General features: G+C 39.3%; 3 protein-coding genes and 1 long non-coding RNA gene across 6 annotated transcripts; 1 reads left to right on the top strand and 3 right to left on the bottom strand.

Moving 5' to 3' along the window:
- Positions 1-15952: 15952 nt before the first annotated feature.
- LOC138889053 (uncharacterized) lies at positions 15953-16622 on the bottom strand. Its single transcript, XR_011406616.1, has 2 exons — positions 16401-16622; positions 15953-16309 (listed from the first exon to the last, which is right to left on the bottom strand). It is a non-coding gene; the product is annotated as an uncharacterized lncRNA (long non-coding RNA).
- Positions 16623-21876: 5254 nt separating this feature from the next.
- On the top strand, positions 21877-36284 carry LOC104224323 (nucleolar complex-associated protein 3). Of its 3 annotated transcripts, none has more exons than XM_009775944.2 (14): positions 21877-21964; positions 22205-22374; positions 23640-23809; positions 23897-24102; positions 25202-25410; positions 25526-25628; positions 26627-26790; positions 28254-28392; positions 28720-28893; positions 28969-29096; positions 34009-34332; positions 34577-34716; positions 34817-34914; positions 35626-36284. In XM_009775944.2, the coding sequence occupies exons 2-14, from the start codon at positions 22217-22219 to the stop codon at positions 36097-36099; spliced, it is 2487 nt and encodes an 828-aa protein (XP_009774246.1). In that variant the 5' UTR covers positions 21877-21964; positions 22205-22216; the 3' UTR covers positions 36100-36284. The 3 variants fall into 3 exon arrangements, with proteins under 3 accessions (XP_009774246.1, XP_009774247.1, XP_070028327.1); XM_009775945.2 differs by lacking the exon at positions 21877-21964 and adding an exon at positions 21998-22118; XM_070172226.1 differs by lacking the exon at positions 21877-21964 and adding an exon at positions 22076-22094.
- A 2302-nt stretch (positions 36285-38586) lies between these two features.
- On the bottom strand, positions 38587-40017 carry LOC104224322 (protein CURLY FLAG LEAF 1-like). The gene is made up of 2 exons (XM_009775943.2): positions 39750-40017; positions 38587-39190 (listed from the first exon to the last, which is right to left on the bottom strand). The coding sequence occupies exons 1-2, from the start codon at positions 39954-39956 to the stop codon at positions 38780-38782; spliced, it is 618 nt and encodes a 205-aa protein (XP_009774245.1). The 5' UTR covers positions 39957-40017; the 3' UTR covers positions 38587-38779.
- Positions 40018-48958: 8941 nt separating this feature from the next.
- On the bottom strand, positions 48959-50026 carry LOC138890164 (spindle pole body component 110-like). The gene is made up of 2 exons (XM_070173528.1): positions 49679-50026; positions 48959-49567 (listed from the first exon to the last, which is right to left on the bottom strand). Exons 1-2 carry the CDS (start codon positions 50024-50026, stop codon positions 48959-48961), a joined length of 957 nt encoding a protein of 318 aa, XP_070029629.1.
- Positions 50027-72089: the final 22063 nt, after the last annotated feature.

Here is a 72089-nt window from a genome sequence, read left to right as displayed (position 1 = left end):
GCTACACTCCACAAATCTCCTAGCGAGCCTATGTTCCAGGCCCAGGACAACCAATACTACCCCTCGGAGCCCACTTTCAAAGCTCCAGAAACCCATTCCTATACTCCTCGCTTTGACCTCCCGATAGAAGCTGATAAACTAGTCAAAAATCCCAAATAGGAGGAGATGTTCAGGAAAGTTAGAAGCTTAGAACAATCATTCAGAGACATGCGGGGATTGGGAGGGCAAGTAAGCGTGGCCTACAAGGACCTATGTATGTTCCCGAATGTGCAATTACCTGCAGGTTTCAAGATGCCCAAGTTCGATCTATACAATGGGCACGGTGATCCAGTAGCCCACTTGAGGGGTTTTTGCAGTAAGATGATGGGAGCAGGAGGAAAAGATGAATTGTTAATGGCTTACTTCAGTCAGAGTTTGAGTGGATCAACATTGGAATGGTATACCCGCCAAGACCATGGAAGATGGTACACATGGGATGATCTGGCGCAAGCATTTGCTTGTCACTTCCAATACAATCTTGATATCATCCCAGATCGACTGTCCTTGACTAAAATGGAGAAGAAACACAGTGAAAGCTTCAGAGAATATGGTTTTCGATGGAGGGAGCAAGGAGAAACTTCAGAGAATATGGTTTTCGATGGAGGGAGCAAGCAGCAAGAGTAGATCCCCCAATGAAGGAAAATGAGATGGTAGCTTACTTCCTACAGGCTTTGGAACCTACTTATTATGGCCATTTGGTCTCAGTTGTGGGAAAGTCATTCAACAAAGTGGTAAAGATGGGGGGCATGGTAGAAGAAGGCCTCAAATCGAATAAAATCATGAGCTATTCGGCTATCAAAGCGACTACTCAGGCCATTCAGGGCGGCATAGGAGGGATTGGGAAAAAGAAGAGAGAGGAAGCAGCAATGATTGATTCAGGAACTTGGTCCGGATCCAGAGGTTCACCTTACCACTACAATCAACCTCGACCCCACCAACAAACTTATCACCACAATCCACCCCAACACTACTATCCCCTACCAGAACCTCATTTTTCCGTCCACCATGCACAAGCATACAACCAACCTCCTGCCCACACTCAATGGCGTGCTCCCGTCCTACAAAATACTTATCTACATCCACGAGCCTACCAAAACACTCCCGGACCAAGTTTCTGGCCTAGTCAAGCATTCAAGGGTGAAAGGTTGCAGAAAAAGAAAACCTTTACTCCGTTGGGAGAATCATACACTAGTCTGTTCCACAGGCTAAAACAGCTAGATATGCTCAGGATGATACAGTCCAAACTACCAAATCCTCCTCCAAAGAATCTTGACTATACTGTCAGCTGTGAGTATTGTTCTGGTACTCCGGGTCATGATACAGAGAAGTGTTGGCACTTGAAAAGTGCGATAAAGGAGCTTATTGATACCAATAGAATTGAAGTTCAAGCTCTCGATGCGCCCAATATTAACAGGAATCCAATGCCAGCCCACCAGGAGGCAAATATGATCGAAATAGTGCATGCGGAGGGAGAGCCCAAGAAGCCATCACAGACCATCATAATGATTCGGTCTAGTGGAGTCAAGATAGATGAACAATCAGCAGGTGAGAAGTTGGTGCTCAAGCCGAGCAAAAAGAGTGTTGAGCCAGCTGTGGCAGTTGAGAAAGGGTCTTTGAGCAAGGTTGCAACAAAACAGGAAGGGATAAAGGTGATTGTACCAGGAGCGGTCAGCCTGCCTGCCATAATCGTAGAAGGTGCCCGCACAGATCGGGTTATTATCAAGCCAGTAACCCAGTTACCAATAATCAACAGCAAGACCGTTCCTTGGAATTATGAACGAGTGGTAGTGATGTACAAAGGGAAGGAAGTCAAAGAAGAAGTCTGTGAAGCACAGGGTTTAACTCGCTCGGGAAGGTGTTTTACTCTCGAGGAGTTAAGAAGAGCAAAAGATAATCCGGCACTGGTAAAGAAAGCTGTAACTGAAGAGGAAACAGAAGAGTTTTTGAGGAAAATGAAAGTGCAGGACTATTCAGTTGTAGAGCAGTTGAGGAAAACGCCTGCTCAGATTTCATTGCTCTCATTGCTAATCCATTCAGATGAGCACCGTCAGTCACTGATGAAAATCTTGAATGAGGCCCATGTTCCCGACAAGATCTCGGTAAACCATCTAGAGAAGATGACAAACAAAATATTTGAGGTAAATAGAGTTATTTTCTCCGATGATGAGTTGCCCGTGGAGGGTACCGAGCATAATAGGGCACTTTATCTGATGGTAAAGTGCGAAGATTCTATGGTTACCAGAGTTCTGGTCGACAATGGGTCTAGTGCGAATATTTGCCCTCTCTCCACGTTGAACAAGCTGAAAGTGGACAATGATAGAATTCACAAGAATAGCATTTGTGTTCGGGGGTTCGACGGCGGGGGCAAAGATTCAGTAGGTGATATAATACTGGAATTGACAATAGGGCTCGTTGAGTTCACTATGGAATTCCAAGTGTTGGACGTGGCAATTTCTTAGAATCTTTTGCTAGGGCGACCTTGGATTCATGCCGCCAAGGCAGTACCGTCTACTTTGCATCAGATGGTTAAATTTGAATGGGACAGACAGGAAATTGTGGTGCACGGTGAGGATAATATGTGCGCCCAAAGTGATGCCATCATACCTTTCATAAAAGTTGAATACGACAAAGGGCCATGGGTATATCAAGTCTTTGACGCAGTATCAGTTGAAAAGATCCCAGAGGGGAAAAGCATTCCAGTTCCTAAAGTAACAGCCGCGTCAGTCATGGTGGTTTCTGAGATGTTGAAGAATGGCTTCATACCTGGCAAGGGTTTGGGTGCTTCGTTGCAGGGCATCGTACAGCCAGTGTCTCTGCCCAAAAACTTAGATACCTTTGGTTTGGGGTTTAAGCCCACAGCTGCGGATGTAAGAAGAGCTAGAAAGTTGAGGCAAAGGGCATGGGTCCTTCCAAAGCCCATCCCGCGGCTATCCAGATCATTTGTTAGGCCTAGTACCAGAAAGTGCCCAACAACAATGGTTCCCATTTTATTGATTGATGTTGATGGAGATTTAGATAAAGGGTTCGAGAGGTTGTTCAGTGATGTTAACATGGTGGAAACTGGAGAAGGATCAAGTCAAGCGGATGTGCAATTCATTGGGCCAAGTGCAAAGATCAGTAATTGGGAAGCTACTCCTCTTCCTACTCGAAAGGCGCTTTGGTAGTGGGATTTGATTTTTCTTTCAGTTTATCTCGATTATTCCAGGGTTGTAATCCAGATTCTATGTTCCGTCTATTTGGATGTGTTAAACCTTGTTATCTTTAAGACTCAATGAAATGCAATTTCCCCTTTCTATGTCATTCCTGATAATTTCCTTTTTATTTTTCTTTTCTTTTCTGTACAGTTCTTTTTACGTTGGCTCTATTGACATGTCATGCATAAGGAATCCTCAGCCCAGTCTTAAAAATCAATCTAATTCAAAAATAATAGTTCAAGAAGTAGATTGTGACTACGAATCAGAATACGATGAGGATGAAGCCTTCGAAGAGATTAGTAAGGAGTTAATTCACTTCGAAGAAAAACCCAAACCCAACCTGAATGAAACATAAGTCATCAATTTAAGGGACACAGATAATATCAGAGAGACTAAAATAAGTGTCCATCTCGAGCCAAAGATCCGGGAAGAATTAATCAAAGCACTCATCAAATACAAAGATGTTTTTGCATGGTCGTATGATGACATGCCGGGTTTGAGAACTGATTTAATGGTCCACAAATTACCCACTGATCCAACGTTTCCTCCCGTCAAGCAAAAGTTGAGGAAATTCAAAACTGATATGAGTGTGAAGATTAAAGAAGAAATCACCAAGCAGTTGGATGCAAAGGTTATTCGGGTCACTCGATATCCTGTTTGGTTGGCTAATGTCGTGCCTGTGCCGAAGAAGGTTGGCAAGATCAGAGTATGCGTCGATTACCACAATCTCAACAAATCAAGTCCGAAGGATAACTTCCCACTACCCAATATCCACATTTTGATCGACAATTGTGCCAAGCGTGAGATTGGATATTTTGTGGATTGTTATGCCGGGTATCATCAAATTCTAATGGATGAAGAAGATGCAGAAAAGACGGCATTCATCACGCCATAGGGAACTTATTGCTATCGGGTAATGCCATTTGGTTTGAAGAACGTCGGGGCAACTTACATGAGGGCGATGACTACTATGTTTCATGATATGATACACAAGGAGATTGAGGTATACGTAGATGATGTGATCATAAAATCAAAGCATCAGGCCGACCACGTCGGGGATTTGAGGAAATTCTTCCAGAGGCTTTATAGGTACAACCTCAAGCTTAACCCTGCCAAATGCACCTTTGGTGTTCCATCTGGAAAGCTATTGGGATTCATAGTCAGCCAGCGAGGCATCGAGTTGGACCCATCAAAGATCAAATCCATCCAAGAATTATCGCCTCCGAGGAACAAGACTGAGGTAATGAGTCTATTAGGGAGGTTGAACTACATCAGCAGGTTTATTGCTCAGCTCACGACAACTTATGAGCCTATTTTTAAGTTGCTGAAGAAGGATGTTGCGGTCAAGTGGACTGATGAGTGTCAAGAAACATTTGATAAGATAAAAGGATACTTGTCAAACCCACTTGTGCTGGTTCCGCCAGAACTAGGGAGACCTTTGATTCTTTACTTGACAGTCCTGGAAAATTCATTTGGTTGTGTATTGGGGTAACATGACATCACCGACAGAAAGGAACATGCCATCTACTATCTTAGCAAGAAGTTCACGGCTTATGAGGTTAAGTAAACTCACCTGGAAAGGACATGTTGCGCCCTAACTTGGGTAGCACAGAAATTGAAACATTATTTGTCATCCTACACTACTTACCTTATTTCACGCTTGGATCCATTGAAGTATATCTTTCAAAAGCCTATGCCGACAGGAAGACTTGCGAAGTGGCAGATTTTGCTCACAGAGTTTGACATCATCTATGTGACTCGGACTGCAATGAAAGCCCAAGCATTGGCCGATCATTTGGCCGATAACCCGGTCGATGATGAGTACAAGCCATTGAAAACTTATTTTCCCGATGAAGAGGTGATGCATATCGACGAACTGGAGAAGATTAAAAAACCAGGTTGGAAACTTTTCTTTGATGGGGCTGCCAATAGGAAAGGAGTTGGAATAGGGGTTGTGCTTATTTCTGAAACAGGGCATCACTATCATGTTACGGCTTAGCTTCGGTTCTATTATACCAGCAATATGGCTGAGTACGAGGCATGCATTTTGGGTTTAAGGCTAGCTGCAGACCCATGTACAGGAAGTCTTGGTCTTGGGAGACTCGGATCTTCTGGTACATCAAATTCAAGGAGAAAGGGAAACACGAGATTTGAAGCTCATACCGTACCGACAATGTTTCATGATCTTTGTCAATGGTTTCGATTAGTGGAGTTCAGGCATATTCCGAGGGTCTATAATGAGGTTGCCGATGCTTTTGGATACCCTGGCATCAATGTTACACCATCCGGACAAAGCTTATGTCGATCCTCCGCATATTCTAGTCCGAGACCAGCATGCTTACTGTAACATGATAGAGGAAGAACTTGATGGTGAACCATGGTTCCACGATATCAAGGAGTACATCAAAATGGGGATTTATCCAGCGCAAGCCACGGGGGATCAAAATAGAAGAATTAGACGATTGGCAAGTGGATTCTTCTAAAGTGGAGGAGTTTTGTATAAAAGAACACCAGACCTTGGATTATTAAGGTGCATAGATGCTCGACAAGCTACGACTGTCATGTCCGAAGTGCATTCGGGAGTCTGCAGACCACATATGAGTGGATATGTGCTGGCAAAGAAAATTCTCCGAGCAGGTTATTATTGGCTCACCATGGAGCGAGATTGTATCAATTTTGTGCGCAAATATCATCAGTGCCAGATACACAGAGATTTGATTCATTCTCCACCATCGGAATTGCACACAATGTCGGCACCATGGCCTTTCGTTGCTTGGGGCATAGATGTCATTGGACCAATTGAGCCAGCAGCATCCAATGGGCATAGGTTCATTCTGGTAGCCATTGATTATTTCACCAAGTGGGTCGAGGCTAAAACTTTCAAGTCTGTAACCAAGAAAGCAACGGTTGATTTTGTTCACTCAAATATCATCTGTCGATTTGGAATCCCAAAGGTGATCATCACGGATAATGGTGCTAATCTTAATAGCAATTTGATGAAAGAGGTATGTCAAAAGTTTAAGATTACACACTGCAATTCCACCCCATATCGTCCCAAGACGAATGGAGCAGTTGAGGCAGCCAACAAAAACATAAAGAAGATACTTCGGAAAATGGTAGAAGGTTCCAGGCAATGGCATGAAAAATTACCATTTGCGTTGCTGGGTTATCGCAATACTGTTCGTACTTCAGTAGGTGCAACTCCTTATTTGTTGGTATATGGAACTGAAGCAGTGATACCTGCGGAAGTTGAAATCCCGTCCCTTCGGATTGTCGCTGAGGATGAAATTGATGATGATGAGTGGATCAAAACCCATTTGGAGCAGTTGAGCTTGATTGATGAAAAAAAATTGGCAGATGTGTGTCATGGCCAGTTGTATCAAAAGAGAATGGCAAGAGCATACAACAAAAAGGTGCGTCCCCGGAAGTTTGAAGTGGGCCAACAAGTGCTGAAACATATCCTTCCACATCATGCTGAAGCAAAAGGCAAGTTCGCCCCGAATTGGCAAGGGCCATTTATTGTGACTAGAGTACTGTCCAATAGTGTTTTATGTTTAACAAATATCGAAGGAAAATGCATACCATGGCTATCAAGTCTGATGCAGTCAAGAGATATTATGTATGATTTCTTTGGTTCAATTGTTGATTATTTCTACTTGGCATTGTTTCGAAGATTGGAATGACGAAGGAAATTTGTTCTGTTATCTACACACTCTACCCATTGTTTCCCCTTTTGAGCCTTATTTATTTTATTTCATACCCCTCTTTTGGAATCAATAACGAAAAAGAGAGAAAAGAAAAAAAAGAGAAAAGAAAAGAAGCGAAAAGAGAAAAGAAAACAAAGAAATTCAGGTGTGAACTACGTTTGACCTGATTCCTGTTAAGGATATGTAGGCATCCTCATGGCTCTGTCATAGTAAATAAAAGTCAAAAGATCCCCAAGCAAGAAACTGGGACAGAAGTTGTGTTTGTAATAAGAAATGTGATTCCAAAAGTTGTAATTCTGAACCATTTGAAGTTGTTTTGAGCCCGTTTTATACCCTTTTCTTTCCAAACATATCCAAAAATCCATATTGTTGTCCAAAGAAAGACCTCCCGATCAGTCTTCGAGAGATTTCAAGTCAAGCAATGTAAATATAATTCATATAAGAGGTAACACTCCAATTTAAGCAAGAGAAATCAAAAAAAATGAGAGAGTCTTATTTGTGAAAACCCTCATGGGCACCATGAGACGACGAAAGCCGAGAGAAAGTAAAAATGAGAGAGTCTTATTGGTGAAAACCTTCACATGCACCATGAGGCGACAATGAATCGAGGAATTAACAAATGAGAGAGGTTTGTCGGTGAAAACCCTTCAGGGCACTGCAAGTCGAACAAGGTCCGTAAGTTGGCGGAAAGTAAATTGAGTTGTGGAAATCTTGGAGTACAAAGTAAAACAATTGAAAAGGAGATTGGTTAAATAGACTAGGCTGATTAATCCAAAATGCATACCATAATCATCGGTGCCAGTGACTCCCCTCAGATAAGTTTCTTTTCCTATCTCCAACAGTCATCCAAATTTGGATTTTTCTTCTTTATTCTTAATTCCCAAAATCATCGCATTTCATTGCTGTTAATTTTACTCCTCTAAATCTCATCCAATGTTAGCCTTGTAAGAAGGAATTTCAGAGTTTACTACCAGTTTCGAAATTGCACAAAGCAAAATACGGCTAAAACATGCCGGAGATAATATGATGAAAAGTGGGACATATGGTGTAAGCAAAAGTTATATCGGTGAAATGGTTCAGTAATGTCATGGGAGATGTACAAGTTCAGGCAGAAAGGTCGGAAGTGGATAACAACATTTGGGGGATCCTGCAGTTAAGGATCATTCAGAAGGTCAAAACAATCTTTCGACCAGTTCGAGGCAGTCGGTCGAAGCAAAGCATGGCAAAGAGAAAACCATCCCCAGCAAGAACGCCATAACTAACCACCACGTTTTAAACTGACAAGATTTTCTTTGATTTGAAACAGGGGCAAAGATGGCATTTGTTAGAAATCATTTGTAAGGAGAACAAGTACCAGGCAAGTTTGATTGCAGAATTCTCAGGACCCTCCTGGAAAATGGGACCTAGTTTAAAAATCAAAACAATCGTAAATAGCAAAATCTAGCATAAATGTACCCCAAAGGAATATAAGTTGGTTTCAAAGTTTGCATGTTTAAGATAGGATTCAATTAGGAGTTCTCAGGACCCTCCTGGATAATGGGACTTAGCTTTAATTCGAAATATTCATGAGTACAATAGCTAGCATAAGCTCTACTTTGTGAAAATATAAGTTGGTTTGAATTTTTCATTTTTTAAGACAAGACTCAATTCGAAACTTCAGGACCCTCCTGGAAAATAGGACCTAGGTTAAAATCCAAAACAATCATTAGTAGTAAATATAGGACAAATGTGCACCAAGAGGAATATAAGTTGGCTTCAAAGTTCGCATAAGAGTTTTCAGGACCCACCTGAATAATGAGACGTAACTTAAAGTATTCCATTAGATAAGTAAGTGTTGTTATAAGAGAGCACAGTTTAGCATTGAAATTGTCATTCGTAGGATAAGCTTTAATTCGAAATATTAGGACCCTCTTGGATAATGGGATGCAACTTTAAGACTGTTTTAGATAACAAGATTCGACGGAAGTCATACCTCTAAAAAATATAATGTAGCTTTAGAAACTTACTAGAGATTTTCAGGACCCTATTGGATGATGGGATATAGCTTGCAGTTTGTTAAAGATATTTGGTAAAAGGATTCAATCAACACTTACAGATGCGCCCGGTTACCAAACTGGGGCAGAAAATTTTCTTTTGTTATCTATTTTGTTGAAGTCAGATGCACGTCCGAAGAATAGGGAAGAACAACACGGATATTAAAGATAAAAAGCAGAGAATGACCAAGTAATCAGGGGCCCACCTGGAGAACAAGGGAAAACAAATCAAGTTTCAGGGAAGATTGGCACAAGTATTGGTAATTAGGCGCCCACCTGGAGAAACGAGGGAGACCAAGTCAAAGAAAGGCAGTTGCAAGAAGAAGATGATTCAAATTTTAGAAATCAGGCATCCACTTGGAGAACAAGGAAAAACAGTTGAATATTCAGTAATCAGGCGTCCACCTGGAGAACAAGGAACAACAGTTCAAGTTTCAGCAATCAGGCGTCCACCTGGAGAGCAAGAGAGAACAGTTCAAGTTTTAGCTTTCAAGTTCTTATTGATATTTGGAGCCCACCTGGAGAACAAGGGAATACATTTCAAGTTTCAGCAGTCAAGAGCACACCTGGAGAACAAGGGAATACATTTCAAGTTTCAGTAGTTAGGAGACCACCTGAAGAACAAGGGAATGCAATTCAAGCTTCAACAATCAGGCGCCCACCTGGAGAGCAAGGGAATACACTTCAAGTTTCGGCAATCAAGCGCCCACCTGGAGAGCAAGGGAATACAATTCAAATTTCAGCAATCAGGAGCCCACCTGGAAAACAAGGGAATACAATTCAAATTTCAAGCAGTCGGGAGCCCGCCTGGAGAACGAAGGGAAGAAGCAATTCAAGTTCGAGTAATCAGGAGCCCGCCTGTAGAACAGAGGATAGGCAACAATGGTCAAAGGAAGACGTTTAAAGGTTCATCGATGAGATGCCCGCCTAGAGGAAAGAGAAAGCATCTCAAAAAATACAATTCAAGTCAACAATAAAGGAACTTCCGTTGGAAAACACGAGTCGATGAGGCAACAAGAATCACAAGATCAAGCTTGAGAAGTATAGAGTAGATCTTTGTAATGCATAGATCATATTTTAGTCTAGCTTCTTTATTTGTCATGGTGTAATAAGGAGGTCAGTAAGCAGTAGTAGCAACAACAACAACAACAACAGTAAAATCACAGCTTCATGGTAGTCCCAGCTACCGAAAACTTCCCTAACTACATTTACCTGATTCCTTTATAGCCAAGGATATGTAAGAAACCTTTAAAGCAGAGGTTCGGTCAAATCTTTCAAAAAATGCTTCCCACGGAGTATTCAAACGGGCAAAAATCGCTCGTATCCGCTCACTTTATCTTTGCACGAAAACTCTTCATGTTTCCGGGCAAAGAGGGGCAGCTGTGAGCACGTAATTTTTGCCTCACACGAATTACTCCAAAAGAATTCCCAAAATTAGGTTTTTTCTTTAATTATGTGTTATTCTAGGAATTACTGTGTGATTTTCCTGATTGTTTGCATATTTTTGTGTGCATATTTAATTTTATTAATGCATTAAAAATACAAAAAATATAGCATCTGTACTTAGGATTTGATTTTACATTTTTTGGTTAGTTTAGTAAAATGTTGTTTTACAAAAATGAAAAATTCACAAAAAATAACGTATTTTTTGCATTTTAGTGTTTAATGTCAAATTTTGCGATTTTCTTTTAATTTGGTATTAATTATGTGTGATAATTATTATTTAGAGATAATTAGTATTTTAAGATAATTTGGTTTTTTTTAGGATTTTTAAGTTTTAATTTTTGAAAGAAAAAGGAAGAAAAGAAAAGAAAAAGAATTAATAAAAGGGAGGAAATTAGATCTGGGCAAAAAATCCCCAGCCCAAGGACAAAACCAGTCCAAAGCCCATCAGAAAACCGTCCAAACCCGTTTGAACTGGCCCAAATAGCCCAGACCCGTCTCTAGCCTCAGCCAAACGACGCCGTTTCAGGCGTTTCAATCTGTACCGTTGAAATTAACTTGATCAAACGGTCCCTAAGCTTTGACCCAACCCGACCCCGACCTGTCTCCCCTACCCGATCCAGCCCCACCCCAACCTAAACGACGCCATTTCAAACCCCTTTTGATCGGAGCCGTTCATTCCATTCAATCCAATGGCTCGATATCAATCATCCATTTAATTACCCAAAACCCTTACCCCTATCCCAAACCAAACGCCCCATCTCTCATCCCTTTAGAGATCAAATGTAACACCGCCTCACACCACCCTTCTCCGCCCACCGAAAATCGCCTCACGGCGGTTCCGGTGGCCCAAATCACCCCATCTTTACACCATAGAATCCCCTCACTCCCCTCTTTCCGAATCCACAAACCTTATCCCTCGAATATCCCTGGAATCCCTCGAATTTCAGATCAAAGATCGAACCCGAACCCTAGTTTCGGTGGCCCAACCAGCCCCAAAATAACACCACAGAACCACCACGACCCCCTCTTTCCAAATCCTAGATTAGTTTCCTTCAAATCTTGCCAGAATCGTTCGAATCTCAAATCTATGATCGAACCCTAAAAGTTCAAAATCGATTTCCCATGAACCCAATAACATGCATCGATCCAGACCTATAATCTTCATCATTAGAAGGATTGATTCACTACAAAATCGATGCTGCTCATTTGTTCTTGACAAAGAACAAATATTTGGCATCGGTTTCGGATGAATCTGAGTATCTAGTGTAATTTCAAGTTTAGCCGGTAAGTTTCCTTCATTATTTCTGTTCGTTTAGTGTTTGTTTCATCTCTATCTCTTCTTCTTTTCTACTTTGTGTATCTTAGTTGTTTGACTTTGGATTGAAATTATAATAGTTTCTTCCTATTAGGTTAATTTGTTTGTTCGTTCATTTCTGTCCATTTTTAGCTTTTATTTTAATTCCTAAAAAAAGGATTGTGCCTTGATTTTGGTCTATCCATTCTGTCTAGTTTTAAGTTTGTATCCAGCTTCTGTTTTAGTTGTTTAAGCTCATGAGTTTTCCATTGAATCAGTAGGTTTCCAGTTTTTAATTTAGGTTTATATATGCATCATATTAGTATCCTCGTGATGTTTTGATTCCTTGTTAAAATGATTATACTAAATATGTCAAAGGTCGAATCTCAAATAGGCTCTTCATTGTTCGTTTCTTGCTAATGTCAGTTCAGATTGTTCATATGAAGGGTTATTGTTGACTCTGTTTCAATGCTAAACCTATTTAGGTTTCAGAAACTAATGCCCTTTGGTTCTGGTTACCTAGCAATTCTGTAAATGTTTAGAACTTTTAGAGATTCTAATTGAATAATTAGGAACTTAAGGGGTAGTCTGGGAATTATTCAATAAAGGAGATTGTTTACCTAACTTAGGAAGCTTCTCAATAGTGGTAGGGTAGAAATTGTATTACTGAATTAATTAAAAGTACTAAGTTAGTGGATAGTTAAGAAATGAAAAATAGAATTGATAATGGGAATGACACTAATTGAATGCCTATTTAAAGGCTGAAAATCAGAGAAAAAAAAGAAGAAGAACATTCTGAGAGGGATAGACACTAAGTTCATACAAAAAGAGGAACATCCTGGTACTCTAAAATACATAGATTCTGAGACTCTAAAATACTGAGAAGAGTTAAGAGAACATTCTGAGAACTCTAAAGAATAACACTGTTTCATTGAGTTATTGGTGATTTCTGAAGTTTCCTTAGGGCTGAAACAAATTCTGGATAGCTGATAGTTGAAATGAGTTGAAATTAAGAAGGTTTAAGGTCTTCTGGTTAATTTGCTTGGATTAAAACTGTTTTTCCTGGGCTGTTATTTCATTTTTCTGGATTTGAAACTGGTTTAAAACTACTGTTGATTGCCTGCTGCTGACTACTATTCTTGCAATTGTTCTGCTGCTAATTCCTCATTTTTCTTGTTTTCCTATTACATTTCAGGTATGCACTGACTCTTGAATGTGACATATGAGGTGCAAAATGTGAAAGCCATGTAATCAGATTGAAGAGAAATAACAAACACTAGCTTTTGTTGTTAAATAACTGCTGAATTCATTATATTTTGTCCATGTGTCCTCCAGTTTAGTTTCACTATGTATATTTCATTCATGTTATCAGTGTTGTATGTCGACTTGAGGTTTGTATTTGGGGATTGTTTGAATACTGTTCAGGTTTGAGAATGTCTTTAGGCTTAAGATGATATGTATAAGTTGAAAATTATGATTCCTCTAATCTGATTTGGTTAAGTCTTGATGAACTTTGGAGATATTCTTTTATAGTCGTATTTAAGTATCCATCATATTGGTTCTTTCATGTATTTCTTTTTAGCAAATCTGATATGCTCTATTTTTCCCATCCACTAGCTTCTTGCATGCTATATTATTTTCCATGGTCTGCAGAATAGCTTAGCCACTTCAGTTCTGGTATCCTGCGTTGCACTACCCATGTATGAATGACTTGAAATTCATAAAAGCTTTCAAAAGAATGTTAGGTTTAATCTCAAACTTGAAGAGTTCTCAGATTAGCTTAACTCTTTACATCGAGTTGTTTTCCTTTCGGGGGGGGGGGGTAATTAAAAGCATATGATTTCATTAAAACGTGTTATCCTAAATGGAATTCAGATTCGCTTATTTAACAATCTCATGAGGTATTGTCGGTTATTGAATGCATTGGAATGAGGTTTAATCAAGTGTAGAATCTTGCACAATTACTGTTGTTGAATCAGTCATGGGATTACTTCGAATAGGATAGTTCGATGCCCAGGTTTCCCTTCTGTGAGCTGCAGCGACTCGATTGGATGTGCTTGTATTTGCAGCCTGTTTGGGCCTGTGATTCGAGCCCACTTTCACTTGATATAGGTGTTTCGCATAAGTAATTGTGTTTGTATTAGATCAGACTATGAATTTTTTCAAACCATTTCTTAATTGAATTTTGATTTTTCTTGGAGTGGTGATGTTCTCTTAGATTGCTAGATGACAGAAATTGTTGAGTTTAATTAGTTAAAGTTCATAAATAATTTCATTAATTTAATTCTTTGTCCTCCTATAGTTTTCAACTGATTGACTTTATTTGGTCGAGCGAATGTCGGGATTCATAGAACTGGGCCTAACGTTGGCCCAATTGAGGAAGCTCATGACAGACTTGGCAGTTTGTCACCTGTTTTTTTATCTTCTCGTCCTTTTAAAAATGGGCTCCTCCCAAGCCAAGTCTCAGAAGGCATTCATAAAAAGACTTGTGTATTTCATGAACTTGAATTTATTTAATTTTGCTAAATCCATCTTTCGTCCCTGCGAGGGCATCTTTGTTGAAACAATTTTTGTTTAATAGCTTAGTCATTTGACGCAGAATCAGCTACCAAGTAGACTCGATTTTCAGTAATTAGTACCCCTTCAATGTCTTTCCTTCAATTAGTTTCCTTAAAATGAATTGGGGCAAGCCACATTAGAAAAATAATAGTTATGGCCCTCCAAATTTTAGTTTGATTAATCTTTTTAATTTAGAATTAAGGTGTGTTATGCCAAACAAAAAATGATAATTGCATGGCCCTCATTTAATTAATCTTGTATTGATCCTTAGAATTCGAGGCGTGCCGTTTAGTTAAAATTCCATGACCCTCGCAAATTGCAAACGCGTAGTCATTTTATGCGCGTTATTTTTAATAATTGACTTCCTTAAACTCGGGTGTGCATTTCATGTGACCCAAATCCAAATCCTAATAACGTTGAATAAAATGTGTTTCGGATTGCGGGTGCATTTCAAGTGACGCGATCCAAAGATTTTAGACGATGTTAAATCTTCTTAAAAAAATGCGGTTAAAAGTTAAAATTTGTACATAGGTTCAAAATGTTCTAAAATTAGATAATTAAGCCAAATATGACAGTTGAGCGACCGTGCTAGAACCACGGAACTCGGGAATGCCTAACACCTTCTCCCGGGTTAACAGAATTCCTTACTCGGATTTCTGGTTCGCGGACTGTTAAACAGAGTTAATCTTTTCCTTGATTCGGGATTCAACCTGTGACTTGGGACACCATAATTATCCCAAATGGCGACTCTGAATCTTCAAATAAATAAATCCCGTTTCGATTGTCACTTTAAGTTGAAAAAAACTCCCTTAATACCCCTTTCCGGAGGTGTAGGAAAAAAGGAGGTGTGACAGTGTACATCTTGTACGCTAAGCACTCCATTTGTGGTGTTGGGCAAGTTATATCTCCCACCAATCCAATATTTAACTAATTACCCGCATAATATTTATCTCAATTCACTTAAATATTGATCACGTTAACATACCGCAGTTCGCATATATTCATTATTCATGGTCTTGTGATATAGCACTAGTTCGTAGCCTCTTTTGGCATACATAAAATATTATCTCCAATTATCATTGTCACACTTTTATGTCTTAAATCATTTCGGGACTTCATTCATTAACACAACGAGGATCCAAGTCTTGGAGGATAAAGTTACCTAGTACCTCTTGCTGGTGAGAGGTGACAGCTATCCCGTGAAACTAATTGAGGTGTATACAAGCTGATTCGGACGCCACGGTTATTAAAAAAATATAATTAGAAATAGGATTTAAAAAAAGGAAATTCTTCCACTTATTTTACTGGTGAATTCCTTTGTAGACCAAAGAGTCCATTTTTTAACTTTACCAATCCTCAAGGAAAAAGAATATAAATAAATTTTTTTAAAAAATAGCTCCACCTATTTTTACTGGTGAATCCCATTCTAGACTAGACTAGAGATCCATTTAGAGTGAGCAATTAATTGGAAGTAAACAGCAAATGAGAAATCCTAGAAACAACAGATTACTTGCACGAGCAAATTGGAAACTGATAAATTAAACAAATGCAATCTACTGCTTTAACAGTTGCAATTATACCATTACAAATAGAGAAGCATTATCCACCACGCGAATCAGAAATATGCTCTACAGCAAAAAGGGAAAATTTCTCATGTTAGATATCCACAAACAAACGCCATAACCATAAAATCATGCAATTCGAATATCTGTAGTATTTCAATTAAAATCTCAGTTCTCGATCCAATGATACTTCTAGAATTTTACACTAACAAGCAAATACACTTCAATGAAAACGTTATTTCAACACATCGAAAATTAAAATACACAGATTACCGAACAGAGCCACAAAATGAATTGATACAACAGGACTAGATCAGTTCAAGGCCAGCAACAGAAGCATGGTCCAAATTGAGAGTAAAACCATTACTTGAATCAGTAACTCCGTAACGCTGCAGAATTTGAGTTTCTTATTCTTCAATTTCTCCTTCAAAATCCTCATCTTCAATTCCTCCATCTCTTTTGAATTCTCCTCATTCTGAAATTATCAAAAATTATAAACTTAAAAAAAATCGCTATCTACGTAATCAAACGCATGGAAACGGAAGAAAGGGAAACAAAATGAAGACCTTGTTTTGGTCAATGATAGCAGAATTTAGAGTAGTGTTCTTCAGCGATGAGACTAGAATTGCAGCTTTGGCACATTGAATCGCGACTTTCGACTTGAGAGCTTCAGCTATTTCTCGTTCATGGGTGATGTCCTCCATTTTCTCTGTGTGTTCCCGCGCTCTACTGCTTTTCCGATGGGTACGATTTCAACTGGAAGAGACGGAAAAAGGGTTCTACACTTCTAGTTCGCGTGAACTTCACTACAGTATTTAAAAGTATTTCTCCCTCGCAACAAAGTATATATTGTGAAAATTGTAATTGCATTTTATTATGTCTCTAAATATGAATTTGAGTTATGTGTCACAGCTTGAATTTTGAGAGTTATTTTCTTTTTGACGGTAAATTCTGATATGAAGTTCTTAAGTTTTTTAAATAAAATTTATATATTTAAAAATGATATAAAAGGTATTATTATAAGTCACAAAAATTAATTATTTTAAAATATTTAAAAGGCATGAACATTGCCTTTAAAAAGTTAACACATATAAAAATTGTTATTAAAGGGGGAAAAATTTTGACACTCAATAAGGGGCGGACCCACATGGTGTCATCTAAACCAGCTTCGTTGAATTTTTTATCGTTTTATATAGGCTAATTATCTGAGAAATGACCATATATGGTGAGTTGAACCCACTTGAACAATGATAGTCTTATGGTATGTGGTCTTGCGGGTTCAAATTTTCCTAAAGATCAGGAGTTCGACATTCATCTCTGCTTTTCCTTGCTTCTTTTTTTTGGTTACGTCATGAATTTGCCAAATATATATGATAGAGATACCGTCAAACGTTAAAACTGAAGTTTAGGAGTGTTCATAAAAATCCGAAAAATCGAACCAAACCGACCAAAAAAATCGATATTTTTTGGTTTAGTTTTGGCTTTGAAATTTAAAAACCGGTCAAATTTGGTTTGGTTTTGGTTTTAATAAAAAAAAACCCGAACCAAACCGAATATTAGCTATTTTAAATTTAGAATTACACCTATATATATGTATACTTTTATACAAAATTTCAAAAAAATTATAGTAAATATTAATCGTTTGCACTTTTAGTGCAGTTCTTTACCTTTACATTCTAGTTTGATTGGTAGTTTTCTTTTGTTAAGTGTAAGAATCTATTTCATGTTAAAAATAATATATTTTTAATTGAGTCCTTAAATTATCCATCACTATTTGATTCAATTATCATCAATATATCTTGGTAAATAATAGATTTCTCAGAGGGCAATTGATTTGATAATGTTACGTTAAAAATATGGTCGCCGAAATATGTATTTGGTATTGTATGTCTTACATTTAAGAAAAAACCCGACAAATAACCGAAAAAATTGAAAAACCGATATAAACCGAATCAAGAAAAAGCGACTTAATTGGTTTGATTTGGTTCTAATATTTGAAAAACCGACTTACTTGGTTTGGTTTCTTTTTAGGGAAAAACCGATCCAAACCGAACCATTAACACCCCTACTGAAGTTCAATTAACAACTTTTCTCCCCTTCTTAGGTTTTTTTTTTGGTTTCCCACCCGATATCCATTATCCGGTTCCCGCATTGAAACCCAACTATATCCGGATTCGCGCCATATATTTCCTAAAAAAAATTTACTTTGTTTTATATCTGACTTCTTTACTCAAATCAATAAAAAAAATTCTAAAGGTTCAGTCTACCTCAAAAGTTCACAATTTTAATTCTGCAAAGTAAATCTTTCATAATCTTTTCTAAGTATGCAAGTGCAATCACTGAAATTATCTATAAGTTACTTTAACCTTCATTTGTTTAATGCTGAAATTGTTTATTTTGTGTTACAATAAAATTATTAATCTTGTTTATGAGCTCCCCCCTCCCTCTCCCTCTCTCTCTCTTACAATTTATAGTACTAGTTTAGATTATTTTAGTTAATAGTAACTCTTTATGTTTGTTGTCCTTTGTTTAGCTATTGCTATATTTCTTAGAGCTTAATAAATTTCTAGTTTTGTTAAATAGATTTCTTCTCTAAAATTTAAATGGTTAAACTAGTTAAACAAAATGGGTTAAATTGATTTTTTTTTTTTAAAACAACAATTTATTTTTATGGCTTTGAAATACTTTTCATGAGTCAAGTGTCTATCGAAAACAATTTTTCTACCTTCAAAAGATTGGAGTAAAATTTGCGTACACACTATTTTTCCCAAACCCCATTTATGAGGTTATACGGGGCAGGTTGTTCTTATTGTAAAATGGATGGATTCTTGTTAATTTTTAAACAAAATCGTACCCAACTTTACAAAAAAAAAAAGTGCAGATCTCAACTTATTTAATTTCTCATCTTATATAGTATTATGAACCCGGGGGAGGGGGGGTACATCTCGGTTGCCGTACCAAATGCTACCCCTATTGGTTATGTTTTTTATTGAACATGCTTATGTAAAAGTATGGGTCCGCCACTGCATTCAATTGGCAAATTATGGTTTGTAATGTTATATTTAGATAAAATAATAAACTTATAACATCCTTAAAACATAGCCAGACAAAACAAGTTCGTGGCAAATAAATTTTTTAACAGTAGCTCTGACGGTATGATTGTAGTCCTTAATTAGCTTTATTTTCTACAATTCAATTCATTAAACCGGTTTCAAATAATCCATGCACTCAAACGTTGATATAAGTACTGCAAAAGGGAGAAAATGGCTAAGTTGTGCTCTTGGTGGTTTCTTTTTAGTAATTAGTTTTTTTTCCCTGCCAATTGACGGCGTGAAGAAGGAAGATGGGAGAAAAACGAGGTAGACTAAAGAAAAGGAGAAACATACAAATAGTCAATTTGGTCTAATATTGATAGTATTTGGCTAATATATATAGTAATTTATGAATTATTTGATATTAGTAGCAACTTTGCTCTAAAAAGCCAAACTAGGTAGTTTCTCTATATTTGTTTAGTAATCATTTGAAGGTGTAATATTGGACTAGCCACTTGTTACCCGTGTTATTAGTGTTTAGTTTGATTTAAAAATCTATCACACTTTAACCATTTCATTTAAATGTACGTATATTTTGAACAAAAGTACTTCTATCGCACTGAACAATTCCAACAATTGTTATTAGATTTTCTACGAAATTTCAGCATAATACACCTGAGTCCGAAAACTCTCTATAGGTGAAATCCAAAATACACATACTGGAATTTAAATATTTATAGGTTCAAACCCCATAAGTAGTACCTTATTAAGAACTCCAAGACACAATTATGGAGTTTTGACTTCTACAAATTGAAACTCCAGAATATTATCTTTGAGTTCAAAAGAGCTACCATTAGTGAAATATTCCTTTTAGGTTTAAACCTCAACAATAATTACACGGTTGTTGGGGTTTGTTCAAACCTTCATAGGTTCAAACCCCAATAACGATTACTGAGGTTTGAATCCTTTCATATTATGCTAGATACCTTGTTTTGAACTACAAGAATCGTTCTTGAATTTTAGACTAGCAAATGCTAAGAATCATTCCTGGTACTTCGAATTCCAGTATTGATTTCTAGTATTGTATTATCTGTTTTAGTTGGAGGAAAAAAATTAATTTAGTCGGGCCGATAACCATCAATTTGAAAATGGGGAGAAATTCAAAAATAACCAAATTTACAAGTGGTCATTCAAAAATAGTCACAGTTTCAAAAGTCATCAAAATTTAACCACTTTTCATGTAAAGATAAATCTGAAGGAAAACACTGTTCAAAATCCGGAAAATATTCCAGCATAATATACTGGAATTCCAGTATAATATATTGGAATTCCAGTATAATATACTAGAACTCTAGTATATTATACCGGAGCCAGCAAAGTATATCGGTCCAGCATAATATGCTGGAAGTTCATACATAGGTATACCGAACTCTAGTATATTATGCTGGATCGGTTTCTGTTGCAGCAAAACAGTGGTTAATTTTCAATGACTTGGCAAACACTAACTATTTTTGAAAGATCAGTCCGAAAACTGGCTAGCCGTGCTATTTTAACTTGAAAATGCAACTAAACTCTAATAGCAGGGCCTAGGGCCTAAAAGTGGCTACACCAACCATTCTTTCCCATTTGGACTCCACTATATGAAGGAGCTTTTGCATCTATACCTAATTTTAGGGTCATAATTGAATATGTACCCACTTTACAAAAAAAAATTGCAAGCCTACCACTTTACGATCAACTTTAAACTTATCGAGTCTGAAGTTAAAAACAATTAGCCTGAAGTGAAAAAATGCACTTCAGATGCACTTAGGGCCAAAAAGGTCTTAAATGCAATAAACATTTTCCTACACTTAAGACGAATAAGTCTGAAGTAAAAAATTGCACTTCAGATGCACTTAAGGCCAAATAGTTCTGAAGTGTAACCAATGGTTTCATGCACTTAAAGCCAATAAGTCTGAAGTGAAAAATTACACTTCAGATGCACTTAAGACCAAAAGCTTTGAAGTGCAACCAACGTTTTCATGCACTTAAGGCCAAATAGGCCTGAAATGCAAATTGCCTAGACACAGAAATTTGTTCTTCGAATTTTAACAATCCAATATATGATTTAATACCTAAATTTACTACAAATGATCTCAAATTTGAAACATAACATCCAAATATCATCAAGAACAAATCCCAATCATCAATTGTCAAAACAACAATAAATCTAACTAATCCATTTTAATTAAGAAAAAAAAGAAGAAGAAACCCGAAGCAATAATAAAATATAAAGCTCCATAATAGCTCACCACTGTAAAATATCATAAACTATCTTAAAATATGCTCACAAACACCATATAAATTCGGGATAAATTAAAAAATAGCCAGATTTACAAGTGATCATTCAAAAATAGCCACGGTTTCAAAAGTAATCAAAATTTAGCCACTTTTCATGTAAAGATAAATCTAAACGAAAATATTGTTTAAAATTCGAAAAAATACTCCAGCATAATATACTAGAGTTCCAGTATAATATACTGGAGTTTGGAGCACCGGTGCTCCAGTCTCCAGTATATTATACTGGAGCCAGCAAAGTATACCGGTCCAACATAATATGCTGGAGTTCATACACAGGTGCATCAAACTCCAGTATATTATGCTGGATCGGTCTTTATTGCAGCAAAATAGTGGCTATTTTTCAATGACTTGGCAAACGCTGGCTATTTTTGAATGATCAATCCGAAAACTGGCTAGATCGTGCTATTTTAACTATAAATTCAGTGTTAACCGAAGAAGAAGAAGAAAAGGAGAAAAAAAGGCTTAAAGTTATTTTAAAAGTGAGTACAAAATTTTATTTATTTAAAATAGGTACGTATTAAATGGGCCGACCAAATAAGAGCCATCGCAATTTTTACCGATTTGAATGGATCAACCTTCAGCGAAAGCCTACATTCCTTTTTAACTGGGCCGAAATAAACACTAGACCCAAACCCAAACCCAAACCCAAACCTGCGTCCAATCCAATTCCCTCAAATTAATTCCCACACTCAGCCGCTTCCCTCCTCCCCTTCTCTTTCTGCACGCACCATACTCTGCTCTTTCTTTCAAATTAAAGCGTATGTTTTTCTTCTTCCTCTCTGCATAATTATCCAAAGTCTGCCTCTAATTCGTGACTGTGTTCTAATTTTCTTTTTTGCAAATATCAATTTTATGAAAATTTAACTGATCAAGTACAAAAGTCACGCTGTGGGTGCTCACAGCTACTAACCTGTATTTTTTTTTCTCAAAATATAAAAATAAATTCATGCTTAGTGAAGCTCATAAGTTTTATATTAATATATTTTTTTCTCTTTCAGAGACCATTAGTAATGGGTAAGAAAAAGCAGAAGATTGTGCTACCGCCGGAGCTGCCACCTGAAACTCCTGACGAGGCAGTTGAAGTATCAGATGAGGACGTGGCTTTCGTTGCGGAAAATCGAGAATATACTGGCTTCTTGTCCAATCTGGATACTAAGTCAATTAATAAGTAAGCAATTATTGACTTGTATATGCGTTTATTTTCACCCTTTTCTGAAATTAATGCACATACAGGATTGTTCATCACTCTTTTTTCCTCTTTTTTCCTGTAAAAAGTAAAAATTGGTATATTGTAAGCTTGGTATGGTTTAATGTGTTAATTTTGACTTATTTCTCTGGAAATTGATGCATAAATGAGTTTTGGCTATGATATGAATGTGGTATAAAGCTGTTGTTTTTGCTTAGATAATGTTCACTGAAAAGTTTACATATCCGAAAGCAAGAAAAGTTGAGCTCTTGCAAAGGGGAAAATACTGTTTTAATTACTTATATGCGGGAGACTAATATTTTAAATTAAATCTGGTATTAGTTCTTTTTGACAAAGTGGTTTTTCCCTTAAGGTCACTTATGATTAAATGTCAACTTTCGTAAGGAAGAAGAAAAGTCATGGAAGGACGAATTTTAAATGCCTAGAAGGGAAAGGAAACTTATGCATTGTACTGTGTATAGCTGTGTTTCATTTGACACTTCCACATGTTAATGTGCTATATGGAGTACACTAGAGCTTCAACTATCTATGCCTCATATGATGTTTGGTTCACAGGAGATTTTTTTGTTCGAATATTGAAAATCAAGTTTGAAGTTGTGGCAAAATTAACTTTAGCTTCCAGAGTTTGGCACTTTGTTCAGAAGTCAGTTAGTTGGAGCAGCTTTCTAAAATCTCCATAGCTGAATTAAGCTATTTTAATGCCTTATCCTAGTTGGGTAACTTGTCAATGGCCCATAGTTGAACAATTTGAGAAGTTCTCCAAAGCTTGGAATTTTCTTAAGCTCTTGTAAATTGTAATCTTCTCAGAGTATCCTGGATAGTTGAGTAGTTCTTCCAGATACTCCTGTAGTTACGGTCACTTTCATTATGTTTCTTAAAAATCGTGATAGTGATGTGTCCTTGTTTTTTTCCTGTTTCTGTCTGCTTAAATGTGGTTATCCTTCAGGTTCAGAATTTCTCTTTTGATGAATCAGATGACAACGACATCAGTCATTTCTTCTTTTTTCTCAAATAATATTCTGACTCTTAAAAACTTTTATGTTTCTTGTTAGATCTCTAAGTACTCCCTTCGCATTTGGATGCCTGATACAACTTTGGGGTACATTTTAGATGGAACCTCTTTTTGTTAGTTTCTTATTTCCTTTTACCCTCTTGTGCAAGTCTATTAACTTTCTAAGTTGATGTCTTCTCCTCTTATAACTGATATTATTATTGTAATTGGAAAGGCATGTTACTCGTGTTGCTGATGTGAAAGAAGATGATCTCGAGTCTCTGTATGAAAAACGAATAAGGAAGAGGTCACTTGATAAAGAAGCAGAGGAACAGGGGCTAGAGGTTGATCCTGTGGATGCTCTTCCTGTGAAAACATTGGATGGAAAACTTTATTACCGGACAGGTACTGAAACCTCTTGTTCATTTGTCATCACCTGGTATTTGTATCTGTGCTAACCGTTAATTGGGTCTTAATTTTCATATTGTACAGTGCCAAAGGCTACACAAAAATCTGAAAGCGAAGATAAAGATGAAGCTAATGCTAACAAAGATAGTGGTACTGATGCAAGTGTGGTGAGGTTGACTAAAGCAGAGAAGCGGGCAAAATTGAAGAAAATGAGGAAAGAGGCAAAGAAACAGGCAAAAGAGGGGGCCGAAGTAGAGGGAATTGAGAAAATACCTCAAGCTAAAGTCTTGGTATGTGCATTATTTGCAGCATTAGATATCCAAAAAGATACGCTGTAGTGCTAGGATCTATATCCTAAATTATATTTGAATTGGAGATGACAGTGCAAAGAGGGGAAAACGGCACTTGAACTTTAGAAAAGAGTATATGTGATAGAGAGTGGGGTATTGACAGAAGTTCATGCTGGTTCCCCTTGTTGCACTGCCACTACACTATTAATGGTGGAGTTACTACCTGCTTCATGTTTTCCTAATTTTTGGTGGAGGAGGAATCTTAAAGCACTTGGATTGGTCTGATCTTTATAAGAAGTGTTGTGTGTTTTCTGCTACGCATTTCCATGTCAGATTATTCTGGAAAAATAATACTTCCCAGACCCAAAGTTCAGAATGACCAATTGTCTTTGGCTGTTCCAAACGTACTTTCAGTATATAGCATCAACAAAGTTCTGTGAGCTCATTCTTATATTAGTCCTCCAATAAATTAACCAGTACTATTAAAAGCCATCGTTAAGCAATGGAGCAATGCAAGGCAAGGTTTTATCACATTAAGTGATGCGAAGCGATGGGTTATTGCCTCATGGAAGAAGCTATATGTTTTAGATGGTAAGCTGCAAAGTGAACCTGCAAGAAGTGGTTGATTCTTTGAATCTAATTTCAAAAGATAAAAAAGAGGAAACATAGGGCTTTTTCCTATTAAGTACTAGGACTTCTCGTCATATACACTTCATTGTTCTCTTTTCTGCTGCTGTCTTCATTGTTCGAGCTTGTAACAACCTCCTCTTCTACTACTTTTGTTTCTCTGCTCCTTGTGAGTCACATCTTTCTTCTTATTTCTCTCTTCAACTCTCTTAGTTCACTTACTACAACAAAAATAGAAAACTGAATGCTAATAATTCTTTTCTATGGTTGGTTAATTGAAAAGTAACTTTGCAATTGAATTTGTCATTCTGTGGCCTTGTTGGAGTATATTTTAGGGATGTTACTTTGGATTCTGGGATTAACAGTGTTATTACTGTATACTGGTTGCTTAAATTTGTAGAACTATAGTCAAACAAAAGAGGACACTTAAATTTGGATACAAGTATATTGATTTATTCATCCGTGGTGTTAGGATGAGGTGAGAAAAGATATGACAGCAGAAGAGGACAATGAAAAAAAGAAGTTTAGACTAGCTGAGCTGGGAACTGCACTGCTTACAGATCCTGAATTAAACATCAAATCACTCAAGGAGATGCTGGAGATTTCTAAAGATGGTGATCGTGATATAGTGGTGCTTGCCCTTAAGTCTTTGTTGGCTGTTTTCAGAGATATCATTCCTGGGTGAGAAGTTTGCAACATTCATTGGCTGTTTGTAGTTTGCTTCTCCTAGTTTTTTAATTCTTTTATTAACTTTGCTATGTAAACAATGAACTTTTATTTTCTATATGGGCTCCAGGTATTGCATCCGGCTGCCAACTGAAAAGGAGCAGGAGATGAAAGTTTCAAAGGCTATTAAGAAAATGCGATTCTATGAATCTACCCTCTTATCTGCATATAAGGTTGATTTGTGGATCAACATCTCTATAATAATTAATTGTACATATGAATTCAATATAGCTGCTAGAGCATACTATCATGACATGGTTTACCACTAAGTTTTGTTCCATTTCGTTGCTTGCAAATTATAGTGCCACCTTTGTTTTGGAGCACTTTGTTAACAGACTTTTTGACCTTTTGTTTTGTGGATAGGAAAATATGAATCAGGTAATAGAAATTGTATTTTGTTTGGAATAAAACAGGAATATGTTCGAGTTGTTCTTGTTTTTGGTGTTACATGATAGCATTCTTGAGGTACTTTATGCAGATAAACGGGCTAGGACTGCAGTTATACTTAATGTGTTCCTCCAGATGTTGGGTTGAATTGTTGAATTCTCATTGCATAACAACTATTTTACGTATTTCAGTTTATTATTACTTAATTGAATAAACACTAGACATATTATTCTTTATCCAGGCATCGTATAAATTTTTTTAGCTGTGGGTTATTAAATACAAAGAATTAAAGTAAATACCTCACTTGAAAATAAGTAAATAGGTTCGATGAGTGTAAGGGCTAGCTAGACCTGCCTGCTATGTTGAGTATTTTCATGTACTGAAGACTTCTATAAAATAAATAGAAGTAAAAAATTAAGAATCTTTGACTTTGAAAAGTAGGTCAATCAAATGGGTATAATCTAAGTCTAAGTTATTATGGATGAATGTATCTTTTCTCAAAAGAATTTCTTGATATATCTCGTAACAGCAAGATAAGTAGCTGATATGAAGAAAATTCAAAATTTGAAGTAACATAGAATGTGGCTTCTTCTTCTTCTTCTTCTTCTTCTTCTTATTATTATTATTATTTTTTTAAAAGGTCTTAGAAACTTGCATCCTTAGAAATGTTACTCATGTTTGTTGGATTGCAGAATCAAATATAATTCTAGTCTTCGCACATTTGTCAATATTCTGTGTCAGATATTTTTGCTGATTACTCCTTTTCCTATTTGTGTATTGACAGGCTTATATACAGAAGCTGATAGCTGTAGAAAAGCAGGCTGTATACAAACGTGTCGCAGTTCGCTGCATCTGTACTTTACTCGAGGCAGTTCCACACTTCAATTTCCGAGAAAGTTTGTTAGCTGCTGTCATAAGAAACATAAGCTCTGAGGATGATGTATCGAGGTAATTATGCTTACTGCTCTTTTGGTTCCTTCAGCTTTTCCACTTTCCTTTATTTGGAGCTGGTTGAAGGATGAAACGTCCATCTTCTTATATCATTTGATGCCCTCCATCAATCCTTTGTTAAGTTGTCCTATAATCATGTTCTAGTGGCGGGAAATCTGCAGTTCTCACAACAAGCCTAATGTGAACTTTCTTCATCAAGTTGCTTTGGAATTATAGATGATGCAAGACAAGCATCTACATATTTGGTTTCTGTTCTGATGTCATTGCAGCAAAATTAAGCTTTAAAATAATCTACAACTACAAGAACTGGTTTCATGGAAGGCCTGGTATTGAAGTGCTTAAGAGTGAGGCTGAACATAATGCGTAGATTTAACGTGCAATGAGGTTTTGGAGGATCGAGAGACCCCATAAAATTGAGACCCCCCCCCCCTAAAAATCAGGTCTCAATTTGGTTAGTTGGAGGATTGAGAGACCCCATAAAACTGAAATGCAATTTTTTTGATAACCGAGAAATTTCCGAGGGCCAGTAACCCACGGTTCAAAATGCAGTGGGTAATGGGACCTCCCCTCTACCCTTCTCCACTTAAATACCAGGGCTTTTGTCTAGGGCAGTGTTCGAACCCGTAACATGCGCCTAACCCTCACGTCATGTACTGTGCTCTTACCACTAAATCAATGCCTTGGGGGCAAACATAGCAATGCACCTTTTTGTAAGACCTTAGCTATATTTAAACTGTTTGTCGAATAATTTAAGGATTTGATATACATTTGTATTTTGTAAACCATGTATGAGAATATTAGGTGTTGGAAAGGAGTGAAAAATTAGCATACGAGTAGTTATGATGTGTGCCTATGTTGCGCGTCAAAATGCTGCCGCACCCTTGTCGCACCCTTAAAAAATGCACTACTTTTGGAGGATCCGACACACACCTGGCGACATTTTCGGACAGTGCGAGCAACATAAGATGTGAGCTGTTTCAGATGAGGATCTAAGGCACTGCACTTTATGGGCAGGATTCGTTGACTTCGGCTTTTGCTGTATAACTTCTTTGACGAGGAAGTTCAGCTCGTATTGCTATTTATATCATCTGTAATGTGGTATGGATATTTGTCTTATATTGCTTCTTGCCTTATCCAAAACTTGAATGTTAGTATGTGGTTTAAAGATCTACTAAATTGCTTCTATTGGCAAAAACTTGGATATTTACTATACAGTTCAGTGCTTCAAAAATTCAAAAGCCTCCTTCCTCGAGGAAAAGCAAACACCAAAACCATGCACTTCAAAGTTTTGAGACGTGTTGCGTTGTTATGTAGACTAGTCCTCTCTCTCCACACATGCGTGCTAATTGTGAACAGAATATTCAAATAATAGAATTGGGCCTCCAGGTTATGATGTCTTTTTTTTTTTTTGATTAGCAATTACGCTCTCTCAAGTTTGTCAATCTACTGCTTGTTGACAGGAAACTTTGCTGTTCTACTGTTAAGTCACTTTTCACCAATGAGGGGAAGCATGGTGGTGAGGCAACTGTGGAGGCTGTTCAAATGATTGCAGACCTTGTTAAAGATCATGATTGTCAACTACATCCTGATTCCATTGAGGTCTGCATCTTTAATTCCAATACATTGGCTCTAGGCTTTTTCGGTAGATTGTTTATGATGTCATCTTGAATTTGAAGCACATATCCTGGTATTGGGCCAAAAAGGACGAATATGTCAATGTCGATGTGATGACTGTGTCAAACATTTGGAAAGATAATGGTGATCTTTCAAAATGTTGCTAGTCAACTTATGGCAGTAATACTCTCAACAATGTTCATTCAAGTATCTGGAAGTCTTGCTTAATTTGGCATTTAACCTTAAGGATATAGTTTTTGATTTAGCATTGGGAAAACTTATTATCTTATGACATGATTTTGTGATGCTTAGGTGTTTATGTCTCTGACATTTGATGAGGATCTTGGGAAGCGTGAAATTCGAGATGCTGATAATAAATTTAAAAGCAAAAATTCTAAAAGGAAGAACCTTAAGGAGCTGAAAGAATCAGCTGCAAACGAGAAAAAGAAAGCACGGAAAGAGATGATGTCACAGACTCGAGAAGAGGTACTATTTTGCCAACATAATCTGTTATTTGGCTTGTTAACTATAACCTCATTTGCACATCTTCATGTTTTACAGGTCACTGCAGAATTGAAGGCTGCTTCATTAACTACCGATGTCACTGAAAGGAGAAGGATGCAGTCTGATGTATTATCAGCTGTCTTTCAGACGTTCTTTCGTGTCCTAAAGCATGCATTAAGGCCTCGGTATGTTCATTTTGCTGATGATATAAATGGAGCATGTCAAATAATGAATTCACTTACCATGAACCCACCAGATTTGAACTTGAACCACATCATATAACTAGTTCCTCTGTGAGAAAATACCACGAGTCCACCTTTTTTAAGTTCTACCTGGCGTTTATTATTATTTTGATGAAGTTGGTAATTTTATTGATTTGATGAGAAATCCCCTCATACAAGGTGTATAGGAAAGTGCAGAATCTCACACAGAAACATGATCCTTTACAGAAAGCTATCTAGCTTTTATAATAAAAAAGAAGAAGAAAGACAAATGAAATCCTAGGAGAAAAGAACACATGACTGTCAAACCAGTCATTCATGTCCTTTCTCTATGCAAAACTATAACTAGCCATTAATGGTATACAAAGAAGAGGACGAATCAAATTTGCAGTAAAGGTCAATTTGTGAAACCAGAAGAGAGATATCTGAAGAAGATGAATAGGAGGAAGAAAGAAGACCACCTTCCATTTTCTTTCTAATTTTAATTGATTTACTCATAAAAGAAAATAAAGAAGAAGACAGAACCTGGTAGTTTTTGGGAGGATTCAGTCTCCAACTTTTTGAAATTTTTATTTTTTACTAATCCATCTTTATTTGTTATATGAATACATCTGCCATTCTGCTTTTCTTTCTATCAAGAATAGTTCATGAGCCCCAAGCCACTCTTTCACGGATGCATTTGTGTTGCCTTGATTTCTAATTAATTTTGGTTACTGATATTGATATTTTTCTAGCATATTTGGTTTCCCTTTGTGTTCTCAGACAGTTATGCATTTTCTATTATATTGCAAATTCTTCATATGATTATGAAATTTCCTTTAGTTGTCTGTGTATTGTATGAAAACAAAGACTATGATCTATATCCATGATGGGGGAAAAAGGGAAAGCTACAAAAGTTTTTTTTTGATAACCGAGAAATCCCCCAGGCACAGTGGTGCATGGTACGGAATTTGGTGGATAATGGCCTGCCGCTCTACCCTTCTCAACTTAAATACCAGACTTTTGTTTGCATCAGGATGCGGATCCGTGACGCGTGCCTAACCCACACATCACGTGCTGCACTCGTACCATTAGACTAGTGTCCTGGGGTCAAGGGAAAGCTATGGAAGTTTGTAGCAAGTAGTTAAGGTTGACATCTTTAGGAATTAAGAAACATGTCGATGCCCTTGATTGTGTTATGGATTAGGAATTAAGAAACATGTCGACGCCCTTGATTGTGTTATGGATGCCATGAATTGCGTTTTGGCTACTTGAGGAAACGTTTGGAATTTTTGTCAAAGATTAGAAAGTGTTTTTACAATTGAAATTATGAATCAGCACAATCTTCCACTTTACAAGGTTAGTGGATAGCTCGGGAAATTATGTAAATGGCTGTTTTGAAGCACAAAAAGATCTAAGTGATTAAATTAGGCTGGGAGATAAAATAGATGCTTCAGCATTCATGAAATTTTAAGAAAACATTTGTAAGTTTAAGACGGCTTTTCACAAGTTATGTTGTGTTGAAGTAGAAAACTTTGGAGTTTAGAATTTATAATCGAAATGTGTTGCATTTGATGCGCCATCAATGTCTAAGTTGTTGAATTGCAAATTTACGACAAATCTATTAGGTTTACTACAAAATTTATGCGTTTTTGCGCAACTTATATAGATTTAGCTTGTAACTAAAGTATGTGAATAAGACTTATCTTCTGCATATAACTTTTTGCCAGCTTAGCCTTCAAATCTAGAAATCGTAATTACCATCTTTTAAATTATTTTTCCACAACTATTATTTAATTAATGGTATGAAATCATAATTTCCTTTTTCCTTCATACAAATGTGGTGATTTCTAGTGAAGGTTTTAACATCGAATTGAAGTTCAAGTTCAGTGGGACCTGCATATTGTTGATGGCCATGATCGAATGAAACATTCAAATATTTTAACTGCATAGGAAAAGTTAGAAGAAAGAAAGAGTTATTGCGTGAGACTAATGTTTCTCGACCATTGTGTATTTATATTTACAATAATTTCTAGACCCGTTGATTGTGGGACTCTTAAGCACATTGAAATTGGGCCATCATTTCTAATTACTTAATTATTGGATATGCTTCCTAACATTCTAACTTGGGGATTACAATAACTATGTAGTTAACTCTTAACCCCATTGAAAACGGGCCACCATTTTTAATTCCTTAATTATTGGATATGGGTTCCTAATAATTCTAACTTAGGGATTACGGTAACTATGTAGTTATATTATTACAATCAGCATGTACATTATTATTTACCAAAAAAAAAGTTATTACAATCATCACTGCCACGGTGCCGCCTTGAGGTGGAGCTTGCAAATCTTATGCTTCAAGCTACCTTCAAGTGATTTGACAAAAACTATCTTAGTTGATTCGCCAACAAAAGTTGGAACTGTATCTTCAGATGCTATGTACAAAGTGGCGATCAATTTCCATATGCTTGTTCGCTTTCAAAGACTAAATTGTAGTCAATATGCAACATTGACATATATCAACTACATGTGTCAATTCGGGCAACAACAATTTAGTAAGCTACTATTTTAGCCAATCTAGCAGCAAGTTCCAACGAAGATATATTTTACTTCAGTATGGCCGTACCCCAACATTATGTTTCTTGTGTTCCTTAGAATGAAGATTTGTCCAAATTAAACACTGTACTTAGAGGTTAAATCCTATCTAAAGGACAACTGGCCCGTTCAACATCAGTATACTTGACGTGGGTATCCTGTATCTGCATACTATGTTTTTTTATATCTCATACACATTCCAATGACTTGTACTTGTGAATCCAAATCAATGAAAAGCAAGTCAGATGTTTGGATTGCTGATCAAAACTTAAATTACCCATAAGTCTTCTATGCTAGGATCAGGTCTCCCTGTCCTTTTAGAGACAACATTTAGATCCATTAGAGTAACGACCAACTTAGAGTCAATCACCTTTGTCTCCTTGAGAATGTCTAGAGCTTATTTCCCTTATTAAATGCAAGGCCATGAGTAAACTAACCACCCTGGTTCAAAGGAAATATATCAATTTTGCAGAAATCCTTGGTTTAAAATAAGTAAAATATTGTTTCAATCTGCCATGCTGTTAAGATTCATCACACGTGATAATTTTTACCTTATCCAAAAAAAAAAGAAAAAAATAGTCATCACCGTGATAAGTATGATAACAACATGGGCCGCAAGATAAATACATAGGTTAGTTTTGTGTCAGAGAATGCGGAATAATGAGCCTAATTACAAATCAAACAAATGCGAGACAATGTCTGGATCTATTAAACCGAGCTCAGTGGGGATGGCTAAGTATTCATGGGCATTGGCACTACAAGATTTGTTAGATGCTCCGTATTGATTATGTAACACAGCAAGTTTTGGTGTATGAAAAATAATTTATGACAAATTTTCATCATCGATAACCTAGTCCGTTAAAAAGTTGTCAACTAAGATACTAATTCCTCTTACAAAATTGGCGCTGCTATGGTGCCAGGCATCAATATGAACTAAATAAAAGGGAGACAACCTGTTTTCTGTCTCAACTAAGATAAGACTTCGGAGAACGTTACTTGAATTTAATGACTTACACCTCAGGCAACTGAAATTTGAAAGACTTGGGACTAGGAAATGTGAATAACACTAAAGAATTATGATACTCTTTCTCTTAATTTTGATACCATGTAGAGAATAAGTTAGAGACAGACATATAAAGTTTGAGAATGCATGGAAGTAATGCCTCTCACCTTTTGTGTATTTGTACCTTTGAAAGGTGTGAGCCACCTCATTTTAAAGTTCAAACTATCAGAGAGAGATTACTTTATTCATTTAATTTTGTTTTAATGTCCTCTCACGTGCATGTTTGTTTCTTTTTTTCGGGCCTTGCTCATGGAAATTCTCTTTGATAATGGGCGGTGCTGAGACTTGAATGTGGGATCTCTCCTTGATCTGATACCATGTTAAATCGTGTGAACTATTTCATTTAAAAGATTACGCTAATAGAGAGGAAATTCTTTTATTTATTCAACAATGTCTTAGCTTATACTGCAATGTAGGTTTATTATCTTGTTTACAATTCTCATATATCGTGAGACTTCTTGTCCCATTATCTCCTATTGATTATGGGACTTCTAACCTCATTTATATCATTCCTAATTCCACTAATTCTAGGATTGGGAGATGACTTCCTAACAGAGTTGTCAAAGGCGAAAAGGCTCTAAAAAGTGCTCTAGGTCTGTTGGGGCTTTAAGCGCAAATAGCACTTAAAGTGGGGGCTTTAGTAAGAAAAGGCAGCATGTCTTAATGCCTTTCCTTAGGCTGATGCACAACTTAAGCGAGGCGAAGCTCCCTCCCTAAGCTTTTCTGAGCTTCAGGGCTTAAGCGCGACTTAAATGAGCCTTTGATAACACAGCTTCCTAATTCCTCTAGTTATAGTGTTACAATTATTGTATGACTACATAATTACAATCAATAGTAGTCATCATAACTAAACAGAATAAAGAGATGCTTGCAGAGATTTATGTGATGTAAGTTCTAATCCTGAATAAATTGCTACTGACGTTCACCGGGTGATGTTTTACATCTTTCCAAGTGCTGGAACATAATGTCAGCTTGTGGAACTACATTAACTGATTTGAAATAAAACTTATCTAACAGAGATTAGTGCTTATGGTGCAGGTTGCTGAAGTCTTAATTCAGTTTGAGTTTGTTATCACAAGAAACTCATACTGGTTTTGGATATCCTAAGCATCTTGGATGTTATGTTTAAATTTTGCTTTATTAGCTCTTGCATCAGTACAGTCTATACTATACTTGACCACTGTGTTTTCACTTAATGCTATCTCAAAAAGTAACTTCTCTGTTATTATTACTCAGATCAGAAGCAGGTTCTTCACCTCAGGCACCTGGAAGCCATCCACTTCTTGCTCCTTGTCTTAATGGAATTGGGAAATTTTGCCAACTCATCGACTTAGATTTCATGTCCGATCTTATGAATTATCTGAGGAAGCTTGCCGGAAGTGGCAACAACTCTGGTGATTCTTCCATGGATGGTTCAGCATGTCTGACAGTATCTGAAAGGCTCCAGTGTTGCATTGCTGCTTTCAAAGTGATGAGAAACAACTTGGACGCACTGAATGTAGATCTTCAGGATTTCTTTGTCCAACTTTACAATCTGATAATCGAGTATAGGCCAGGAAGGTAAATCTGTGCCTATCAAATAACTAAAGTTCAATTATTTGACACGGGTTATTTTTTTTCTTAACCCACTTCAGTCCTCTTGGAAAGAAGGAAGATTGTCAGAACGGGGGGCAGGGTGGCGATGTGGTTTTTTTTGGTGTGTGTGTGTGTGTGTGGTGGTGGTGGTGGTGGTTCTCTATCCAATGAGATTTCTGTTAGTCTGTGGTTACATCTTCTAAAGCTAACCATTTCTCTTCGTAAGCAGGGATAAAGGCGAGATCTTAGCTGAAGCTTTGAAGATAATGCTTTGTGATGATCGACAGCATGACATGCAAAGGGCTGCAGCTTTCATAAAACGTTTAGCTACATTCTCTTTATGCTTTGGGTCTGCAGAGTCCTTGGCAGGTAAAAACATATTTGGCTAATAATTACTAGACTGCTGTATGTTCTTAATCAAGCGTTTGTATGTTATGATTTATGCTTCTCATTTGTCAAACTATTGCAGCCTTGGTGACTGTGAAGCATCTCCTTCAGAAGAATGTTAAATGCCGGAATTTGTTAGAAAATGATGCTGGAGGTGGCTCTGTCTCTGGTGCCATTGCGGTGAGAACCAAATCTTCTTTCTGATTAACTATATGGTTAAAAGGTGCTATCTCGATTATTAGGCTAACTTCACCCACAATGTAATAGTGTTGACGTGTTACATAAGGCAGTTTTAACTTTTCTCTTCATTGAATATGGATCATTCAGGCACATGATATTTCTTGAAGAAAATAAGAGAAGTACACCCCTTCTGTTTTAGGACATCCCTGATTTGTTCCCCAGCTTCTTTTCTATACTTTCTCTTGGGTGGGGGATCAGGGAAGGGGACACTGGAGGGCATGGTAAACGTAAGGCGTGGATCTGTTGACATTTTGTGGTATAAACACTTTATAGAGCTTTATATCTGGTACTTTCAGGAGTGCGCAATTCTCATGCAAAGTACTTTTCATTGTATTTTCTGAAGAAATAGTGTATTGCTGACCTTTCCATTAGGGAAGGTCTGGATATGCTCATTGACATTTGTTTCTGTGTGCCACTCATGGCACAAAAAATATGCTTCATACTGAAATTACTCAACATGAAAAAGAGAAAAGCTAAGCTCTGGATGTGCTCCTTGACATTTGTTTCTGTATGCCACTCATGGCACAAAAAATATGCTTCATACTGAAATTACTCAACATGAAAAAGAGAAAAGCTTCCACTTGTACCATTCATATTCAGTAGATAGTTGAACCACTAGAAAATGCTGATGGCAATTCTTTTCTGTTGCAGAAATATCAGCCTTATGCAACTGACCCAAACCTTAGTGGTGCACTTGCTTCAGTGCTTTGGGATCTGAACCTTTTGTCAAAGCATTACCACCCAGCTGTTTCTACAGCCGCATCCAACATTTCTATGTTGAGCACTGGCGATAGCCAGGTTTACCAGTCCAACAAATCTCCTACACAAGCTTTTAAGGAGTTGTCACTTGAGCAGGAATCATTCATCGTAAAAAGTGACCCCAAAAGCTCAAGTACCAAGAGAAAAAAAGGGATTGCCTCATTAGAGCATATTAGTATGGGGTCTGACCTTGATTTCACTGCTCAAATTGATGAAAATGATGTTAGAAAGAAACTCTCTGAGCATTACTTGCTGCGTCATGACATAGCTGAAAATGAAAGAGTAAGAGGGGAATTGGTTCGGACAACATTGTCTCTGAAGCTGCACGAACAATATAAAAAGCAGAAGAAAAGAAGAACAAAGTAGGTATCTGTTGTCTACAATTTTGTAGGTAGATCTATTTGGCAGTTTTCAGCATTCTGCAGTATTTCTGGATAGGAGAGTGCAACTCGCGATTGTTTTGTACAAACTGGGCATAATGCCTATTTTGCCTTCTGATTATGAAATTGATCTCATTATTTATATCGATGTTCAGAGGTATTTATTCTTTTCTTTTCTGCCTCCCCCTCTTTCCCAACTAATCTTGTATATTTGGGTATTAATTGACAAGATGAGAGAAGAGAAGAAAAATGAGGGTTCATTGTGTTCCATAAAGTATTTTACATACTGCATTATGCCTATTGGTTTCTCATTATGTAAATGGAAGAATGGTTATACTGATGTCCAGAAACAAGATTAAAATGCTGATTTTTCTTTGTGATAAATGATAAGAGCAAAGAATTCCTACAAAGATTTGCCATGTTGTTAATGCGAAATCTACCAGATAACTGCGACTCAAAGATTCTCTTCGTAGAAAAATTGTATTGCTAATCTCAACTAGTTTGAGGTTTTGCTGCTCTTAGTTGACATTGGCTAACGAGTGATATATGGATATTAATTTGTTGCCAAAAGTGAATTTGATGGCCATATAATCTCCTCTTCCTACATAGTGGCCTCTGTAAAATTTTGGGCAAACGAGTTCACTCAATATTAAGGTACAACCGAAACGTGTGCCCCCAACAGGCATTGCTGCTAACGTCTAATTTCTTAGTATTATTTTTGGTCATATGTACCTCGAAATAATATATTCTGAGGTCGTACTCTGTTTATTAGATCTAAAAATTGAGCAAATTTAAAGCTAAATTACAAGAAATTGATTTTCGTGGATACCAAATATTTAGATGCATATTGACCTTTGTATTTCCACTTTAATCATTCTTTTTGGGACAGAGGGATCAACATTGTGCTAAATAGATTGAACCATTTGAAACTGATGAGTTTACAAACTTATCATCCTGATCATACTACCATTACATTTTCAGAAGATTACCAACATAAATCTCTCTTCAAAATACCAATTTCCATAGCTGAGAATTTCCATATGTTCTGATCACACTGAGCTTGTTGTATCTTTTCTGGGAAGAATATTAAAGATAGCAAAGATCTGGTGGACTGTCACGGTGAGCAGAGACGGACCTAAAATTTTGAGTTTATGAATTCTGAGATTCTAGAAAAGTCAGCTTAATGTGTTTTTGGATAAATTATTTATGCATATGAAGCGAATTTATTAATACAAATACAGAGTATTAGCTAAACTCAGTGGCAGATCCAGAATTTTCATTAAGGGGTGTCAAAATATAAATAATTAGATTTATCGAAAAATCAAGGGAAGTCAACGTATAATAAATATACATAAAATAAAAAATTTATCTAGTAAAATAGTGTAATTTTTCGGCGAACGGCTTCAATGTGGCACCACCACTGGCTAAACCTACTGAATTCTGCCAAACCCGTAACTAGAACTCTAACTCACCCCTGACTGTGAGGCACGCAAGCTTACTTTCAGATTCTTGGAGGTACAATATTACGTCAAGCTTGCTTTATTCTACCGTCAGCAATAAGCTAAGCCTTTTGAAGTTACGTACTGACTTTGCAACCAACATCTTCATATTAGATATTAATACAGCATCATCTACTCTTATTTATTTTCCCTTCTGATCAATGTATATTTGACACTGACATATTACCTGTCAATGGGCGTCTAGGTTTTATCAAACAGAATTAGCTGCGAATGAACGCTTAATTGTTGCCAAACTGAACTCAAACCGAACTGAAAATTAAAAAAATGGAACCAAACTGAATATATTTCCATTCAATATGTTTTTTATCCAAGAAACTGAAAATTCAGATCAAAATATAATAAAATTGAACAGAACCAAGCAGTGATCACCCTTATTTCAATATAGCATTTTTTTTAGCATATACTATTGGACCTAAAGGCACTAAGGCAGAAAACTAAAACTTTTAAAGTATTCCTTTTTCCGTTCGTCTGAAAAACAAATGATTTTACATACTTATGTTTTGTTTTTATTATACTTTTTACTTGTACTTCAACTTCAGAGGGCTTTTTTTTTTTTTTTTTTTTTTTGCACTCATCCATTTTTAGCCTTTTGGCTGTTGGGTAAGTTTGGCATAATTTATCTTCTAATTTCGCTGCTAAGCAAATATTAATTGCTGTTGATTCGTTATAATTTGGAGTTCAAGCGTTAAAGTCATCCTTTCTTCATTGTAAAGAACTTTTCAAGTCACATTTACCTGTAAATAACTTTTGAGTATTTTTTATTAAACTTTCTGTAGGTAGAAGTTAAACTATTTAAGAAACCATTTTTAGGTACATTAACTTGAGACTTTAATAGCCTATTAAAGGAGGAAGTTGAAACTAATATATGCAGTACATTAACTACCTTATGACTGTGTCGGTCCACACATATTCCAAGAAAAACGAACATAGCAAAACTAACTCAAAGCCTTGGATATTGCAAAATTTTCAATATAATAATAGCCAATTTCTTTTTACAAAATCATGCATGACACCAAAGAGTTGGGAATCATACAGTTAATTATCAGGCTTTTTTAGGGTAACATAAGTATATACATATAACTTAAAGTATATATAAGCTTTTCTAAGTGTGCCATAGAATTTTAACTAGGATAATTCTTCAATTAATCAAAATGAGCTTAGCCTTCTCTTGAAAAGGGTAGGAGGGGTTTCATCTGGTGGATTGACAAATTTGCAATTTGGACATGTTGGTGAAGATGTGGACATCATTACTAACATATGACATTTCTTGCAAACAGCAGTGACCATCTCTTGTTGATCCACGTCAAATGTTAGCCAAGAGGGAGAACGAGTGATCAAACCTTGACCCTCAGTACTCTTCTTTTTAATGATGGAATTCTTGTTATTACCAATGAAATAAGAATTTTGAGATTTTTCTGGTGATCCACATGGTAATAAGTTGAGTTCAAGGTCTAAACTCATATGCACTGGAGTTGGTGGCTCGGGAGTAGTACTCAGTCTTGGATCTCTTGATGTCCTCTTTTGTGTCCTTGTATTATAGAAGTAAATATGTCCAGACTGCATTTTGAAAAAACAGCAAACAATAATTAAGACTAGTCCAACTAATTTCATATCATTTAATTTCTTGAAAGAAAAGCACACAAATAATAAGAGTGTGGTCCAACTATCAATGAAACGAGTGAACAAATATAGCAGATGGGGGTTCAAATTTGATCTAGATAATTTTTTCGCTATCTATCTAAATCTTGGTGGCAGAGTAATCACCCAACTTAGTGGTACAACCAAGAATTCAAACAAAGGGATTACAAAAATAAACAAGAATGTCTCACCTAGTATTTTACTAACTAACAACTCCAAAAATATTTTTTGAAACAAATTTACCACCACTAAGGTTTGCGTTAAGGTAGACTGTCTACATTACATCTCTTGGGGTGCGGTCCTTTCCCAAACCCTGCGTGAATACGTAATACTTTATGCATCGAACTATCCTTTTTAAATTTACCACTATACTAGAAACTTCTCTTATATGAATTAGATATTAAAAATATAGAATATTATTTTTAGATACGTCCAAGCTGATCGGGACAACATAATTATCGGAATTTTTTTTGCATACCTTAATGTCGAGACATCTTTGCCACTCCAAAGGCAGTGGAGTCTCGAGATGCAGCTGAGTGCCGAATAAAGATGTCATAGTCTTGGCTTTCTGTGGCTTTTCATCAGAAATTTCTTCTTCTTCCCATTTTCTCTTCTTAGACAAATCTTCTATATTTGGAAAAACATTTCTTTGTGTTGGAACTTGAGTTGTGTGAAAGGAGACCATTTGGACGATGATCAAAATTTGTGGGTTAATTTTTTCTTCTTGTTTTTGAGATCATAAAATGGTGTAAATATTGTGGACGGTTATATAGGGGGAGGTAACCAACTGCAATAGAATCTAAAAGGGCAAAAACTTAAATGTGGAACTAGAATGGGACCCATCTCTGCATGACGTGCTCTTCAAGTGAAGTAAATTCAATTTAATTGAAAGTTGGGGCATTGCAATTACTATACACCTCCAACCTGCTATTTAAAGCAGACATGTTAAATACTCTTAACTCTTCTCTTCGGTCAAATCTTAGCACTGCATGCACTAGTTTATTTAATCGCTTTTGCCATCATAGATTATCACTTTAGTTAAATGTACGTAACTTGAAATCCTAAAAAATTATTGCTTAGGTCATTTTTATTATCATACACAAAAATGGAAAATGTATACCATATCATTTACTTCCACTGTTCAGTTTTACTTGTCCAGTATTCTAAAAATAGATTTTCACTTTTACTTGTCACTTTTAGCATAACAAGTGAAGATAATTTCTTTTTCCTGTTATACCCACAATATTAATTACTCATTTCATCAAATTAATTTCTCAAATTCGTTAAAAATATGCATCAATTAATATGGGTATCATGGTAAATTATACACTTCATTTATTATTTCTTAAGGGGTATGCAAAGTCCATAGTGAACAAATAAAAGTACACGAAGGGAGGATATACATACTCTTATAACCAAGAGAATTATATATTTTTACAAGAAATCTAATGACTAGCTAGAATAATTGATTCCATTTTTCTTGTCACTGTCCTCTGCTTGATATAGTTGGCCTACTATTAACAGCTGACCGACGTAATCGTGGTGTGTATATAACTGCCATTAATGCCATTTACTTTAAAATGGATGGGAAAGAACTTGAAAATTTCATTCATGCGATATTTATCCCTTCAGTATGCCATAGCTCTTTAAGGAAGATTTTTGACCAAATTGTTATCTCTAGTTTGTATGGGTCCAAATTTGACCGACCTCGACCTATGATGAGTACAATCAACAACCGAGTATCTTCGAATCGGCGTCCCGAGGAAGACGACCTTAAGGCAAAAGTAGAAATTATACGACCCTTGTAGAAATGTAAACCCATTAGGAGACATTGAGAATATTCTGTCGAATATTCCTTGTATTTTTATTTCTTATAATTCTGAATGTTTTCTCTCTAGGATATAAGGGGAAAAAGATCTTGTAAGAGGGAGGAGACATTCGGAAAGTGAACGAATCTTGAATACAAAGAAACTTTGCAACTCTCTTCTCCTTACCTACTATTGGTCTAGAGATAATTATCTTCAGCTATGATTTACCCCTTCATCTTTAATTGCTTTGTCCAAAAAGGTTTTAACATCTTTTGAGTCAAACAATTTGGCGCCGTCTGTGGGGATTTCCATAGCTGAAATCATAGTTCTCATCTAGATCCCTGAAAGTGATCACCTTTCTTCGAACCTCCAAAAGCAACAATGGCGGGAAAGGAAGCGAGGCTGAAGGCGATAGCAGACGTCTCGAACAATCTCCTAAGCTCCCTCGACGAAGTTGGTAGAGAAGATGATGGGAATGCAACACCAAGAGCTACACTTGAGGGGGAGATCTCATCTCTTCCACACGAAGATCTAACGATCTTGCGCGAAAGGGGAGCCTCGACATCCACCATGGGGGAAGCACCACCAGCAGTCAAAAAGTTGCTGGAAGAATGGTTGACAAGTGCTTTGAGCAACATGATCGAGAAACCCACTAAAGGAGGTGTCGAAGGCATACCACCTACAGAAATCCCAGCTATCGCCGATGAGCCAAGCACTACACGAGCAGATAATATCCACACTGTCACTAACGCAGGTGACACTGCACTCATGGCCATCTTAAAGAAAATAGAAGAGATGGAAAATGAGAACAAAACACTCCCCGACCAAATGAAGGAACATCAGGAGAGGGTCGATAAAATACCAGGCACTCCAAAGCTCTTACCGAAATGCGACGTAGGTCGATTCGTCGAACAACCTTACAGCGAAGGGGCTGCTCCTCATCCTATTCCAAAGACCTTTAAGATGCCGCCATACTTGAAAATATATGACGAGACCACAGATCCGGAGGATCACCTAATCCATTATGTTACAGTAGTAAAAGGCAATGATCTATCAAAAGAACAGGTACCATCTGTACTGTTGAAAAATTTCGGCGAGACCTTGACAGGGGGAGCATTGACATGGTACTCCCAGCTGCCAGCACGATCGATATCGACGTTCGAAGAAATGGCAGATAAATTCGCCACCGCTCATGCAAGAACGAAGAAGGCTGAGGCTATGGTCAACGACATCTTCGCCGTCAGGAAAACGACGGGCGAGGGGCTTCGAGATTTCTTGGCCCGATTCAACAGAGTAAGGATGGGCCTAACGAACGTGTCGGAATGGATGGAAGTCGCAGCCTTTCAGAATGGGTTAAACAGGACCAGGTCAAAGTCAACCAAAAAACTGCTCAGTAGACTCATGAAGTACCCCCTACCACATGGGAAGAGATTCACAATGCCTACTGCACCGAAGTGAGAGTGGTTGAGGACAACCTGAACGGCCCACTTTAACGATTAACATCAGTCCAGACCGAGACAAAGAGAGATCGACGTAGTGATGGGAGACGAGATCAACCACCACATTTCAATCGCGAAAGGCATTAGCCCTATATCCGAACATCCAACCCGCCCCCTCCACAACACGCAGACACCATTCCACGACATACTGCACCCCTCTGGAGCGAAAGAGGTATGCCTCCACTACTATCTGCTCATAATTTCTGTGTTTCCCCTTCAGAAATAGTGTACGCACTGGAGAAGCTGGGCACGAAGGTGCAATGGCCACAAAAGATGAAATCAGATCCAAGCACCAGGAGGTCGAACGTCCTCTGTGAGTTCCACCAAGAAAGAGGACACAAGACCGAAGATTGCATAGGTCTGCGGCAAGAAGTAGTTAGAATGTTGAACCAAGGGTACTGAAAGAACTGTTAAGCGATAAAGGAAGGGACAACTTCGCTCGAGGAGGCGACCCATCTCAAGGACCTCCAAAGCCACCATCGCCAGTGTGTACCATACAAATGATGATTGGCGGCGGCGATGATACAGTAATCAACCATGTGAAGTTCACTACCACGCACAAACTCAAACGGACGGTCACCCACAAATGGTATGTTGACCTCGAAGACAGTATCATCTTCGATAAGTCTGATGCCGACGGTTTATCTTTTCCTCACTATGATGCTTTGGTTATAACTTTACGCATCGCTGACACCGATGTGAAAAGAATCATGGTGTATGACGGAAGCGGCGCGTGTATTGTTCACCCACGAGTTCTCGTGCAAATAAGGCTCGAGGATAAAATAATACCGCGTTGCATAACACTAACGGGTTTTAATAATGCAGTAGAACGAATATTCGAAGAAATAGTGCTACATGTCCTAGCAGGATGGGTTACCCTGGAAACAACGTTCCACATCATGAACTAGGAAACGGCCTACAACGCCATCATAGGACGACCATGGATACATGCCATGCGAGCCGTCCCCTCAAGCTTCTATCAGGTGATCAAATTTCCCACCCAATGGGGGATATTCAGCATCCAGGCGAGCCACGTACCGCCCAAGAATGCTATCGAATCGCCCAGGATTGCACACACACCAGACAACTAAAAGGGGCAAGCGCGGAAGTATAGCAGTCAGCCATGTCGGGCACCAATCCCGACATACAAGAAGAGGCCATCAAAGATCCGGACATTATAAAAGCTTGCAAGGCGACCGTAGAGGATCTCGACCCCATCCAGTTAGGTAACACCAATTGCGCCAAAAAGGCTTACGTTGGGCACAACCTCTCGGAGCCAGGTGAGTATCGTGAGTTTTTAACTAACAACGCCAATTTTTTTGCTTTTTCCCATTCAGACATGCCAGGAATCCCAAGGGAGATCGCCACACACAAGCTAAATGTCGATCCGCTTTATCTGCCAGTACGACAAATGAGGAGGAAATTCAATGCCACAATCAATGAGGCGGTCAACGAAGAAGTTGATAAATTACTCGCCAACGGTTCCATCAGAGAATCGAAATACCCCCAGTAGGTGTGGTCATGGTCAAAAAGAAGAACGGGAAGTGGTGAATGTGCGTCGATTTCACTGATTTGAATAAAGCATAGCTGAAGGATTCTTTCCCGCTACCTCACATCGACCAACTTATCGATGCAACAGCGGGCCACGAACTGCTAAGCTTCTTGGACGTGTACTCCGGTTATAATCAGATTCTGATGGCTGAAGAGGATCAGGAAAAGACCACTTTCATCACTCACCAAGGTACGTACTGCTACAAGGTAATGCCATTCGGGCTCAAGAACGCATGGGCCACGTATCAAAGATTGGTCACCAAAATGTTCAAAGAACAACTCGATAAAACAATGTAGGTTTATATCGATGACATGCTAGTGAAGTCAGCAAAGAAAGAAGATCACACTGGTCATCTGAAGGAAGCCTTCGAAATACTAAGGCAGTACAGAATGAAACTGAACCTCGAAAAGTGCGCCTTCTGCGTGACTTCTGGAAAGTTCCTCTATTTCCTAGGGTCACAAAGGGGAATCCAGGTCAACCCAGATCAAATAAAGGCCATGATGCAATACCGCAAATACTGACCAGCAAAAAGCAGGTTCAGAAGTTGACGGGACGAATATCTGCCCTATCAAGGTTCATTTCACGATCCTCGCATAGATGCCATAAATTATTCAATGTACTAAGGAAATACCACGGGTTGCAATGGAATAGTGAATGCATCGACGCCCTAAAAAAGCTGAAAACGTATCTATCCTCACCACCGCTACTCGTCAAAGCAGATCTAGGTGAATGCCTACTTGTGTATCTAGCAGTTTCCGAAGTTGCGATAAGCGCAATTTTGGTCCGTGAAAATAAAGGTACGCAATCTCCAATTTACTATGTCAGCAAAACTTTACTCGATGCCGAAACGAGGTACCCTCACCTTGAAAAACTAGCTCTGGCATTAGTCGTAGCTTCACGTAAGCTTAGACCGTACTTCCAATGTCACCCTATAAAAGTGGTGACAACCTTCCCCCTAAGAGGTATCCTACATAAACCCGAACTATCGGGTAGACTAGCCAAATGGGCCATAGAGCTAAGCGAGCACGACATAACGTACCAACCCCGAACTGCCATCAAGTTGCAGGTGCTCGCAGACTTCGTCGTTGATTTCAGCATGGAAATATTGCTCGAGGTAGAATAGGAAGCACTCCGCACTTCTGCACACACCGACCTTTGGGTCCTCTACACCGATGGTGCCTCCAATGCCTTGGGCTCGGGACTGGGACTCATCCTCGAGGTCCCTACAGGCGAAGTAATTCGCCAGTCCATACGATGCCCCGATATGACTAACAATGAGGCCGAGTATGAAGCTGTGATTGCAGGTTTGAAGCTAGCCCTCAAATATGGCGCCCGACGACTCGTCCTCCGCTGCGACTCCCAACTCGTGGTGAATCAGGTCACCAGGACTTTCCAAATCAAAGAGCAGAGGCTACAAAGATACCAGTCAGAAATCCACAAACTTCTGTCGGAGTTTGATGAATGCCACCTCGACCAAATACCCAGGGCATAAAATATAGAAGTGGATGACCTTGCTAAACTGGCTGCGGCCACCAAGAATATCGATAAAAAAAACGTGGTCACCCTACTCCATTTCGCAATAGACCATGTCGAGGTACATTCTATAAACCTAACTTGGGACTGGCGTAATCGCTTCGTAGCCTATTTGTAGGATGGAACACTCCCGCAAGACAAAAAAGAAGCCAAAAAACTCCAGGTGCAGGCAGCCCGGTACAACTTAGTAAACGAGGATCTCTACAAAAGGACGTTCAGTGGCCCCCTAGCCAAATGTCTTGGGCCGTATCAAACGAGGCACGTACTAGAAGAAGTACACGAGGGGCACTATGATGCCTACACGGGAAACCGCGCCCTCGTCAGATGCCTCATTCGCGCCAGATACTACTGGCCCACCATGAAAAAAGAAACCGCCGACTATGTCAGGAGATGTGAACAATGTCAAAAGTACGCCCCTATGATACACCAAGCAGGGGAACTTTTTCACTTCGTCACTTTTCCATGGCCATTCATAAAATGGGGAATGGACATAGTCGACTCTCTCCCAGCAGGACGAGGTAAGGTACGTTTCCTTTTGGTTTTAACTGACTACTTCTCTAAATGGGTGGAAACAGGTGCATACACTCAGATACGCGAGCAGGAGGTCATCACCTTCATATGGAAAAACATTATATGCCGTTTTGGCATCCCCAAAGAGATCAGCTGCGACAACGAACCTCAGTTCGATGGAAAAAGAACGACCGGGTTTTTTGAAAAATGGCACATCAAACGGATACTCTCCACGCCCTACCACCGTGCCGCCAATGGTCAAGCCGAATACTCCAATAAAGTAATATTGAACATATTGAAAAAGAAGCTTGAGGAAGCTAAAGGGCTGTGGCCTTAACTACTACCAGAAAATATTATGGGCATACCGTACTATGCCAAAAACCAGCACAGGATAAACACCATATTCACTAGTCTACTGGATCGACGCAGTCATACCCGTCGAGGTCGAGGAGCCCAGTTTGAGATACTCCAATGAGAGCGGAACATGGAACGACGAAAGTAGACTATAAGATCTGGATGAAGTTGAAGAACGAAGAGACATGGCCCATATAAGAATGGTATCCCAGAAACAGCAAGTAGAAAGATACTACAACAAGAGAGCCAAGGTACGACCGCTCAAAGTCGGAGGTTACGTCCTCAAGGCTAAAACACAAGCTTCAAAGGACCCTAATGAGAGAAAATTGGGAACAAACTGGGACGGACCATACAAAATCGTAGCAGCAACAAACAAAGGAGCGTTCCAACTAGAAACAATGGAGGGAAAACTACTCCAAAACAACTGGAATGTCGCCCATCTCAAGTACTTCCACTTCTAAAAGAAGGCATCACCTAAGTCGTACTCTTATTCCCTCACCCGGGTTTTGTCCCAATCAGGTTTTCCTGGAGAGGTTTTTAACGAGGCGGCGAGGGGGATGCCTTAAGGATCGACACACTGTTCATCACCTCGACCCATCGATATGATCACCGGATCAAAGTAATGAAGTGACTACATATAGATAATCAAATCTCCATTGTATGAAAGGAATCAAATCTCTATTATATGAATCTCCATTGTATGTACGAAATCAAATCTCCATTGTGTGAACGGAATCAAATCTCCATTGTATGAACAGAATCAAACCTCCATTGTATGTACGGAATCAAATCTCCATTATACGTACGGAATCGAATCTCCAATGTATGTGTAGAACCAGATCTCCACTAGTCAACATGTGATGTCTTCCTACGGGAATACGATCAAATCCTCACGGCCAAGGCCGTCGACAAAAGTATAAGTTCGACCTCGTTCGAACCACGACGGGATTCCACTTCGACGATAGTTCGAAGCAACATCCCCACGACCAAGGCCGTCGACGAAAGTATAAGTTCGACCTCGTTCGAACCACAACAAGATTCCACTTCGTTGACAGTTTGAAGAAACATCCCTACGGCCAAAGCCGTCAACGAAAGTATAAGTTCGACCTCGTTCGAATGACAATGGGATTCCACTTCGACGATAGTTCAAACCACCATCCCCACGACCAAGGCTGTCGACAAATGTATAAGTTCGACCTCGTTTGAACCACGACGGGATTCCACTTCGATGACAGTTTGAAGCAACATCCCCACGGCCAAGGCTTTCAACGAAAGTATAAGTTCGACCTCGTTCGAACCACGACGGGATTCCGCTTCGACGACAGTTCGAAGCAACATCCCCACGGCCAAGGCCGTCGACGAAAGTATAAGTTCGACCTCATTCGAACCATGACGGAATTCCACTTCTATGACAATTCAAAGCAACATCCCCACGGCCAAGGCCGTCGATGAAAGTATAAGTTTGACCTCATTTGAACTACGACAAGATTCTGCTTCGACGACAGTTCAAAGCAACATCCCAATGGCCAAGGCCATCAACGAAAATATAAGTTCGACCTCGTTCGAACCACGACGGAATTCCACTTCGATGATAGTTCGAAGCAACATCCCCACGGCCAAGGCCGTCGACGAAAGTATAAGTTCGATCTAGTTCGAACCACAATGGGATTCCACTTCGACGACAGTTCGAAGCAACATCCCCACGGACAAGGCCGTCGACGAAAGTATAAGTTTGACCTCGTTTGAACTACGACGGGATTCTGCTTCGACGACAGTTCAAAGCAATATCCCAATGGCCAAGGCCATCTACGAAAATATAAGTTCGACCTCGTTTGAACTACGATGGGGATTCCACTTCGATGATAGTTCGAAGCAACATCCCCACGGCCAAGGCCGTCGACGACAATATAAGTTTGACCTCGTTCGAACCACGACAGGATTCTACTTTGATGACAAGTCAAAGAAACATCCCAATAGCCAAGGGCGGTAATATCATGTGCGATAAATACAGGAAAAAAACAAGCCGACGAAAGTAAAATTTTACATTATAGCAAAATATCATTTACATTTGCCCCTACAAATAGGCCCAAGTACGACCCGTGCAAAAATTCCTAAACAAAAGTAAATACAAACCAGGACTGCACATCATCCCAGTGGGGTAAGCGTGCTCATTCCACGAATCTGAAGCAAGGTGATTCGCGTCATCAAAATTGATGCCTTCCCCGTCAGGTGTGAGGGGATCGTACCCGCATGACTCATGAGTTGCACGAGCTTCGACATGCACAGCTTGAACTTCTGCCTCAGTAGCCCTGCCCTCGATGTGAAAAGCCTTATACACATCAAGCCGAGCCTCCACATGGACCCACAACTCATACAAATGGCGGGGCACGCCCGGATCAGCTGAGGCACGGGACGTAGAAGGCTGAGAACGTCAACTTGCCTCCTCCGCCCTCAACGAGGCCATTTGTCCCTTTAATGCGACCAACTCCGCCTCCAGCTCATTGACACGCTGTTCGAGCCATGCAACTTGACGACCAGAGGCTTCCCTCTCCCTAGTTAGTTCCGACTTGGAAATACGGAGGGTATTCTCCAAAGATACCGATTCAGAAATAGCTGCCGCCAGCTTATTAGCACTGACGTTCAGCTTGCCCTTAAGCCCCTCAATCTCCGCTACCTTAGCACTCAACTCGGCGGTCAAGTCGGCCACCTTCAGCTGCAAGTCGGCATTCTCAGCCGTCACCCCCCTACTCAATTCAAGCTCGTCCTCCTTTGCCTTAAGGGAGGCCTCAATTTCACTATTACGGGCGACATCCTTCACAAGCTCCTCGTCCCTCTCCCTCAACTCCTCTATCTTGCGCTCCAATTGGTCCTCCCGCTGCTTGAGCCCCTCATGAAACACCTGGAACTCAGGATCTTGATGATACATGTCGGATATTGCCTGATGCTTAGCACGATACTGCTGATACTTAGACGACATCTTCTCATAAAGGCCCGTCCTTTTTCTCTCACGACGCTCTCTCTCCACCTCCAAGACGAGGGTCTGACAAAAGAGAAGGGCAGAAGTTAGAAACAAAATACAGAATGACGATTATCCTACCAATCCAACGACAAAAAAAGGAGAGGTACCTATCTGCAGGGCCATACCAGTGACCTTCTGAGATAAATCCACGTCTCTCATTACTCCAAGAATCTCGCTTTCAGGAGCAGCACATAAAGGAGCGAGGGCCGACGCCACCTGCTCGCTAATCAGCAGCAAATTATAGTTCCCCAAAACTACCACATGACGGTCAGATCCGTCCATCCTAACCTCCACATGGGTATGGTGACCCACAAATTCATTAACATCCTCTGGGTCGATATCCGAACCCGAGCCGCCATCCTCGACACGAGGCCCTCCAACATTAGACGACGCACCACCCTCAACGGAGTGCACTGAACTGGCTCCTGGGCCAACTCCCTCCACTTGGGGAGATCTCCCCCACAAAATGGCGTCGGCCATGAATACGGGCACCGGGGCCGTCCGGGATGCCCTGCTACCGTCGGCGTCCGTAGCCACGCCCTTCCCCAGCTCTAGCCTCCTCCTTTTTCTCTCCAACGGTTCGTCCCCGTTAGAACATTCATCCAAAGGATGTGAGGCCGGTACCGAAGGAGCCTCCTCCCTCGCGGTCACAACTCAAGACGAATCTCCCAATTTAATAGGTTGAGGACGACCCTCCTGAACAAACTCGCTCAAGATAAACCGCGTGTCCGCAGTAGCAACGACTTGTCTAAAGGAGGGAACTGCCGCCCTCCGCCTAGAAACTCCCTGACCTATCATCACAAAGGGTTGTGCTATTAAGCAAGGTCGCATGGCCAATGAAGTAGTAAGTAAATCACTTACCTGAGGAAACATTAGGGCCATAACGCTGCACGAAGGCGGGCCAAGTCCGAGTTTCTGCTGCATGAGGCAACAAGCGGGCTACCCAATCCTTGATACCCGCAATAGGGCGAGGCGGATGACCCATATCTGCAAAATGGCGAGTAAGTAAAAGTTACAGTAATTACAAAAGAGAGGGGACATAACGAACAACGACACTTGTGAGTTCCATTCCATCGCTCCGAAAATCTGGCGGAATCAGAAACGACGTGTTCGGTCTTGACAAAGAAATACTTGTGCCAAAACTTGTGGCTCGCCCGATCGTCCGTCCCGACCACCAGCCCTTTCATACCACGAAGCCTCAAATGCACCATGGTACCCCTGAGGAAGCCAGGCGTGAACAGGTGCAAAAGGTGATGGACGTAAACGCTACATTCCGCCAGCTCTGCATAATTAGTCAATAGTAAAAGCACCTTGAGCGTGTATGGTGAAAATTGTGCAGGGCAAACTTGGTAAAATCTACAGAATTCTTCCGCTAAGGGGAAGAGAGGAAGGGTGTAGCCGATCATAAAAGGGTACTCGTAGAAAGTACAGTACCCAGGTCTGTGGACGTCCACGTAATCTCTCCCCGCTGGAACCATTTCTATATGAGCAGGAATGCCATACTTTATACGAAGGGCATCAATATGGACCTGATCCGTCTCATAAAATACGGGTTCGGAGTGGAAGGTGGATCTTTGAGGAAGTCACTCCGGGATAAGGGGTGCCTCGGTAGCAGCTCCTCTACCATAGGAGGGCTGCCATTCTCTTCTACCACCACGTCTCCACTATCAGAAGGAGGCATCGTTGATGATGGGGTGGCTTCAGGAACCTCCTCACAAGAACGACGAGACCTCAACATAATATCGTATGGAGGAGTATCAACACAAAAGGAGGAAAGAAGAAGAAGCTTCGGGTGAAGATCGAAAGAAGAGTGGAAAGATATGAAAGCAAACAAGGAATAACAGAGGTCTTCAAGAAGAGGAATGACCAAAGTTTTTCAAAAAATCAAACCCTTCACCTATTTATAGGATTGAGAAGCGCCAGAATCGAGGCGGTAGGCTTCAAAGCCGCACAAGAATCGAAGCACCAAGCCGTCAGTCCCTACCTCAAAAATCTGTGCAATGATGACGCACGTAAAGTTGACATCATTTCCCGGAGAAGTGTACCGCACGATATCTTGCTGAATACGATGACCAATCCCCGTTGGTCACGTCATGTCGTTCCCACAGGTCAAATTTCTCCAAAAGAATGCACGAGGTCCGCTCATCGAGGACACATCCGGCCGCGACCCCGACAAGCGGAGGAACTAACTGTATGAGTCCAAATTTGACCGACCTCGACCTATGATGAGTACGACCAACGATCGAGTATTTTCGAATCGACGTCCCGAGGAAGACGACCTTAAGGCAAAAGTAGAAACTATACGACCCTTGTAGAAATGTAAGCCCATTAGGAGACATTGAGAATATTCTATCGAATATTCTTTGTATTTTTATTTCTTATAATTCTGAATGTTTTCTCTCTAGGATATAAGGGGAAAAAGATCTTGTAAGAGGGAGGAGACATTCGGAAAGTGAACGAATCTTGATTATAAAGAAACTTTGCAACTCTCTTCTCCTTGCCTATTATTAGTCTTGAGATAATTATCTTCAGCTACGATTTACCCCTTCATCTTTGATTGCTTTGTCCAAAAAGATTTTAACATCTTTTGAGACAAACATAGTCCATTCACGAATGACTTTTTTCGTCTTTTTTATTTGGTGCTTGTTATAAATTGGCCTATATTTTCGATATTGTCCAAACAATAAATAATAATGTAGGAACTGTTAGGTGGGAATTGATTTTTTTATTAGTTATTATTATCCATAAACTATGATACATATGTTTTTATTTTATACCCCTCATAAAAATACATAGATTTATGTATAACTTATGCGAATATTAAGAATGCAAAATTTAATAAGACAAATCAAAGATTAAGTTGCATACCGCCATGATTTTTTCTTATATGACCAATCAAAGAATTGTCAATGGAGGAAACCAAACGACCCCTAATGATAGATCTTCCACCTACACATTTAAAAGCAGATATGCGTCATAGTTTTCCTTCCATAGGAAGTCTAGACAAAACATTAGCTGTAGAGTTAATGTATTTAGACACATAGGCGGTGACGTTAAGAGATAAAGAACAGTGTTATTTATGGAAGCACATAAATTCAATAGCTTTTGTTCAAAACTGTATATGTATATTAAATTTTTTTATTAAATATTTGATTATAAATATTTGATTGTAACTTGATTATTATTATATATTATATTAAGTTGAAATAACCGTAAAATAAAAAATCATAATTTTAAATCTTGAATTCGGCTCTCGTGATAGACCATTAAATAAGAAGATTCCGTATGCAGTTGAAAAATAGCTAGGAAACTTAAATAGGGGGGGGGGGGTGGTCATAACTCATAACTCCAACTTTCTTAAATGGCTCACTCAAAGAACTAAAAACTTTAAAAGCTATTCAACCAATATTGAAAAAGGAAGCACGTCTGATTTTTAGAATTGTTGCAAAGTCATTTCCCATCCATTGGAACTAGCTACACATAATCTATATATGCTTTTAATAGCTCACAACGGCCCTCTCAACCATATTTAAACAACCAACATTTTAACGAGTCATATAAACGTATGACCCCCCCCCCCCCCCCTCCCCGCCACTTCTCTGTCTCATCACTTCAATTAAACCATTTCCCCTTCAACTTCAGTTGCCTGTGTTTTGCAACATACATATCTTTTTCTTTTACTAATTTTACTTGATTATATTTCGGGTCCACTGATTTATATATGCTCTAATAAAATGACAGTGAGGAGTTTATTGCGGTTTCTGCTCATTTTACATTTGTGTATATTGAGCGAGTTCTTGTTGTATTCGCCGTTGCTACGAATTATTACGTACATGTTGTACGTAATTTAATCTGACATATATATATATATATATACATATATACATATATACTGTCGACGTACATAAATTAATCTCTTAAAAGAAAACTGAAATCATAAATAGTTCTTAGTTTACCCTAAAAAACGAATAACAATTGAATTTATATGTGCTTTTAAGGATATTTGAATTAATTCAATACAAATGATAAATAGCATTAGATTGACAGATAAAAGACGTAATAAATTGCCAAACCAATAGTGAGAGTGATCCCGGACTCAGTAATGGCTTAATGAAATGCCTGCCTTCGATCTCGGGCTCACAATAGTGGAGAATTGATGAACAGAAGGGTAAAAATACTTCTTCTTGCTAATCACTGATCCATAGCTGATACGGGTTGAGAATTACGCTGCGACATCTGATTAGTGACAGATATCTCGTCCCTTTGTTAGTCGTGCGCGATTGTTTGGTAATGCTCTCCGAAGTTTTGGGGTTTGAATTGGACCGGGGGAACGTGGCCCCGATTCTTCCGAGGCAGGTGTTTTGCCCGAACCTCGACACGAGGGGCTCCTTGCCCTGATTCCAATTCCTTACGGCCATGTCTCTGCTCCGTTTGCTTTACCAAGAATCGAGATATCCAACGAGCTTGGTTTCACCCGTACACAGATAGTCTCCTCGTTTCTTAGAGAATAGGTTTACTGAAACAATGAGAAACGACATATATATATATATATATATATATATATATATATATATATATATATATATATATATATATATATATATATATATATATATATATGCATTTGTTTCTTTTTTAAATATGCCGTGACAGAAACAACAAAAAATCTGAAATGTCCCGTTAGTCGTGTCGTTATGACTTTGAACATGCGTCAGCTATCTGCAGGCCATTCCTGAAGGCGAAGCGACGCGAAACCTCTATAAATACTTTCATCCTTCGTTCATTTTTTACCTTTTGACCAAGCTTCTACCTTCGAGTTTTCAGGCTATCACTACCCTTCTTCACACTTTCATATTTTTACCTCCGTTCTTCGGGACTTCTCAGTAAGTTACAAGTTTTTACCTAGTTTTCACCCCAATCAATGCGCTTGACTCTTCATCTTTCAACCTTTCTTCCTATTTTTCAAGCTTTTTCCAGATAAAATGGCTAAAACTTCTAAATCTGTTCCTTAACAAGTTTCTTCTTCTTTTGATCATTGAAATCGAGAGGTCACTCATGATATAGTCGTCCTCGAGATATACGCTCCTAGCACGACTACCAGTGAACCAGCTCCCAAGCCTCCCTTGAAAATGTTCATCCTCGGGGTTTGTTCGGTTTCCAATGACTTTAAGGTTGAAAAGCCCTCGTCGGTGAAGGAAACCTTGCAGGTTCAGTAGAAGATCGACCGGATAGACCAACTCCGGGCTGAAATGAATGAGGTCCAAGCCATGGCCGATAGTTGGAAGAGCAAAATGGACTGGTTGGCCTCGGAGAAGGAAACCGCCTGGGCTCAGCTGGCATCGGTAGAGGTTCAACTTCGGGTGGCGAAAGAGAAAGCCGATAAGCGGGCCCAGCTGAACGATGAACTCCGATCTCAACTGAACTTGGCCCTGGCAGAGGCTCAAATGCGCATAAACTCTGCCGATAGTGAAGAGATGGTTGGCCAGTATAGGGCCGATGTCGACGCAGCCAAGGCCTGCCTAAAAACCACTGTAGAGTACTATTGTGCCCCTTTTTTCTCGCGAAATCGGGCTTGTGACATTTGGGAGGACAACTCGTTCCTTTTTGGGAATTAGGTTTTGGAACTTGAAGACTCGCCACCTAATGATTAAGTGCATTAGGACACTAAGAAGGGTTTGAGTTTGAAGAACCAGAGTTTGGGTAAGGGCTAGAAATTATCTCGAGGGAAGGTGTTAGGCACCCCTCAAGATCCACTAGTGTGGTTCCTGGCCATGTTACAATTGTGACTTCAGATAATCAAGTAAGAAATTAGGGGCTCAAATAGAGGGGCTTGCATATAATATGGCAAATAAATTGAAGACTTTTGAGGAACAGTAAGAGGGCAAAAATTTATGAAAGATTTAAGCAATTCTAAAGAAAGCAGATAAAGACAGGTAAAGGGAGGGGGTCCTAGGTTTATGATTAATATGGATCACGTCAATGCAATACCCGGTAATCACTCCTCAAAAAAGAGGTTACACGTGGTATTAGCGCACCGGTCATCATATCCATATCTACCCTTTCCCACCCCGTTAAAGTATTAAGCGCGGAAAAGTATCGTTACTTATTGCATGCTAGTACCCACTCCAATCCTATCAGCCCCGGAGGCATTTGGGACTACTAGTCCTAAAGAGAAGGGAAATTTGGCTTTTCAGAGTTTTAAAAAGATAAAATTATAGGGCGACAATCAAAACATATAAGGCAGGTATGGGGAGAACACATAACAGTTTAAAAGGCTCAAACAAGCCTCCTCAACTTAAAGACAGATTGTTTAGCATGTCTTGCATGTACTGGTTATGGTCTGAATTAAATTAAAGCGTAGGATAGGCTGATTCATCACATATTTCTCAGATGAGGAGTCCGAATTAGCCTTCCCTGGTTGTAGTTTATCAAAGACTGATGCAGTTAATCAATTATCTACTAGCTTGCCTAGGTGAAACTTATAGGCATGATATCTAACAGTGCTTACTCCGATTTTAAAGAAGGCTTATTGATTGTAGAAACACATAAGTTCTGCAGATGTTAAACGACATTACTACTGATTTTAGACTTGTAGATGAAATAAATGAATCAGATTCAACTGGTTACTACTATAGGCATGATTTCTAGGCGTTGTTGGTTTTAATATATGATTATAAAAGTGCAGGAATCCTATAGACATGGTATCTAGAATGAAACTTATTATTACTTAACCTATAACTATTTGCCTAATGATAGATGTAAAATGCAGAAGTACCGAAGACCTATAGTTATGATTTCTATGTATGCAGAGGTGCAGGAAAACCTACAAACAGGATTTCTATATGATATGCAGAAGTGCAGAACTTGTGAATAGTAACGCCTATGAGCATGCTGTCTACCCTTTGCATACATAAGTGACCCTCCCCTTTTCACTAGAACCCCATAAGTTATTACAACATATTACAGACCAGAATGAATTAAGAAAAGTAAAATTACATCAGAAATTAAGCTACAACCAAAGAGCCTAATTCAGACTCAAGGTCCAACAATATGAGGTGAACCAACTTCCAGGATTAGGTTTCCAAAGCCTTCTCTTATTTAGGATGTGTCAAAGTTCCTCAAGAGCCTCAAATGGACTCCGGACAGTGCTTACAACCCAAATATATTGCAGAATTAAGAGCATAGTGCAGTGTGGAAATGCCAGCCCTCAGATGTCTGAGTTCAGAGGGAACTCAAGGTCCCAAAGCAAGGCTCATAAGAGGGGGGCAGAACTTAGAATCTAAGAGTAAGTGTAACTGCACAAGGGAGAAATCAGGGAGAGCCATGGCAGGCTTGTGGTCATGCCCAGCAATCAGGAGTGCTGGCACATCCCTGACTAGCCTATTAGCCACATTTTGAGAGTTGGGATCCATTGAGGATCAGGTTCGGACCTAAGCAGCAATTTGAATGCTGTCAGGCCATGAACCTTAACTCAAACACATAGAAGGAAGTGAGGGTATAGGGAGTTCATAACAAACATCAGATGCAAAGAGAGAGTAGCATACTCAATACATATCATGAATAACAAAGTAGACAGGAGTGTAGCAATTGTAAAATAAACACCTAGGGATGGTGCTGAAATCGAAATTAAGGCATACCAGTTTCAGGGAAACAAATAAGTGAAAGCTGAAGTCTTGTGAACCAAATTGCAAGCAAACAGTACAAAAGATCTCAGAAGAGAGTAGAGTATTGTAATTAAAAGGTGTGTGTGTAAAGTATTGAATTCGAAGTGTTGAACTGAAGGTTCAAGGTGTCTAAGTGCAGAAGGGTCGTGCCCCTTTTATAGTGCAGAAAACAAGTAAGAAAAGGTAAGGGAATAGTTTGCAATAAATCACACAGAATTTCCCTTCAGTTAAGGGATTCTGATTTCAAATGGGTAGAAGACAATTAAGGAAAGAATTGGTTTAAAATCTTTTCCAAAGTAGTACAAGAAGGGCAAATACATAGAAACTATTTAAGGAAAGAGTTTGATAGCAACACGGTTTGTGCAGATAAGGAAAGGCAATCAATCATCAGCCGGTAAAATCAAAAATTGAGTTTTGGTATGAATGAATCCAATCAGAAAAGGTGAAGAAAGGTTTAATTAAAGAAAATCAGTAATAATCAATCGAACCTTATTAAAAGGAATTCTGAATCAATCACAAATTGGCAAAATCTCTTTTGAAGGAAGAATTCCTCATATATAAAGCATATAGACATGTCAAACAAGAAAGAACTATCATGCTAATTTAGAAAGAACCTAGCATGGAAAAGTTCAGAGTCACAAACAATGAGGCTCACATTTAGTACATAGACTCAGACTTAGTTCGAGAGAATCCAGGGTTCCATAACAGAACCCTAGTCCAAACATAAGATCAAACTCGCCAAAAACCCCAAATCCTAGGGTTTTCAACTCGAATCAGATGCAGAGATGAGAAGACAAATAACTGAAACAGGCTCAGAGGTCTCTTTTAGAGGCTCATGAGAAAACAAACAGGTAAAATAGCAGGTTCGAAATAAACATAATGAACAAGCTGATTTGAAGCATAAAGAACATGTTTTAAGAAAAACTTGGAACTTAAACAAGTTCAGAATACAAAGAGGTAGCATAAACTTAAGGAAACAGTAGATGAAACGTGTTTAGAAAGAACTCAAACAAAGTTCAGAAGAAGGCAAATAAGAACTAAGAGCTTAGTAGAAATTACAGTAAAGGAATGCAGGGTTAAATGAACACATAAGATAAACGTGTGAAAACATGATATAGAAACCAGTAGAAGAAAGAACGGAGCACAGTAGAAGAATATGCATAATAAGGCAAACCTCAGAACACAGGAGAAGGACATGCGAGGTAGAAAAGTGAACATAAAAACATATCATAGACAAATTCACACAAAGAAAAGAAGAAGAGGAGTCAGAAAACATTTTAAAACTTTTTTCAGAAATCCTAAATCGAAGAGAAACAAATTTTGAAAGAGAAGATTGGGGAAAACATTTTAAAATTCCAGTAGAACACAGATATAGCATAGATCTAAGAAAATAACCAGAGAAAACCTCGAATAGCTTAGGGTTTTAGAGAAACCCTAGAAATGAGAAAGGCTTGGAAGAAAATCCGATCCTGAGTCGAAAAGACTCATATTGCTTGAACACGCTGGAATAATGGCCGGAGAAGCCATAGATCTACAGATATGAGAAGGATTTGAGGAGAGCCATTGAAGTCGGGCCTCGAAGCTTCGAACAACCATGGTTTGATGGTGGAGGGGGGTGAGTACCAACCATCCATGGCCTGAGAAGCCATGGATTCCGGTGGAAACATGGTAGAATAAGGAGGGAGATGGCTTGGGTTTCAGAGAGCTTGAGAGTGTTTTGACAGACGAAGGGTTTCAAGGCGAAGGATCAGGTGAGAATGAGGGAGATTAGGGTAGTCGTTTAGGTTTATTATGGAAGGGCGAGTCTTGGCCGTTGGTCTTGAGTGATCAACGGTCCAGATTAGGTGGGGAACGCGTTGGGTCATTTGTAATTGGGTCGTGGGTTGGATCCAGATTGAAATTGGGTTGGTTTTAATTTAGGCGGAATTGGGGTCAAATTGAGGTTAAAATTGAAAGGAAATGAGGCTGTAATTGAAATAGAAATAGGCTAAATGTTAAATAGCCAATTTTCTTTTTTTATTTTATAAAAATAGTGAAAAAGACTTTAAAACAAATTAAAAGTACTGACCCAACTAATGACGTATAAATATTGATTTAAAATATTGATACCAATTTTATAATTATAGAAATGCTATTAATCTTAAAATAGGCTATAATTGCAATTATATGCAATTTAGTCTTTTAAATACCAAATAAATTTGTACAAATGTACTAAAATTATCTTAACTATATTTTGGTATAAATATAGGAATAAAATAAATTATTCACCAAAATTAGAGCTGACTCTTTTGTTGAAGGCTCTGGACATTCTGTTCTGATAGAGCTGACCGTGGCAAACTGCATTCATTCTCTTCCCGTCTATAAGAGCTAGCTGCTCGTAGCGACTCTCTACCCATTCTGCATCATCAAGTTCAGCTTCCTGTATGATTCTTAAGGAGGGAATTTCTACCTCGTCGGGAATGACTGCTTCTGTACCATAAACCAACATATAGGGAGTTGCCCCAGTTGATATGTGGACTGTGGTGCGGTATCCCAACAAGGCAAATGATAACTTTTCATGCCACTGCTTATGCTTTTCTATCATCTTCCTCAGTATCTTCTTGATATTCTTATTGGCGGCTACTACAGCTCCGTTCATCTGAGGTCTGTAAGCTGTAGAATTCTTGTGTTTGATCTTGAAGGTTTCACGCATGGCTTTCATCAGGTCGCTGTTGAGATTGGAACAATTATCAGTGATGATTGACTCCGAAATTCCGAACCAACAAACAATACGGGGACAAAATCTGCTACCACTTTCTTAGTCACTGCTTTGTACGATGCTGCTTCAACCCATTTGGTGAAATAATCAATTGCCACTAGAATGAACCTGTGCCCGTTTGATGCGGCAGGCTCGATAGGTCCGATAACATCCATTCCCCAAGCGGCGAACGGCCATGGCGAGCTTGTTGTAGTAAGCTCGTTTGGAGGCACCTTTATCATGTCTGTATATATCTGACATCGATGGCATTTTCGGCCATACTGGATGCAGTCCGTTTCCATAGTCATCCAAAAATAACCAGCCTGGAGTACTTTCTTGGCTAAGACAAAACCATTCATATGCGGACCGTATGTCCCTGCATGAATTTCCTCCAATATCCTGGATGCTTCCTTTGCATCGACACACCTTAGTAACCCCAAATCAGGAGTCCTCCTATACAGGATTCCTTCGCTATGAAAGAAGTTGTTAGATAGTCTCCGAAGTGTGCATTTCTGAGTAGGATTTGCGAGTTCTGGATATTCTTCTTTCGTCAAATATTCCTTGATATCATGAAACCAAGGTTTTTCGTCTGCTTCTTCTTCTACATGAGTGCAGTAAGCTGGCTGATCATAGATCTTTACCAAAATAGGATCAATGAAGTTCTTGTCGGGGTGCTGTATCATGGACGATAGGGTAGTCAATGCATCGACAAACTCATTCTGAACTCTGGGAACATGTTGGAACTCTGTCTTTGTGAACCTCTTCCTCAACTCCTGTACATGATGCAGATAAGGGAGTATCTTGGAGTTCTTGGTTGCCCATTCTTCTCAGACTTGATGTATAAGTAGGTCTAAATCTCCGATCACTAGCAATTCCTGAATGTTCATGTCAATGGCCATCTTGAGCCCTAAGATGTAGGCTTTGTACTCGGCCATGTTGTTGGTGCACGGGAACCTGAGCTTGGCAGACACTGGATAATGCTGGCCGGTTTTTGATACTAGGACCGCTCCTATGCCAATTCCTTTGAATTTTGCTGCTCCGTCGAAAAATATTTTCCAACCATCATAGGGTTCTGCAATATCATCCCCTATGAAAGATACCTCTTCATCAGGAAAATACGTCTTTAGAGGATCGTATTCTCCATCCACGGGATTTTCAGCAAGATGATTGGCCAGTGCTTGTCCTTTGATTGCCTTCTAAGTCACGTAAACAATGTCGAATTCACTGAGCAGGATTTGCCACTTGGATAGCTTGCCAGTGGGCATGGGATTCTGAAAGATGTACTTCAAAGGATCCATTCTTGATATGAGATAAGTAGTATAGGCATAGAAATAATGCCTCAACTTCTGAGCTACCCAAGTCAGGGCATAACAAGTGCGTTCCAATAGAGAATACCGGGCCTCGTACGGGGTGAACTTCTTGCTGAGATAATAGATGGCCTGCTCCTTTCTTCCCATTTCATCATGCTGCCCCAGAACACAACCGAAAGCTCCATCCAATACTGCAAGGTAGAGTAATAGAGGTCTACCCGGCCCGGGCGTGACCAAAACTATCGGTGTTGACAGGTATTCCTTGATTCTGTCGAAGGCTTTCTGACAATCATCAGTCCATTTGGTAGCGACGTCCTTCTTCAACATCTTAAAGATTGGCTCACAAATGACAGTGGATTGAGCTATGAACCGGCTGATGTAGTTAAGTCTTCTCAAGAAACTCATAACCTCTTTCTTGTTCTTCGGTGGTGGCAATTCTTGGATGGATTTGACCTTTGACGGATCCAGTTCTATTCCTCGACGACTCACAATGAACCCAAGTAGTTTTCCGGCAGGAACCCCGAATGCACACTTGGCGGGATTCAGCTTTAAGTTGTACCTTCTTAGTCTGTTGAAGAAGTTCCTCAGATTTTCCCTGTGGTCAGTGGCTCTCTTGGATTGGACGATGACATCGTCTACATACACCTCAATCTCTTTGTGTATTATGTCATGAAAAATAGTAGTCATGGCCTTCATGTAGGTGGCCCCAACATTCTTTAACCCGAACGACATCATCTTGTAACAATACATCCCCCATGGCGTAATGAAAGCCGTTTTCTCCGCGTTTTCCTCATCATCCATATCTGATGGTACCCAACAAAACAATCAATGAACGACTGTAGTTCATGTTTGGCACAGTTGTCAATTAGAATGTGTATGTTCGAAAAGGGGAAGTCGTCTTTCGGACTGGCCTAGTTGAGATCCCGGTAGTCGACACAGACTCTAACCTTCCCGTCCTTCTTCGGCAGTGGCACAATATTGGATAGCCATGTTGGATACTCTACTACCCTGAGAACCTTGGCTTTGCCTTTCTTGGTGACTTCTTCCTTGATTTTCAAACTCATGTCGGGTTTGAACTTCCCGAGCTTCTGTTTTACTGGTGGACATGTCGGATCGGTTGGCAGTTTGTGAGCTACAATAGATGTACTGAGACCAGTCATGTCATCATAAGACTGGGCGAATATGTCCTCATATTCCCCTAGAAATTCCGTGTACTCTTTCTTTTTTGATGGTGACAGATGAAACGTTAATTCGTGTTTCTTTGACATTTTCTGCATCTCCCAGGTTGACAATCTCAGTTATGTCCAGATTAGACTTAGGCCTGTTCTCAAAATCCTTAACCTCTTTAACAACCTCTTCTGGTATATCATCTTCTTCTGAGTCCATATCCATTTGTTGCGTTGCCTCGTCGCACGTCACAATCGTCGGTTCATCAAGATAAGTAATAGTAATGCTGTTTAAATAAAGTAAACGATAAAAAGTAATAAGAGCAAGATTTACTAAAATGTTTGATAAATTTCATAATTGTTTTGAACATTGGAGCTCTTATTTCAATATTAAAAAAAATGCGGAGAGAAAGTCAATTAGCGATTAATAAAGATAATGCATGGTGCTTTGTTCAGCCTTGCTCACAGCTTGTATAGAAGGGCTGATGGTGGTTCTGATGGTCCAATTGTTGAGGCGTTCTCCTTGGCTCACAGCTTGTATAGAAGGGCTTTACTCTCTCTCCTCCTCGAAAATGACACAACAGTCCATATTATCATCTTCCAAAAATAAATTCCTCATCGCAAGTGGTTGAATTCCTCCCAAGTGTATTCATATCCCAAACCGAAAGTGGTACCGTGTTTCTTCAACTTGATAGGCTTAGCGATTCCTTGGAGATTCTTGCCAAGTCCCTTGCCAGGTTCGTATCCACACCAATTCAGTATACTTTCAATTTTGCTATCCCACCATTTGTCCTTGTCCACGGCGTTGACTCGCTTAATGTGATGGTAGGTTTATCCGTCTGTCTTCCTTCTTCCTCTGATTGCTGGGATGGTTTGGCGACCGTATATGGGATTGCTACCGTCGCCGTGAATAATTACCTTTTGGTGATTCCACTCGATTTTCACTACTTGATGTAAAGTTGATGCCACAGCCCCAACAGCATGGATCCAGGGCCGTCCCAATAGCAAGTTGTAAGATGCTAGGACGTCTATCACTTGAAAATCAACGTCGAACCAAGTCGGTCCCATTTGCAGACACAAACTGATTTTCCCAATAGTGGACCTGTGGGATCCATCGAAAGCTTTGACATTGATGGTTCCATCCTTGATCTCATGCAAGCTCTTTCCCAATGTTCTAAGAGTCACCAATGGACAAATATTGAGGCTGGACCCTCTGTCAATCAGGACTCTAGTGATGAAATGATCTTCGCACTGCACAGTGATGTGCAAAGCCTTGTTGTGGCTTATCCCTTCAGGTGGCAGCTCATCTTCGTGGAAAGTGATTTTGTGACTCTCCAATACTTGCCCCACCATGTTTGTCATTTCTCCTCCAGTTATATTGCTGGGTACATATGCCTCGCTCAACACCTTCAATAAGGCATTCTTATGTGCGTCAGATCTTTGTAGCAGAGCCAAGATAGAGATCTGGGCTGGCGTTTTGTTCAACTGATCAATGACCGAATACTCTTTGGCTTGTATCTTCCTCCAGAGATCATTAGGACCAGTTTCAGCGACGGTTGGTCGTCCAGAGGCCTGCTTACTGGACTCGGCTAGGTGTTCTAGGGTATAAACCCTGCCGGTTCTTGTCATACCCTGTGCTGCAATTGCTTCTCCAGATTTGGTTTTCCCTTTCCTTCTCACCTCGGTGGTGTAATCCCATAATATGGCCTTTGGGTGGAACGGTGTTACGGTTTTCATGGACACAAGGATGGTTACCTTTGCCTTGGATGGTAACACAACCACTTCGAATGGTACATGTGTCTTTGGAGACCCAAACTTGACTTCAATAGGTCCTGGTGTCTTTGCAGAAGGAGGTGCTTCGAACTCAAGTGGTATGGACATGTCTACTTCAGTGTTTCCAGAAGGCTGGATCTGGACCATAATCGGATTAAGTGTGACCGCTGGTTTCTTTGGCTCATCACCTTCAGCGATCAATCCGATCGACCCTTTGGGTTACCAATCGTCCTCTATCTCAATCATGTGAACGCCCCACCCTTGTGGTCAGGCAGAGGGTTGTTGCAGACATTCGGAGCTGGCTCCTTTGCTATGATGATCTTGTTTTCAATCAAAGCTTGGATCTTATCCTTCAGAGAGAGGCACTCATCAATGGTATGACCCTTCATGCCGGAATGGTATGCACAAGTTTTGTTTGGGTTGGCCTATTGGGAGGGGTTTTTAGGGTTTACGACAGGGATGGGGGTAATGTAACCTGCAGCTTTGAGCCTTTCATACAGCTGGTCGATAGGTTTGGCAATGGCGGTATACTGTTTGGGGGGTCTGTGATCGAAGTTTGGTCGGGGTCTAGGAAAGTTTTGGTGGGCGGGAGGTGGTTGAGTATTGTTGGTTTGGTAGATATGTGCGGGTTGGGAATATCTGGGTGAAGTGGGCAGATATGTAGGAGGCGGAGGCAATTGGTAACTAGGTGGTGGAGCTTGGTAGGAAGGCGGGGGTGCTTGGTAATTTGGGGTAGGTTGATATGTGAGTGGAGGTATTGGGTAGGTTTGGTATTCGATTGGGGACTTTGTTCTTTGTGCAACCATCACGACGCTCACGTCCTTTTTCTTGGACGTGCCACCAGACTGTAGAGCCTTGTTGGTGGCCTGAAAAGCTTCAAAGTTAGTGACCATACCACTTTTGATACCTTTCTCGATCCTTTCCCCTAGCTTGATGATGTCGGAAAATTTCTAGCTTTCAATTAGCGTTAACCTTTCATAGTACTGTGGGTCTTGAGCTTGGATGAAAAACCTGTTCATTTGTTCTTCTTCTAAAGCCGGTCTGACCTTAGCAGCTTCTGATCTCCAATGAGTAGCATACTCGCAGAATGTCTCCGAGGGTTTCTTCTTTAAGTTCTGAATGTAGAACACGTCTGGTGTATTTTCCGCGTTGAACCTGAACCTGTCTATGAAATCGGACGCCATACTTACCAAATTTGACCACTTCTTAGGGTCTTGGTTGATGTACCAAGACAAAGCATCTCCCTTCAGACTCCTCATGAAGAGTTTCATGCGAATCTTTTCGTCCCTCCCTACTCCGACCAACTTGTCACAGTATGTCCTCAAATGTACTCTTGGATCCCCTGTGCCATCAAACATCTCGAACTTGAGAGGCTTGTACCCCTCAGGAAGTTCGACATCTGGTTGAATGCAAAGGTCCTCGTAATTCAGTCCCTTAATCCTCTTGCTTCCTTCGACACCCTGAACTCGGCTAGTCAACTTCTTGAGTTCCGCGGCCAGATTCCTAATAAGAGAGTCAGACTCCGGTGTGCTTGAAATAGGTTGAGTATAGTGTGGTGTGGTTTCCACATAGATGGGGGTGTTATGGGGATGATCATTTGTGGAGTTTAGTGGTTCAGGAATGAGCAGTGGGGTGTTGTTTGAAGTGTGGCATGTGTTGCAGTGGTGATGGGGAGCGGGTTGGTTTTGTGGTTTCGGGATGCTTTGTGGAGGTGTGGGGTTTTGAGTGTTGGCAAAGTTGACATTTGGAGTAGTTAGGAAAAATGACAAATTCGCCAAGTTCCGGACTTGGTCCAGTTCTTCCTGAAACTTCAATAACTTCTGTTTGAGCTGGGAAGCACTTTCCTTGGAAACCTGAATACCCTGAGGAACCTCTACCTTTTCAACTGAGTTCTCCTTTCTGATGTTTCTCAAATCTTCCATCTTTCCCTTGTTCTTGTTTTTGATAGGACTCGGACTCGGAGGAGGTGGAGGGCCCTTGTATCTTGTGGAGTATGATGACGATGCCAGAGTTCACGAACTAACCTTTGGGGAGGGGAATAAACAAAAGGTAAAAATAAAAAAGTAGCAAGTTAAGTGCGGATTATGAGAAGAAAACGTTGCAATATTTAAACACATAGTGCAAGAATATGAATCGTGTCCTAATTTGGGAGCCTCGTTGTGAGCACGTGAATTTTGCCCTATGAGAACTACTCCCAAAAATTCAAAATAAAATAATTTTCCTTTGTGTGCAATTTGGAGAATTCTCGTGGCATTTTTTGGATTTTTGTCCATGAATGTTTATTCTATTTTAATTAATGAAAAATACAAAAATATATGTGTTGCATTTGCATTTACAATTTAGGATTAATTAAACAGTAATTTGTTTCACGAAAATTGAAAAAAATAATAATAATGTACTTCGCTTTTTTAGGGTTTAATGTCAAATTGTGTGATTATCTTTGTATTTAATTTTGTGTGATAATTATTATTAAGGGTTAATTAGTATTTTCTAAGTTAATTTTGAATTTTGGTAATTAGGAATCAAAAAGAAAATAAAAGAGAAAGAAGAAAAAAGAGAAGAAGAGTTAAAAATCGGACTGGGCTAGTTTTTAAAAGAAAGGTTCAGGCCCAATGTCATACCCCAACCCAGGCCCAAACTGGCTGGTCTCAGAGACGGCCAAAACGACATCGTTCTCTGACGCCCAATCTGGGCCTTTGATATGACTTGATCCGACGGTCCAGATCACCCCATCCCATAACCCGTTTCTAGCCCGACCTGCTTACCCCGAACCATACCCGCCCCAGCTAAGCCTAAATGACCCCGTTTGGTTTAAGTGACTTAATCTGGACCGTTGGTTCCCATCGTCCAACAGCCCAGATTAATCAACGGGGTTTCAATATATCAAAACACCCAAACCTCTCTCACCCGCCTCATTTCCTCCCCTTTGTTTCCAAGAACTAGAGACCAAACGACCCTCCACCAAACCCTAGCCGCCCTCGTACCCCTTCGCCTGAAAACCGGCGGCAACGATGCCGGTGACCACGAAACTAACACCCCTGAACCTTCTAGCCACCCTCTCCACGAATCCATGTGCCGTTTACTTCGAATCTCAACAGAACTCTTCGAATCTTCAATCGAAGATCGTCCAAAAACCTCACCTTCTCCGATTAACCCCAAATTACACCACAATCTCCCCACGACGTCCTCTTTCAAATCCCGAATTAGTTTTCTTCGAATCAGTACCAGACGCTTTGAATCTTAGATCGAAGAATTGAACCAAACCCTAATCCGTTCAATGGCCACCAAACTCACACCTTTTGTCCACTAGACCACCCTCGTCCCAAGTCCCTTACTAGTTTTGTGCGAATCAGAGCGGAGTTGGTCGAATCTCAAAACGAAAGAGCAAACCCTAAAGGGAAAGAATTGAGGTCGTGGTCGACCTTAGTCATGTGTTCTCAGTCGAGAACACTCGATTAAGGTCCGTCTCGGCTTCAAACACAAGTGGGAGTTTCAACTAAAACAAATGGGAACTGGGACTGATATTCTGAGGTACTTATTTTTCTTTACTTTTTCTTTTGATTGTTTCATGGCTTGTCTGATTAAGTTTCGTTATAGTTCTATCTCTTTCAATTACTTTCCTTTATTTCTTCTCCATCGGACTTTTTCTTGGTCCAGTCTTCTTCTATCAGTCAACATATGGTTAAAGAGTTTCGTCGATTAATTCGGTTCAATTGTAGTTCAGTAGTTCTGGTCAAATCGTTTGCTGTTACGCCAAATTGTTTCATTTTTATGTGATGTTTGGTCCCCTACTCTGTGACGTGACTTGGCATATGAATTTAGTTGTTCATTCAATGTTTTTACAGTTTCATCTACTCGTATTTAGGTTTAGTGTAGAATTGTGTTAGTCTATTCCCTGAATCCTTAAACCCTTCATCTTGGTTGCAATACTGTTCGTTCTGATCAGAGTTCAATTGTTGTGTGAGTTTAGTGGTTTGAATCTGACTGTGGTTCTGTTTAAGTTTGGGGTCCGAGGGAATTGAACTTGTGTTTAAATTCAGCTTTAGTTAATCAGTGATTAGGTTTCTTTCTTAAGAATTGGTTATAGCTGAAAGAAGTAATCACAGGGGTTCCATGAGGGTAATTTGGGAATTGAAAACTTGAAGAAATGGGTAGTTTGAGTGTTCTGTCCACTAAGTACTAATGTACCATTAAATAGACATTTGTTTAATAGTTAGTGGGAAACAAAACATAATGGTATGTGGAGGCTTAAAAGGAATTGATTAAAATATAGCATGGCCCATACACCTTTGAATTAAACAATGAAGTTAGACACTTAGTAGTGGATGTCAGGGAATATGATGGAAGAAACACATTTCTTAATGATTTAAGTGTTAAAACAGCCTGGAAAAGGGGTCTATCTTAGGGTATAAAAAACAGGGCAGACCTTAGAATGAGGGGGGATTTTTTTTGGAGAGTATTGTAAGGGCATTGCTAACAGAGTCTTTGAGGCTGAAAAAATAGGCTGAGAATATAGACATACACACTTGGGTTCTACTATGGCATTCAGGTTTTCGATTGAGTTTTGTTGCTGTCGAGATTTCAAAGGTTTTGAGACAGCTTGAGATGAGTTTGGGTGTAGTGTTGCAGTAGTATGTTTTTTCTGATTTCATTTCCGAGGTCGTTTGAGCTATTTAAGTTTGAGTGTTCTGGTTTTAACTGTCTTCAAATTCACCTAGGTTTGCTGCATATGTTACTGGGCTGTTTGTGGATTGCTGCTCGTATTACTGCTGTACTGCTGCTGACTTCCTCTTTATTCTTCTGTTCACTCCAATCCAGGTACACAACTAAGCTCAATTTGATGTAACCATGAGATGTAAACATGAAATGGAAGTGCTGAGGCCCCTAATTATTTGATGTTGTATCTGTAGCTTAGTAGATATAGATGATAAGTAGTTATATAGTCCAATTTGATCTATAACTCAATGAAATGTGGACTGTGAAGTTTGTACCTAATTAGGACTATTTAAACTGTTAATTCGTGTACATTAGTTGTAGATTTAGTATAGTTTGGAACTGATTTCAGTTAACATCGAATTAAAATCGAATATCAGTATTGTTTGGACCTACAATTAATCCAAAAGTCAACGTGTGGTGCTTATTCCGATTTCAGGTTAAACGCGTTTTTTTCTAAAAAAAAAATAGCCCAACATGCTAGTTATTGATGTCCTCTCTTTTGTTCGTTAAGCTCACTATTTCGACGTAGGAACAAGTAATTGCATGTTAATGGTTGATATCAATAGTCTACTTGAATTTGAATCAGTTAACTTATGAATGTTAGCAGAATCAAATAACCGATTCGTGTAATTCAAAACTCGATCCAACATATGGATTGGGTTCTTTGGACCTAAAGTTGAAATGGCATTTGGTCTACTAATTTTCAAATGATAGACTATAGGATTTTCTAATATTAACCAATTGGGCACCCTTTATTTCTTTAATGACAAATAAATAGAAGAATAATAGTCATTTTAAGATTAGCCTTTAAATAATAAATGAGACGAGCCTCGCCAAATAAAACGCAAAAGTTGCGGGGCCCTCAGTAAATATTTCATTAAAATACTTTAGATTTCGGGACGGACCGTCTAATGAATTTCACGGCTTTCCTCAAAATAATAATGCGATAGTCACTTTAGGCGCGCTTTCAATAAATTACTTTCTTAAACTCCGGTGCACATTTATGTGACCCAAATCCAAATCTCAATGGAGTCGAAATGTGTCAATAACCACGGGTGCATTGATGTGACGTGGTTCGAGACGTGTTTTCACGACGTTGCAATTCTCTCTTAAAATAACAACAATAAAAGCGGGAAAGAGTTAAAATTTGCACACAGGTCCAACATGTACTAAAATCAGATAAATAAGCTGAATATGACATTTGAGCGACCGTGCTAGAACCACGGAACTCGGGAATGCCTAACACCTTCTCCCGGGTTAACAGAATTCCTTATCCGAATTTTTGGTTCGCGGACTATAATACAGAGTCAATCTTTTCCTCGATTCGGGATTCAACCGGTGACTTGGGACACCATAAATCTCCCAAGTGGCGACTCTGAATTAAATAATAAATCCCGTTTTGATTGTCCTTTAATTGGAAAAAACTCCCCTATGCCTCTGCGGGCACAGGTAAAAGGAGGTGTGACAGCTCTGGCGACTCTGCTGGGGAACAAGAACCCAGAACTTCTGGTTCAGGGTTCCAGAATTCGAGCTTAGAATAATTGTTATTATTTGACTTTACTCATTACCTGATTTTATTACATGTTTTGGTTTAAATGTGCAAAATGTTGCTTTTACCGCTTTGATATTATCTGAACTGTATATAAACTGTTACGAAACCCTTCTCTTCTCATCATCGGGGATGTGCTCGCTGGTCGAGACTTTCTATTCTGTTAGTGTCATACCTTGAAATAAGAAAGAGGCTCGGACAAGGTACTAAGCCGGACGGCCTTTTGGTTCCCGGTACGTAGCCCCCTCCTCGACTCGAGTTGTCCGCTCAGGTACACAATCTAGAACAAATACCTAGGTTATAAACCTAGAATAACTCAGCTTCATGCCAGATCCCTAGTAGGAACGTTTGTTTGCATCACGTGCATTTGACTTTGGAGGGTCAACACATGGGTTGGGTCTGTCTAGGACATGTGTACCGAAAATGGCAAAAGACCATCCTGATGCATCTTACTTGCTACTTGTGCATCTGTTTGCTTCAGACCATGCTGACCGGCTTTTGAATATTTTGAGGAAAGAGAGATAATCGTACGAGGGTTAAGGAGAGTTAATCGCCTATTTTGAAAAAAAACCAATGTCCAAATAGTGTCGAAACTTTGCCGAATTTTTGAGAAAGTGAAAAAAAAAGAAAGAGAAAAATAGTTTTATTTGCCAATGAAAAGGAGTCTCGTTTTCAAAAGAAGTTTGTTTTATCGGCCCGAACTACGCCAGTTTGATTTCCACAGGGTGTGAAATACGTAGGCAACCCCCATCGGGTCCAACTTCACTTTTTGCGAAATTAGCCAAAAGAACAAAAATTTTATTGGAAAATAATTAGGGTGATGCCATTCTTGATAGAAATACCCGAATGTCCCTAAAAGGGCGCCGGAAGGCTATTTTTGTAAGAACAGCCGCTTGTGGTCATTTTTTAGGCTTTCACCGGTTAGCCGACACAGCCTTAAAATCTTCGACCCCGAGGTGCTAAAAGGCCGTATTGGCAAAACCAGGTCTTATTTTAAATGAAACAAAAAGAGAGAAAAGTGTCCATGTTATCTTTGAGTCAATTGAATCGTGATTTTTGCTTAACCACCCTAATAAATGTGCAGAATGAGCACAAGTCAGAATTTGCACGTAACAATTGTGAACAAGATCCCTTTGGAGTTGCACATGTGGTGGGATGACTTGGGCGAATCAGGGCGCGACACAGTCAATCTATACCTGGGAGGCCTCGCTGGGTTGCTGAAGATTAATCCTAGTGGGGATATCATAAAGGCCTTGGTCGCATTCTGGGACCCGACTCACAACGTATTTCACTTCTCGGATTTTGAACTTACCCCAACATTGGAAGAAATAGCCGGATACATCGGGGGTCCCAAGGTTCCTCTGAGACACCAGTACCTGATTGCTCCAAGGGCCGTAGCCGTACACAGGTTCTTAGATTCTTTGAAAATAAGCAGGGGGTCCACAATCCAGACTTGGCAGCTGGTTTTTGTACTCTGCAGTTTATATACAACAGATATGGCCACATAGGGGGGTTCAACAAGCTGGAAAACAAAATCTGTAGCAAAGGAAACCGCCTTAGGTGGGAAGAACATATGTGTTTTGCATTCATGGTAGCCTTTTTAAGACTCCCGGTGTTTCCTAAAAAAG

Source organism: Nicotiana sylvestris, chromosome 4 (assembly GCF_000393655.2).
Source record: "Nicotiana sylvestris chromosome 4, ASM39365v2, whole genome shotgun sequence".
In the NCBI taxonomy this organism is placed as follows: domain Eukaryota; kingdom Viridiplantae; phylum Streptophyta; class Magnoliopsida; order Solanales; family Solanaceae; genus Nicotiana; species Nicotiana sylvestris.
The sequence above is the reverse complement of the archived record's forward strand: the minus strand, read 5'-3'. Positions and strand labels throughout refer to the sequence as shown.

Coding starts and splice junctions, on each gene's coding strand:
- LOC104224323 (XM_009775944.2), top strand. CDS start 22,217: ATGGGTAAGAAAAAGCAGAAGATTGTGCTACCGCCGGAGCTGCCACCT. Junction 28,894..28,968: donor TGTCACAGACTCGAGAAGAG/GTACTATTTTGC, acceptor CATGTTTTACAG/GTCACTGCAGAATTGAAGGC. Junction 34,333..34,576: donor ATCGAGTATAGGCCAGGAAG/GTAAATCTGTGC, acceptor CTTCGTAAGCAG/GGATAAAGGCGAGATCTTAG.
- LOC138890164 (XM_070173528.1), bottom strand. CDS start 50,026: ATGGCCGACGCCATTTTGTGGGGGAGATCTCCCCAAGTGGAGGGAGTT. Junction 49,568..49,678: donor ACGTGGATTTATCTCAGAAG/GTCACTGGTATG, acceptor CTCTTTTGTCAG/ACCCTCGTCTTGGAGGTGGA.
- LOC104224322 (XM_009775943.2), bottom strand. CDS start 39,956: ATGGTCTCCTTTCACACAACTCAAGTTCCAACACAAAGAAATGTTTTT. Junction 39,191..39,749: donor AAAGATGTCTCGACATTAAG/GTATGCAAAAAA, acceptor TTCAAAATGCAG/TCTGGACATATTTACTTCTA.